General features: G+C 27.1%; 1 long non-coding RNA gene across 1 annotated transcript; it reads right to left on the bottom strand.

Moving 5' to 3' along the window:
• Window positions 1-7,569: 7,569 nt before the first annotated feature.
• On the bottom strand, window positions 7,570-16,948 carry LOC147810003 (uncharacterized). Its single transcript, XR_015434047.1, has 4 exons — window positions 16,811-16,948; window positions 15,313-15,395; window positions 11,554-11,637; window positions 7,570-9,443 (listed from the first exon to the last, which is right to left on the bottom strand). It is a non-coding gene; the product is annotated as an uncharacterized LOC147810003 (long non-coding RNA).
• Window positions 16,949-72,089: the final 55,141 nt, after the last annotated feature.

The following is a 72,089-nucleotide window of genomic DNA, read 5'->3' on the forward strand; positions in this document are numbered from 1 at the left end:
AAAATAACACTTTGCTATAAAAAAATAAAAAAACTTTGAACAGAAAAATAATTTTATTATATTAAATTTAAGTAGCACAGAACAATTAATTATGTATTTTGAGAATTTTTGTAAATAAATTTGAAATGTCTCTGCATATTGGTAAAAGATAACCTGCTTTGTTACAGTTCACTTTTATAACAATTTTTTTTTTATCTTCTATTATTAATGTGAATTTTTAGTAAAAAAAAAAACTGCACTTCGTTAGTATAAGTCAAACGTCATTATTTTTAAATCTTCAATTTTTTACTTTGAAAATGATACACCTTGTTTACTTAATATTAAGTTTAAAATTTTGGTCATCTGGTTGCCTAACTTAAAACATGTACCTGAACAGTGCAGAACAAAAAATTAAAGTTTAGTTTTCCTTCTTTCTAATATACAAATAAAAATAATTTCTTTCAAATTCTAAGTTTATACATCATTTAACATGTTTTCTATACAATACTTGTTTTTTCCAGCTTTTTAAGGTAAAAGGAGAAACAATTTGGCATATATCATCTCTGGAATGTAAGCAATATTTATGAGCGCTCGACATCGTGATTAATAAACAATTTGAATTTTGAATCAAAAATCAAATATTTACCAACAAAACAGTAAAATTTAATGTTATGTCCAGTTGGTTCGTAAAAAAAACTTCTTTTTAAAAAAAATAAAATATGTTATAAAAGATTAAAATGAAATTCAGAAAATTAGCATCAATGAACAATTTTGCCATTAGCGATTTAAGAAAATGAGTGATTGGTAGGCTTTGCAAAGAAAAAATTATTCATTGGATGGGAGAACAAAAGCTTTCAGAAGAAGAGTGCAAAATAAAATCTATTAGCAAATTATAACCAATTATTTTTTGGAGAATTTTATAAAGTTAAAAATACTAAAACATTTTATTAACATAAAAAATACTCCCAAAGCATCGGAACAAACTTTAACAATAAATGAATTCAGCCCACGGACTAGAAGATAAAAAAAACTACTTATATAAACAGAAGCCAAAATCCTAACCCTTTCTTTCACCTTCACCACAATTTTCGCCTTTTTTAAACTGTGTAGTCCCATAATTTTCCCTGATTTTTCCAGGTTTTTATCCGAATTTCCCTGATTTTTCCAGTATAAAAAAATTCCCTGATAATTCCAGGTTTTCTAGGTGGGTGGCCGCACAGATAAAATTTTTGTCACTTTTTGATGATTGATTCCTTAAAAATAAATTTTTCCTTTGTTTTTAAAATATTCCATGCAGTTTTTTTAAGTTTAGAATACATTTTAAATATCCAATCTGAATGATTCATTTTAATTAATGGATAGTCTTATTTCATTGAAAGTCATAAGTGTACCAACACCTTTGTGAATCACTGTAATTACATTTTAATGGAAAGCTGTACTGCATACTGCATTATACTGTATTTTATCTTACTAGTGCTTTTTATAAAATTCATTGATCACATTTTCCTTAAACTAATATCTCAAGTCAAATTTTTAAATAATGTTGCTTTGAAACAACATTTTTATTTTAAAAGATTCAGTATAAAAAAATAAATGTCACAAATGCAAATTTGTCTAATTTTTTGTTCTATACTAGATAAAATTTTTTAATACTTCCTTGATTTTCTTTCTTATTTGAAATTAAAACATTTAAAGAATTCCAATCTAAACACAAGTTTTTTTAGTTTAGCATAGTTAATTGCTTTTGTTTTAACAACTAGGACCTTGCAGAGCACAGAACTAAAACACTAAGTTTTATTTTCCTTCTTCTGACTACACACATATGAATTAAATTTATATTTTATGTATATACATCATTTAATATGTTCCCTATATATTCCTTAGTCTTTGTCAGTTTTTTTAGAGTAAAAGGAGGGATAGTTTTGGAAATATCATATCTGGAATGCAAGCAACATTTACGAACATTCAATATATTGTTAACTATACAATTCGAATTTTGAATTAAAAATCAAATATTTACCAACAAAACAGTAAAATTAAATATTAATATATAGTTAGTTCTAAAAAAACCCTTTTTTTAAAATTAAAATATGTTATAAAAGATTTAAATGAAATAGAAAAAATTAGCATTAATGCAAAAATTGTAACAATTTGGCGACAAACATTGCTGTTAGTGATTGAAAAAAATGTGTGATTGGTTGGTTTGCAGAGAGAAAATAATTTACAGATTTCTTTGAATGGGAGTCCAAAAGGTTTCAGAAAAAGAGAGCAATATAAAATCTATTATTATTAAATTATAACCAACTAATTTTTAGAGAATTTTACGAAGTTAAAAATTCAAAAAACATTTTGGTTCAGTAACCATAGGAGAATTTTATGTGGCAGTCTAATTTAACAGTCTTATAATGGAGCAAATTTTGATGCAAGCAAAGTATAGCTAAGTTGATGATATTTTAACTGCTTTAAGATACATTTCATTCTAAAAAATGTGGACAAATTAGTGAAATTAAAAAAAATTTATAAGAAAAAATATCCAGCTTTTCCTTAAAATTCCCTGATTTATCCAGGTTTTTATTCATATTTCTCTTATTTTTCCAGTATAAAAAAATTCCCTGATAATTCCAGGTTTTCAAGGTGGGTGGCCACCCTGTTATACACTGCTAATTTTAATTTTTAACCTCTTATGAAGCCAAACTTTTTTGATTGCAACATTATAATTTAAATTACTAAGCGGAAAATTTTTACTATTTTTTAACTCTGTACTTAAAAATTCAACATAGAATTTTTTACAGAAGATTGCATAATTATTGTTAGCTTTGAATATAGAGGTAATTACAAAAATTTTTCGTAGTTGCTTAATTGATTAAAAAATTTGAATTTTTTTTTTTGAATTGTTATTTAAATTATCCTTATTATTGAAAACAAAACTTTTAAAGTAATAATAAACACCTTGCTTCCATTCTGACATATCAAACAGATTCTCTTTACTTTCAGGTATGCTAAATACCTAAAGGTAAAGAGAATCTATATATCTTTACACAAAAACTAATGAGATCGTTAAGAAAGTATTTCAGAATTTTATTAATTGATATAGATCTAAATTTTGTGCCTTTTATCATTAAATTCCTAAGTTCCAAGTTTTCTATAATATTTAAATTACCAGTGATAATATGTTTATGATGTTTATCAACAAAATCAAAATATTTCTCTTCTTCACAGTGACATTCATTATCGGATATATTAATCTTCCCTAGATTTTTGGTAATAACATTATAATTAAATATAGTTCTACCAAGAGATTTATTATATTTAAAGCTTTAAATATGTTAAAATCTTTTAATGGAAATAAAATTTCAAAAATATTATGAAATTTGATCTTATTGAAAATAGGGTTTTGAAAGTTAATAAAAAAATATAAATTATCTAATTTTTTTTTTTATTTGGAGAAATTTTACTCACATTAGTTTCTACAAGATCGAAACAAATAATTTTAATTTATAAATTAATGAAGAAAAATTAATAGTTAGATCTTGAAGCTTGTATACATCATTATTCTTAAGGGAGGAAACAAAATCTTTAATTGGTTTAATATTATAATGTTTATCAAAATCTTTTTCCAAATTAGAAATAAAATTTACATACATTTAATTTGTCATCATTAAGAGAGTTTTTATTACTTCTTGATCCTGGTTTACCACGATTTGAAAGCTTATCTTTAATATGAAAAAGTGAATAAATTGAGGAGTTATTAAAGTTAATCTGTGTATGTTGGAAGGTACCGTTTAGCTCATACGGCAAAATTGTTTTGTTTAAAAGCATGTAGTAGTTTTCTTTTTGTAGTCTTAAACCAAAATCTTCTTCTATATCTAAAATATTAATTTTGACACTTAAAATTATGTTTTCAAAAATCCTTCAATTCTAGATTATTGATAATTTTATTGCTGTTTATATCAGAACAGTGTTAATTTGAATATTAAGCGAGTTACTGGTTTGTAAAACCTATTTTATGTTACAAAAAACCCCAGTTTAATGCATAAATAACATTAATTTTACAAAAAGATTTGGAGCTATCATTATTATGAATTATATGTTTTTTTGTCAATATTAGGGCAAGTTTTGCATCGTTTATCACCACATGCTTTATAAGACGGTAAAATTTCAGGAATTGAAAGTAATTTAAAAAATCTTTTGCTTTCACAGTAGCAGGATGTCGACCAGAAGATCCTCTCTGAATTAAGACTCTTTATACCAGGTACAACATGAAGAATAATTTAAATATTGAACAGGCGCTAAATATTTATAGCTGTCCATAAAAATAGACTCATAGAGCAACACCCAAAATTAGATAAAAGAATTAAAAACGGAAACAAAAGGAAAATAAATTAATAGTAGATAATTAACAATTACAGTAAAATTTTTTCTTTACCACAGAGTTTAACAATGATAGTCGTAAACTTAGAATCGGGTCAGCTGTTCAATGCCAGTTTCAAAATAAAAATATAACTGCAACCGATATTTCTTATGTTATTTAATACTGCTCAAAAATTATTTTCTTCAAAGCAAATATGACACTAGAAAAAGACAGTTTTGTTTTAATAACAACATAATTTTCTGAGAGACAAATAATCACATTACAAGAGAACATAGTGTAATTATAATTGTTATATTACCGTGCATTGAGATGGCAACTGTATTTTTGTTGCTTTTCTTCAAATGATTGACAGTTTGAATTTTGATAAGCCTTCTGAAAATTTCAAAAAAGAGTTTTTTTTACAAAATCTCTGATAGAAACAGAACATAAAATTTAAGCAAAACATTATAATAAATGTTATAGCAAATTATAATAACTAAGATGCAAAAAAATTTTTGAAAATATATAAAAAAAGAATTAAATAATAATAATAAACTTATAATGAATGTTCTAGACACATTCTTTTTTTTTTAATGAGGAGAAAATTATTACAAATGTAATCAATATAAATATATATTTTTTAAAACTTTAAACAAAGTAATTAATAAAAATAAGATAATTTACATAGTTCAATAAAGTTTTCAGGCTTTTCACAACTGAAATTGCATTGCATAAATATTGGTGAAGAAAGATAAGGTCAGTGCCTGCCGTTAATAAAAAAAAGTTGTTGTAATGAAAGGATCACATAGGGAGGTAGTATAAAAGAACTTAAGACTGTAAAAACTGAAATTGAGAACTTAAAAATAATTAACGATTAAAACTTAGTAACATCACAGCTGGCAAGAAAGAGAGGAAAAAATCCAATAGATTTTACGAAATGATATAATTTTCATAACTGCTGAATAATATACTAAATATCTTTTATACAGGGAATTTTAAGGATTTTTATGGTCAACAAAATACAAAACTATGCACTACATTAATAACTATAAATGGTCTGTAATTTATTACTGATAGTTAAAAGAATTTTAAAAAGAGAGTTTTAAGTAAAAAATAAACTGAAAAATTAATAAAAATTATTACTATTAATAAACTTTAAAATGATTATTATTAATGAGGCCCACTTCATTATGTATTAGTAATACTTATTCAAGCAAACAATAAATTCTGTTAAAATTCAATTTCAATAAGGATATATTTTTAAAACTTATTCAATTGTGTGGAATATTCTAAAATGTTCAAAAACTAGAAAATTCTTATTAAACCAGTAGACCAGGAGAAACTGGCAAAATCCAGTAGTCTACTGGTAAATCCAATAGCTATGCAATATATTCTTTTGGTCTTATGTTACAAATTAATAACTTAAAATTCCCTGCTTGCAATTTATATAATCTATACGGGTATAATCTATACTAGAGTATTTTGCTTCTGAGCCAATTTGTATTGACATTTCTCCCAAATATACATCTTTCAGTAAAATAGATTAAAAAGAGCTTTTAGGCATTGGAAGTACTAAATCAGTCAAAGGTTGTTTAGAAGTAGCTTGAAAAAAGGATAATAATTAAATTTATCCCCATATACAGTTACTATTTGAAAGGAACACGTATTTTCTATACTTTGTTTCAAAAGAAGTTGGGGACTAGGTGGACTTTTTTAATATTCCAAAATCTGTCTCACTTGCGTTTTTTAAATGAGTTCAAATTATTAACTGAAGAAATACAGAATAAAAAAAATTATAGCCATTCAAAATAATAAATGTTTGATTAATAAATTTGCTTTTTTCTAATTTTTAGTAAGTGTTTAATTTTTTATAATTATCATTATCACTTAAATGATCATCCGAATCAAGTTTTAGTAGGATATGATAGTTTTTTTTAACATGGAAAAGGTTCTCTAACTAATATATTGATCAGTAAAAAGTAAGCAACTATTTATTGGTTATGACAAATAATATCATTTAAAGAAAGGTAGTTTAGCTGAGAGTATCTCATTAAAAGATTAAAAAAAAACTATAAAAAAGAACTTAACAGAAAGTAGGTAGTCTTCTTTCTAATGCCCACCTGGATTATGACCTATGTCATACAGGCACTTGAAGGGGATTTGAACCCAGAACTTTTCTGATGCAAGGGCAGTTCCCTAACCCCTACACAGACTGGTCGGCACAGAAAGTAGGTAGTGAATGGACAGAAATTTTAAATGTTATATAGTTAAACAATTACAAATTTTTACAATTTAAAAATCTTTCTTTTTTATCTTTGAGAAAGAGTTCATTTCAGTAAAAACTGTTCATGCGTTGATATTACACATTACAAAAAATAAATAATATTTATCTAAAAGCAATAATAATTTTTCTTTTCTTTTAAGACTTATAACAACAGTTGGTTCAGTTAAGTTTACATGTTGAATATGAAGTATTACCAGATTTGTAAATGACACATATCTTTATAAACTGTAAACTAAAATAAAAATTATTTTGGGTTTTGAATAATATTTAATGCAATTTGTCAAGCAAGTGCATAGAGAAAAAATAACTGCTAATGATGCACATTAAAAAAAATTGTTTAAAAAAGAAAATAAGTTTTTATATACAAAAAGTAAATTTTTAAATAAAAATAAATAAAAAGGTCAGTAAAAAAAGGATCATAATTATGAATCATTTTTAAAAACTTACTACCTTCTGCAAATACTATTCCTTCAGGGTGATGAGATCTCACAATCATATTTCTGAAACAAAATAATTATCAGAAAATACTTGAGATGGTAAGATAGACATATATAGTACTTTATATATGTATAGTATCTTTATATTTGTACAGTTAATATGTTTTATATATTACCTAATATGGTTAATCTTTATATATTACACAAAAATAGCATAAATTACTCTTTTCACAAGGATATGTTGTTGTTTTCGTATCCATTGATCACATCAAAGGTCTGAACTATTGCGGTCGCCAGTTACGGTGCCTCTTGACTGTAGAAAATAGCTCTCAGCATATTAACTGTAAAGTGCATACTATTCCATATTTTAATGAAATTTTTATCACCAATATAATTTTAAAAAACCCGATATTTTTTTTGCAAAAAAAAAGCAGAATGATGCATAATTAAAACCTGATATTTTTTTTTGTAAAAAAAATAAATAAATAAATAAATAAAAAAAAAGATCAGAATGATGCATAATTAAAGCAGGGTTGCCAACTTTCCACAGTTTTGGAAAAATTTCTTATAGTGGTAGCAAACTTAATGTTTTAATGTACGATTCTTTGTTTATTTAAATTTGATTTAAAATTATTTGTAACACCACTGCATCTGAATAATTCTAAAGTTAACTTGAAAAGCTATTTTGTGCAATTCTTTTATGGCAAGACATGCAATGTTGACAAAATTAACCTTGATTTTGAAAGCTTCTGTTTCTGACTGTCTAATACTTCATAAAATATAATTCAATAACGTAAAGGTTGGTAGTGTGACTAAAGAATATAATTTAGCTGAAAGTTGTTGAACACGCATTAAAACTTTTGTTTAAACGTTGAAGATTGATTTCATTTATACCCAAAACTGCCTAACTAGCTGTTTCCTACAGCTACAAGGTTTACTTTTTAAAATTAGTTTTTAAGTATTATAGAGGCATTTTAAAAAAAATATATATTTTACATGTTCATTCAGTGCTTCATAAGGCCTCATTGACACGTACTTTTAGAACTCTCATCAAAAGAGAAATTAAAACATGCATACAACACACACTGCAAATTGATATTTAAATGAGTAAAAAATGCTATCAAATCTGAGAAACTACACAAAGGTGCAAATAATAAACACCATAACAGGTCTAATTTGAGGTTGAAATTTGCAAGTTTCTTTCAAACAATTATCTTTCAACTCCTTTCAGATTCCTCCTGTAATCAAAATAGTTTTGCTGTTTATTAGAAAAAAGAAAAAAAAAAAGAAAGATTACTTAAATGCCTTAAGGTTCTGAGACCCATACTCATTTGGGGACTGATGATTTTAAAAATAGATTTTTTTAAAACTTAAAATACAATGAAAAAAATAGGAGCAAGTTTAAAAATATTATTACAATGAAAAATAAATAAAAATATTGTGAAAAGAATTTCAAAATTTTTTTTTATTCATAACACAACTAACTTAATGAATAGAATAAAAACAAACTTTTAAGACATACAGATTTAAACAATAAAAGAAAAATATTTTTTCGAAGAAAAATATTAGATTATTTTCTTTCCTTAAAGAAAAACTATTATTTGAACTAAATTATAAAAACAAATAATTAATAAAGATACATTGAAGGTTTTTTTAACGGATAAAAGTTATATTTATTAACTTCTAATCAACATAGTAAAAACACATATTTAAAATATATAACTTCACTCCAATTTAATAAATAATTGATTGAATGTATTAAATTAATTTTACAGTTAGATAAAATAAAGTAGTGAATTAATCTTTAATATAAAGTAAAATAAATTAGCATCAGTTAAGACAAGTTAAAAAAAAATTTTAAATTAAAAAACATATTGAAAACGCTAAAGCAAATAATATTCTTAACAGCACTTCTAGTTAATTGATCTGATTTTATAAATATTTACATGAATTACTAAAAATATTTGCAGCAGGTAATGTGTATTTCACATTAATTATGTAGTATACAAAACATGTTCTAATTCTGCAATATTAGGAGAAAAAAATTTATCACAGAATTATAAACTTAGAACTTAAAAACAAAAAAGTTTAAGGGTAAAAAGAAAATAATTTAGTTCTTGTATTTATCAAGAATCTAACTAGTTCTTATAATTACTGTTGTTTAAATCCATGTTGTAAGTTGAATGATACAAATGTAAATAAAAATGCATAGTAAAAAATCGGTATAAGAGAGAGTTCTAAGCACAAGTTTTCCATGCCTAGATTAGGAATGCAAATTTACCTTTCAGAAAGAAAAGACTCTGAAACTAACTTACGGCTATGAAAAGGTGGTGGAATTTTAGTTGAATCACTCTGAAATCCGGTTTGTTTTGCAAACTACATCATCATGATACTGAAAATTGAAAATATGTCTGAATAATTCATTTTAATTAAAATTAAGTTATTTAAAAACAAGCATTAGTTTCAGATATTAAAGAATAAGTAGGTATTTTTAGTATTAAGCACTTTTGACCCTTTTTTTAAAGATAAAGAAAATCTAACACATTGTTATACTTGAAGAAAAAAAAAAGAGAGATAATTCTTGCGAAATCATTCAAGTGAAACCAGCGTAATTAAGTATCAATATTAAATTAACAAGTAATCAAAATGATCAAGAACCAAATTAGAGTACACAGTGTAAATAACATAAGTTATGTTAGTACTATCCCCTGTGGCAGAATTTCTTTCGGGCTTTCTGCAACATACCTCTTTCATACTAATATGTTTCCGAAAGATATTTAACAATAACAAACTTCAAAAAAAAAAAAAAAAAAAAACTATAACTTATATAATTAATTTAATAATTATATATCAAGTTAATTAAATAAATAAATAAAAATTGGATCAAATAAAAAAATTTTAATTGAATATGTGACTTTTTTTATTCTAATATTATGGGCGATATTCTCACCTTTTGTAGAAAGATAACACACCAATATTACCTTTTTCGCATTTTATAATTCATCATCAGATTAAAAAAATAAAATCTGCTGCAGTAACTGCCGATAAAAAAGATAGACAACAAAATCATGCAACTCTTTATAAAGGGGTTACTAAATGCATTGTTTTTATTTAGAGATTTAGTTATTGTGATGGATTTTAAAAACTATGTGGAAATCAGTAGTAATAACTGCATGAAAAATTGGAACAAACATTTCCACTGAAAAGAAAACCAAAATTTTTACTTCATCATTCTTTATCCTCCAACCAGATAGAAAAGTCGCAAGCATTTTTGTCCCCACTCCCAAACCCGAGAAAGGCCCCTATTGAATATAATTCCGGAGAAAAGATAAAATCTTTCGAAAATTTCGGCAGAAAAGAAAAGCAAAACTTTTTATTCCCCAAAGGAAAAATACTTCTGCAAGAACTCAGTAACGTTCTGCAACAATGCCGCCACAATTCTGGCTCACTACACTGCTTCATTCAAAAAACAGCACAAAGAAAAAGTAACGACTAATTTTAGTTTTGTACTGCTACTTATAGCGCGCTACATCTCACTACTGGTTTATAGGTATATAATAGAATAAATTAGAGAGGTTCAACTCTTCTCACTTTGCCTATTAAGTCATGGCAGAAGAATAAAAGTTTTTCCTATTTTCATGCCCGTTTCGCATTAATCCTATAAAATATTATATAAATTGTCACAAGAATTGTGGTAATAAGCAATATGATTATATAACAAATATTATCTCATAAGTAATTTTTCAGCTTTAAAACATGGCTATTTCAGTAATGACAAATGTAACAAAGAAAAAAGCACTTTTACACAAATACTTTTCAGCAGTAAATACAAGACATAAGATAAAATCGATAACAAATTAAAATGTTTTTAATACTGCTTTATAGGAGAAAAAAGCATCAAATATAAGGCTACATAATAATTTATAGCAATTTTTAAAGTATAATTCATACATCATATCATTAATAGATCTTCTGAAAGTGTATCCTCGGTAAAATGTTTGAATTGAATAGCATTAAAGTATTCTATACAGACACAATGAATATAAATAAAAAACAAAGCTGAGCATAGTAACTCAAAATGAATTGACAAATACTTACAACTTAAAAAAAACTAATAAAGGAATTAATTTAATAATAAAAAAACTTTTTAAAATCTAAATTGCGTGAACCTGACTTTAATCTTTATCGATCTATGAAATTACAATTTTATTTGAATAGTTTTGACACATTTTAAAAGTTTCAGTTTAAAAATTTCAGCAATAGGGTTATTTTTACTCAGAAATATATAAATAAAAAATAAAATATTAGATAAAATTAAAAAAGAGCAGAATATCCAGTCTCATGGCAGAATAACATGGTTGGCTATTTTAAACATTAGGCCAAAAATTAAATACAATTAAAGCTTTTGATTCTTGCTTTTAATTTATTTTGCTTTATGTGCAAACATGAAAAATAGTAAATTAATATCATAAAAGTAGACTATTTAAGAAGGTAAAAAATACCTCTGTTCTAGGCAAAATATCAGGATCAGCTTCGATTCGGGCAATAATTTCACACATGATAATACCAAAAGAAAATACATCAGCCTAAAATAAAATGCCTTTTAAAATCTAATTTATACTTTCATTTATTAAACAAAAAAGATGGTTCACTGTTATCTTTTATGTAAGAGACAAATTTGAAATGGAAAATTTTAAAATAAAATTACATCTTTCTTCTTAACAACTACTAATGAAACAAAATTTTCTTAGAATATTTAACGAAATTATGTAATTAGAAAATTTTGTTACCATTTTTCAAAAGAAGTTTAATTTTTATTTTAAAGCAAAACAGTAATAGTAATGTCAGTTTATTATCATAATAATAATATGGACTACACTTTATTTATTAACACACTAAACTTTATTGCTATTCACAGGCAAACCACCAGGCCATCTAGCTTTCAAAGGCTATAAATGTCACTAAAACCACACACACGCATTGGCGACACATCTGTCACCTAGAAATATGTTAGGAATTTGCAGAATAGTAACGAAAAATAGAATTTTGCATTCATTTCCATGTATTTAAAAAAAACTTTGCTGCACAAATTTTATTGTTCAATGTGTAATATGGAATTTAAAATGTGTGGTTTTCAAATGGAATAAGAGAACGTATCTGGTACAAATTTTTTTAAATTTAAATGATGAAAACATGTTATTTTACATGTTGTGCTGTGCTTTGCATTCATGTACTGACCTTGAACCTACAGACTTTGACATTTTTTTCATGAATTATTAATAAATAAAATAAAATTTTTTGCTCTTTTAGAATTGACTTTAAAATTTTATGATTTAGTTATTCAAAACTTTATAGTTTTTAATCTAGTATTCTGTTAGGTCTTACTTTCTCTATTTTCTTCATTTACTTATTTGATCTCAACATTTTAACGGCTAAGTTGAATCCATTTTTAGCTTCCTTATACTTAATTTTAATAAATACTTACCTTCAATCATTATGGGCTAATGAATCTAATTAGTTTTGGGGTGTTATAGATGGCAATAATTTCTGATGTGTGAATTGTACAGATTGACTTTTTTCTCAAGTTTGTCCAACATTAAAATTTTTTAAAAAACTTAATGAATACCTAGGTGGTTCTATTGGGCCATTAAATTTTCATTGCTGGCGTGAACCCTAAATATCTGGGAAACTTCTTTATTAACTACCATACCACATAATTACCTTTTATTCATGACAGGTTTAACACGCACATTGCTGCATAAACAATCAAGTTGTTCAATTTTACCAAGATGAAGCTCCCAGCAGAACTCCAACCCATGCCAACAAAACACTTTGCTGCCTTAACCTTTTTTTTCCTTTTTAAACAGGTAAGTAAAGGCACAGAGAAGCACTTAAAATAGAATTTTGTAAATAGGCTCATCTATAAATTTTATTTTTTCACATTGTAAAGCTGAAGAGCTTGGGACAATATAGTAAGCCCAATTAGAGTTTTTGGAAGAATGCAACTAGAGTGATTTCTGAATAGACAGACAACACGATATTTAAGTGAATTGTGCTATTACTTAAAAGAAATTTCAGAAATTCTGGAAACAATACTAAAGAACAGTTACATAGAAAAATATCTTAAGAAAAAGTGAGACTTTTCACTATACTGTCTTAAATCCTTTAATTGATTATGCTCATGCCATAGTTTTTGAAATAGAAAAAAAAACTATATATAATTACACATTATTACCTCTCCATTTGAATATTTTAACTTTTCTTTGACACTTGAACATATGATTCAGTAACTGATAAGGATTACAACAATTTGAAAACTAAGCATCATAAAAAGTTATAATTAATCATAGCTCAAGAACAAATACACTATTTTTTAAAATTGTTACTTACGTTGATCTGAAAAAATCCTGACATAATTCAACAGAAAAAGTCCAAAATAAGGACAAAAGAAGTTGAAATACTAGCATGTATAATTTAGACTTTGATAAAAAGATATTTACACTTTTATTAAAAATATATATATACATATTAAGCTTATATAGAATTATTAAAATGCTTTTAAAACTGTTATATATTTTTGAGTTCTGCTAATTTTGATTGTAATTAAACAAATTCTACAAAAAAAATTCTAATTAAAAAAAAGAAAAATCAGATATTTTTTCCTTTATAGACACAGCGGTTATGCTGCAACACTTATTGCGTAACATAGAAGTTTGTGTCACAAATGTGCAAACCCTTTAACAATTACAGAATTTTCATAGTTACAGAAAATATTTTTAATGGTAGCAAATGTAAAGTATTAATATTTTAACTAACTAAATTTAAAATAAAATTGTTCAACACTACATGCAAATGATTTAAATTGATGTATGAAAAGTCTGATACACAAAAGCTCATAAGTTGGGATTAACATTTAACAAAAATTCTATTTCTTTTAAAATTTCTGCTTCAGTTTACTACCACTAGGATAAATATAGCATTAATGATCACCAAGAACACTACAGGATAAAAGCGGACTTCTAAAATGACTATCCTTCCTTCATCTTTTTAAATTTTAATAATACAACAAAGCATTTTTTTCAGGGGACCGAAGTAAATTGATGTATAACAGAAAATCAAACAATTTAAATTTAATATTTCATAAGAACACAAATTTTGACAATGCAATAGCCATTGTTAAGATGACATTTAATGTTATCGATGTTGAAAAAAAATAGAAATAAGTTTAAAATAATCATACCATTACTTAATAATAAACCCCCTCCAATAAAATACAACCATTACTTAATAATAAACCCCCTCCAATAAAAGGCCAAGAGGAAGGCCCAAAAAGAGATGGAAAGAATGTGTGGATGAGGATTTTGCCATCCTAAAACCTAAAAATAAAGAACTGGAAATCAATTACTGGGAGAAGGGCAGAATGGGAAAAGCTTCTGAGGAAGGCCCAGGCTCACAAAGGGCTGTCATGTGATGACTAATAATTTGAGCACACAAAAATATACAATTCTTTCCATACACATAGGCAATTAAGAAGAAGAAAAAATTGAAGGGGGAAAAATTGTATTTTAGAGTTGAGGAAGCCTTGAGAGTTTCTGAAATCCATGGCAAATATTCAGAGATTACATAGAGAAAAAAAACAAAGTTCAGAAAAAAAACATACAATCAATATTTTATGTTTTTCAGTCATATAAACAAATTATTTTAACATAGCATATATTAAGAATAAACTGGGTCTGCAAATAAATTATGGATAAATGTGATACAGATAAAATGTGCTTTACTGTAACAATAAAAAAAACTAAAATTATCGCCATCTGTTGGCACTTTCATCAGAGGAATCTACCAATCAAAAAGTGCTAACATCATATATGGTAAACCAGAAATTCAAACGGTAGTTTTGAATTGAAAAATAGATATTTATCCATTAGCTGGGTACCTTATCAAAATGGTTACAAGTTTTTTAGCATTAAGAAGGACAGTTACAACTAATCTGATTTATCTTAAGCTAATTAAAAATTAACTTTAAACAGTTAGTCTTTTCAAAGTTTTGAAAAGCTGTTTAAATTAAGATGGACTAGCAATTGTATAAAAGGTGGAGACAAGAATTCAATTTTTTCAAAAGAATAATCTATTGCTGAAGTCCTAATGAAATTTGGCTATTTTGTTTCGCACCCAGTTAACAGATTAATACAGAAAATATATTAAAATAATGTTCTATAAGCATTGAAATATATACAGGCTCGTGGGCAGTTACTGTTTACCTTCAATCTGGTATTTTCTCTGCTAAGCCAAAATCATCAACAACTGCAGTCATCTCATCTTCATTCATTTGGATGAGGACATTCTGTAGAAAAATGTATCACTATTTACAAATCAAATACAATAATAATATAAGTCAAAACTTTCAAATTTTCTTTACAAATAAAATGCATATTAAAATTAAAATAATAACAAATTTTTATGTCTCATATATTAAAAATGCACAGCAAAATTAGAACATTATAGTAACTTATGAAGATAAAAGATTTCAAATGTTTAAAGTAAAAAAATTTTAATTTGAAAGAATTACAGTTGCACGCAGAACGATATGTCAAATTAAAGCCATAATTTGCAATGAGAGAAACATAAAGAGCTATATTAGAGACTATAGATTTTGGGATCATACGAAAAGATTTCATTCATTTTAAATGTTTACATGTCATTACCTTTTTCTATACTTATTAAGAGAAGAATAAAGAGGATTTCTGTATAATTCTTTAACTTTCAGAAAAAGAAAATTTTAGCCTTAGCCTAAAACCTTTTAACTAAACTAAACTTGTGCCGGGCACAGTTTAAGCTCAATTCATCTTAGACTCTTTGATGCAGAAGGGACGCCAGTGTCCCTTTCATATATATATATTCTAATTACAAACCCACTAATTACAAATACATATATTTTGTTATTTTTCAACTATGAAAATCAGTAATAGTTACGAAAACAAATTGTTAGAAGATTATCACAATTATATTTACACTAAAATATAAAATCCAAAAAAAGTAGTTTGAATTTCTTTTTAATCATATGAAAATTGAAATTAAAGAAATTTCAATGATAAATAACTTCCTCTTAAATATAAATAATTGCAATTAAGTGCAAAATTGAAAAATTATTGTTCGGAAGTGAGCAGTGTTTGGAAGATTTAATCTTTAACACAAGAAAAGATACAGCTGTATATCATAACCATGAATTATTAAATCGCTAAATATAATATTTTTCACTCATTTTGACCTAAATTAATACCACATAATAAAAAATATGTTTAATAAAAATTGTGTGTCAAAGAGTTAAATGTCCTAGTAGTTCAATTAAGATTTATAAGTATTAAAAATTCAAATCTACTAAAAAAACATTGTTCAAGCATTTTAGGTATAATTCCTAAAAAAAAAAAAAAAACTTAAGGAGCGAAAAAAAGGGGAAAAAAAAGAAAAACATAGTGCCCCAAAGCATGGCTCAAATTTAAACTAAAAAACTATTTTAGATAAATTTAAAATGTTTATTTTGTTTAAATTCATAACAGTTAAAAAATAACTGATTGTGATTTAATAATTTTACAGCCAACATGTTCTTATAACCAGTAGGTAAAATTATAGAAAAGAAGATAAAACTCTAAATAAAATAATAAATTTCGGTTCTTATCCTTACAATACACATTTAGTTCTCCATAATTATCACTATATTATGAGATGTAAAAATAGCTTTAATAGCTGATAATTTCTTACCAGTGAACACACTAAAATACAAGTAAATAAAATAAAAATACTAATCAAACAAATCTGATGCCAGCAACTCAACAATAAACACAGAATGAAAAGAAAGATGAGGTTAAATCATCACAGATGATTCATACCTTTGAAGTAAGATCTCTATGAAAAACAACAAGTGAGTGCAAGTAACATATGCCATGAGCTATACCTAATGACAGTTTAATTCTTGTCTCCCATGACAACTCAATATGCTTGTTCTGTAAAAGCTGTTCCAAGTTTTAGCCATTAATGTACTAGAAAAAATTTACAATATGAATCATCAAAAGTTTTGGTTACGAAATCAATTACACACACACACACACACACACACACACATATATATATATATATATATATATATATATATATATATATATATATATATATATATATATATATATATATATAACAATCCAATCAAAAACTAATTTAGTGCTAATAAGAACACAAAAGTCAACAGTTACAACATTATCAAAATTCTTAAACACATTGTAAAAAATTGCTTCATTAAATATCATATTTTCATAATAAATTGCAAATCGAAAAGAAAAAAAAAACATATTTCAACATAAGATATCCATAAAAAAAAGGAAATCCAAGAAAAGGAAAATCCATAAAATAAGAAAAAAACTTTTCATCAACATTTCTTAAGTTTCACTTTAAAACACATTTAATATTGTATCAACTTTTTCCTTGATTTATTTTGTCAAAATTTTGATTACAAAAAATCACCTCAAATCTAAGATTTTGCCAAAACATTAAAAATTTTTTAATATGACTGTTGTACACAATTTCATATATGTAAGAAATGTACATATTTGTGAAAATACTTAAAGTATACTGATATAAAAAGTAATATATGTTATGCAATAGCTGAATGTATGTATCTATAATAGATAAAATGCATACACCAATAAAAATATGCAAGATAAGATCATTCTCCCTATGACAAAACTCTCCACCACTAATGTCTTTCTGCAAGATACTTTTAATAATTAACAAACATATATCTTACTAATTTAAAATAACAAAAGCGCTGCATTTACAAAAGAAAAAAATAAGAAAAAAATATGCATAATTTTTTTTATTGAACATATAATAATTTTTTACTATCAAATCTGAGAAACTACACAAAGGAAGATGCGAGTAATAAATACCATAACAGGTTTAAGTAGAGGTTGAAATTTGCAGGGTTCTTTCAAATAATCACATTTCAACTCCTTTCAGATTTCTTTTGCAATCAAATCAGTTTTGCTGTTTATTGCAAAAATTAGAAGAAAGAAAAATTAAAAAAAGAAAGATTACTAAAATGCCCTAAGTTCCAGAGACTCATACTTTTCTGGGATGTGAATTGTGTAGTTAATCACACTTTTGGGGGACTGCTGATTTTAATATAGATTTTTTAAAATTTAAAATACAATGAAAAATTAATAAAAATACTGTGAATGGAATTTCAAATTTTTTTATCATAACACAACTAACTTTATGAACAGAATTAAAAACAAAATTTTAAGAGATACAGATTTAAACAATCAAATAAAAATATTTTTAAGAAGAAAAATATTGGATTTTTTTTTTCCTTAAAGAAAAACTATTATTTGAACTGAAGTATATTATGAAATAATTAAAAGATACATTGAAAGTTTTTTTTTTACAGGTAAAAGTTATATTTATTAACTTCTAATCAACACAGTAAAAACACATATTAAAAAAAATAACTTCACTCTAACTTAATTATTGAATGTATTAAATAAACTTTACAGTTAGATAAAATAAAGTAGTGAATTAATCTTTAATATAAAGTAAAATGATTAGCTTCAGTTAAGGCAAGTTTTTAAAAAAAATTATACATAAAGTATGAAATTTTTTTAAAAAGATATTTAAAACACAAAAACAGATAATATTCTTAACAGCACTTCTAATCTAATAAATATTCAGATTACTAAATATATTTGCAGCAGGTAATGTGTATTTCACATTAATTATGTTGAATACAAAACATGTTCTAATTCTGCAATATTAGGGGAGAAAAAATTTATCACAGAATTAATAACTTAAAAAAGATCATTTATAGAATAGAAATGCAAATTTACCTTTTAGAAAAAAAGACTCAGAAACAATCTTATGGCTATGAAAAGGTGGTGGAATTTTAGTTGAATCATTCTGAAATCCTTTCGTTTTACATCCTACATCTTCATCACACTGAAAAACGGAAATATTTCTGTTTAATTTATTTCAATTAAAATTAAATTACTTAAAAACAAGTATTAGTTTCAGAAATCAAAAGAATAAATAGGTATTTTTAGTATCAAGTACTTTTAACCCTTTCTTAAAGATAAAGAAAATCTGACACATTTTTATATTTACAGTCAAGTATAGTCAAGTATAGTGAACATGGTTTATAGTGAACTCCCGGATATAGTGAACGAAATATTCGGTCCCGTGCCTTGCTATACATGTATAATCTTATTTTTCGTGGATATAGTGAACCAAAAAGTGAGGAAGTTGGATATAATTAACTTTTTTCGGTCTTCGACTGATTTTTTTTCCTCATTTTTTTGCAATAATTTTGAAATTTCTACAAAATAAATACACATACCTATTTTTAAGACCATCTATAGAGGGGAATGTTTTTTCTTGTTTGCTTATTTTATTTCACTTTCCCATCCCTAAATAAACCAGGCAGATATTTCTAACTCAGGCAGATGATGCACCTGTAAGGTGGTATCAATATGCATTTTCTGTCAGAGGGAATGAGTAATTATTCATTATTGGTCAAAGGGTTGGACACTGATCTATGTAGATAAGGCTCTTATTTCATCTCCTTTTTGCTCTCAGTTCAGTTAAAAAAAGGCCTGCAGACAAGTGTCTCAAATTTAACTATGGCGAGCAGTAAACGTAAAGCAGTCTCCATTGATGATAAAATGGGCATAATAAAAAAAAATTGAAAATGGATGTAATCAAGCTGATATTTGTAGAGAATATAAACTATCCAAATCTACAGTTTATAATATGTGAAAAAAAAAGGCAATTAACAATTTCTGCTAATGAAAAAAATTTAGGTGACAGAAAAAAGTTGAGAAAAGCAGATCACAAGGATGTTGAAGAAGCATTACTCAAGTTGTTCAGCATTCGAAGAGGCCACAATCTTCCAGTATCTGGACATATGTTGACGAATTCGCTGTGCCATTTTGTGAGACTACTTTTATGTGATCGAATGGCAGGTTAGACAGGTTTATAAAGCGGAATAACAGAAATTCAGGATCTGAGAGTCGGGTAGTGTTTCCATATCTGATGTTAAGGATTGCTCATCAGCTAAAGATTACTAATTTTTTTTCGTACGTAAGAAGAATAATAAAAAATAACACATTTTTTGCTTCTATACAATATTTTTCAGTAATTTATTTGAATAATGTGTAATAAAAGGGAACAGTTTGGGAGCCATTAGTTAAATTGCCTGTGTAACGGATATAGTGAACCGAAATTTCGGTCCCTTGAAAGTTTACTATAAGTTTGAAAGTTTGACTGCATAAAAAAAAGTGATTTTTCTTGTAGACAAGAGAGAGATAATTCTTGAAAAATCATTCAAGCATAATTAAGTATCGAGATTAAATTAGCCAGCAGTCAAAATGATCAAGAACCAAATTAGGATTTACAGTTTAAATAGCATAAGACATGTTAGTACTATCTCTTGCAATGCCAATAAAGTAAAAAATGATTGCACCAAGGTTCAAAACCATATTTTTCTTGATATGCTAAAAAAACTGAACATGGCAATTTTCGAGCTTGGAAATCTTATTGAAAGTTTAATAGTAAGAAAGAAGAAGCCTATACTCAAACTTTCAACATGTTGAGCTTATCAAAACAAGAAATAACTTTTTATTGATATACTGACAATACTTTTTAGACAAACCCTGTCTATTCATTATAAAACTGTTTATAAACATATGAAGGCAATTCATATTTATAAGCTAAACGAAACACCACCACCTAAGCTTTAGAATTTAATTAACAATACATAAATTTTAATACATTTAAGATACATGAATATGTGACAGAATTAAAATTTACAAAGAACTTTGTTTTTTTATTATTATCTTAGATTTTACAGTTTTGGTTCCTTGACAAACAATCTGCATTTATCCCACAACTCTGTTAAAAAAAGCTAATTTCTTTTATGGGGATGATTATAATGTGTTATTAACTGACATAAATAAGAATTACTACCCCAAAAAATATAACAGGGTGCGTAGCCAAATTATTCAACAAAAAATAAGCAACCGTTTTCATACGCTACAGACTGACAATACGCCAAAATAGATAGCAGTTGAATTAATTGTGAAAACGTTGAATAGAACAATGCGAAATGTGTCTTCATTCATGCGATTAAAAGACATCAATTAGCATTATTAAATTAAATCAAATATATAAAATGATTATAATAATTTTGCTTTTGATGATTGAGTGAAGGATTAATAAAAGGGAAATGCTTCTAAATCAATTAATTTTCATTAGCGCAAATAACAGTGCATGTCTAAAAAGTTGGATTTTATTTGTGCCCTCTGTTACAAGTACTTTTAATTAACTTGCAATTTAATTTTGAGTCTCTTTCATTATTTTATGCCAAAGCTTATTTAAATGCAATTTGTATAAACAGCAAACATATATCAAGACTTGTTTAACCCAAAAGAGACTTAAAATAGTTGTTTTCAACAATGTTTTCTAATATTAACTAATTTAATCTTTTTAAGACTTTTAATTTAATCTTTCTAACTGACAAATAGTATCCTAATCTTTAACATTCATTATCAAATTGAGCTTGAAATATATAACTATGATTTTATTTTTTCAATGATTAGTTTTTGAATACTTAAATAATAGTTTTACCCATCTTTGAAACCCATCGTTTTACATCGTACTTTGAAACCCATCGTTAACACCAGAAATGCTAACTATTTTAAATAATGTTAAATATCATTAAAACAATTTATTAGATGCTTTCGTCAGTGAAAAAATCTGATTCAAATGTAAGAAATCTTTTTTGGTTTTTTAATCATGAATTTTGCCAAACCGAGATTTAATTTACCAAATTTTCATTTTATTTAATGCTGCATTATGTTAATAAGCAAATTGCAGGTCGCAGTAGGCAAAAAAAGAAACCATGACATGTTTTGAAACAATATACATATATCAGTTTACTTTTTTAAAAAAGTGAACAAGATAAAAAAAAATTATAGTTTTCTCAACTTAAGTACAATAAGGGTCAATTTTAACCACAAAGAAAAATACTTTTATTATATACAGAGTTTCGTTATTCTAAATAAAAAGTTTCAAAAAATTTTCCAGTTGAATTTTTTTAAAAAACATGTCATAAAAGATCAATAATTAAAAAGTTTTATTGGTACTGTGGCATTAAAAAATAATAAGTATCAATTATTTAATATTCCTTCATACCAATATTTATTTAAAATTAGCAACTAAGGCCGTGATTTCTTTAATAAATCATTTTGAAGTGGGGTTGCAGTAACTTTGAAACAGAATCACAGTAAATATGCACATTTGTTTTCAAAAGTAATTTTCTGCATGAACTAAATACAACAAAAAATATTAAATTGAAAATACAAATCTTTCTATTATTCAAACTGATTACTTTAGAAACTGTATTAGTATTCATAGAAAATGGGATGTTCTTAGTACAAATAATAAGACAAAAAGCTAAAAATAATGATAAAACATTTTTTTAGTCAGGAATTCAGAAATCTCAGAACTACAGTCTTTGATATTATGAAACTTTATCATGTATTAAACTTTATCATGTTAAAATTAATGGAAATAGTTTATACTTTATTTATTATCTAACTATAATATTAAACAATTATTATTAAGACTTATTTTTACTACTTTACATGTATTCCATGTCATTTTTGTACCTTTTCATAAATTCATTATTATAAAATATTTTTTAAAATTATTATAAACATAAAAAATATATATGATATATTGCAATTTAAAATATATTAAAACTTGTACTGATTCAATGGATAAAAAAAAAAGAAATGGTTCATAAAATTTAATTAAATACTAATAATATAAATTTTATACAGCTGATAATGATGCTAATTAAATAGTACTTAAAAATATAGCATTTTACATTACAGAAAAGCAAGGGGGAGGAGGAAATCATTCTTTAACTTATATTACTAAAATAAAATTTAAATGTTGCATTTATTTGTCTGCTAAATGAAGTTGTAAAATAACATTTTTAAAAGCATACTCAAATTATTCAGCTCGTCTTTTGCCTTTTTTTTTTTTTTTGTTAGCATATTTAAGGTAGATTTTTTTAATTGTTCATTGAAAACATTAATTAATATTTATTGGAATAGTTAAGTGCTATGAAATATATTGGACTGGTTCCCGTAATTTCAATTACAGGCTTAAGACATTGTCCCACAGTTAAAAAAAAAAAAAACATAGTTTGAACCAAGAAAAACATGTTCTATTTTTGATCAAGCTACATGAAATATTAATTCCCTTTTTTGCATGCGACTTCAGAGTTTATCAGGATTTTTTAGCAAGATGTTCCCTAATTCTTATAAGAGAGCATTTTGATTTTGCGTCACTTGGCATATTTGTATTCGCTATGTATCTTTCTAAATTTAAGAAGAAAAAATCTAAATATCTTGACATATCTAAATATTTAAATTACATCAATTATGATTAAGAATAATGAAGTATCAGAAATATAAATATGACTGAAAAAAAATACAAGACTAAAGGAATTTACTATGCAACAGTCAAAAAAAAAATTATAAGTACAAAGTTTTTGCAAAAGAAATACTAAAAATATGTACATAATCTGTATATTATCAATGTTAAATCTTATTTAATCAATGTAAGAACATTTTCCAAAAACACAATAAGCAAATAAACCCCAATACATAGCATAGATTAAAATATTAACTATGAGAAAGATAAGAACCAATAATATAAGGAAACTTAATTGAGCATTACTTAATTAAAAAAAATAATAAATAAAACATTTTTAACTCTAAATATCGTATTATCCCGAAAAAAATTTTAAGAAATGCATGAAAAATCCATATTTAATTAAATTTAATCCACAGAAGAGAAGGAAAAAATTACTATAAAATTGCAACATGAGAAAAGATTTTCTATTAAAAAAATATCATTAATAAGAGTGATAAATAGATAGAAAAATATAAATTATGATGGCAAAATTGTAAAATTAATAAAAAAAACAAAAAACTTATTTAATATGATAAAACTTACACAAATATAAGTCAATTAAAGATCTTCATTTCATTGAAGTTAAGCTAAATTATATTAAACTAAATAAAACCAAATTATAATAAACTAAAGATTTAATATAATAAACTGAAGATTTATTATAAAAGACTACAATCACCAAATTAACTAATATAAAACAAAATTAATCATTAAAAATTGCAATATATTTTATACCTAATTAAAAGTAAAAAATAAAATGATAAAATGTAAGGAAAATTTATTAATTAAATTAAATAAAAACAAAGCCTAAAATTTACCAAATGGAAATGATAGTTAAAAAAAAAACTAAATATAACATAAATATTACAATCCCATACAAGGTAGGATATAATAGAATCAACTGAATTTTTTTTAAAAAAAACTTCACCTAAAAATTTATGAATAGGTATTAATTTATTGAGAATGAATTTCATGATGAATAAAGAAAAAAACTAAAACTGTAGGAGAATCTGAAATGTATCACTTGTAAAAAGAAAATGCTGCAATCTGCCTTATAACATAATTGTCTGCTTTTAGTAATTGTACGCTTATTTATATTAATTGTACGCTTATAATATATGAAGAATCTTTCACTTTTATCTCTTTATAAAATTAAATGATTTTTAACAAAACCAGAGGTGATTCAACATCAGGCAAAACTTGCAAATGATACTGCCCCTCTCAGGAATCGAAATTTAGTTAGCTAAAAAAGATATCAAATAAACATAGCAGCTGACAAAAACCGTTTTGTTCTTAAAGTCTCATATGAAATTATAAAGCAATTTGTCATAAAATATCAAAAACAAAAATTGAGAAACAAAAATGGATGAAAAGTAAAACCTAACACATAGATACTCTAAGGGGAGAAATTGACAGTTCCTTAAACCCACTCCAGAATTTAACTGACAACACTCCAGAAACATGTAAGAATAATAGAAAAATCTTATAGGATACACCTAATGGTAATGAAATCTAAATCACAAATTAGCAATTTTAAAAACTGTAAAAAATGCTAAATTAGAAATCCAGTAAATTATTAAGGAACATCATCAAGTTTTCTCCTTTTTTGATTTACATGATTTCAAATAAGGCACAATTTTTTAAAACACAGTTTTATGTAGATTTGTTCAAAAAGTTTTCTTTAGAATGAAGATGAATGCTTTTAGGAAAAGGAATGTTTTTCTGACCTGTCACAATAAGAAGTTAACATTGATTCTGAAAATTTAACTAATAAATTACGACTTTGTCTGTGAGATTAAAATTTAAATCAGATTAGGCCGATTGCCGAACCAAGAACAAAGAATACCTAAAAAAAGAATGGATGTGTAATTTATTTGTTCAAAAAGTTGACATAATAACAGATATATAAATAGATTACGTAACAAGAGAGAATGTATAAATAGCAGAGATAGTAAAAAGCAAATCTGCCTTCATCCACATCCTGTAAACTCTGTCATAAAAGGTTTATTTCTTTTAAGTAATTAATTTTTATTGTATTGTGTTATTAACAATACACTGACATATTTAAGAATTACTATCCATAAAAATATATGTATAATAAGTATAAATAAAAAAAAATGGAAATAATGCAAAAAATAATTGCTAACATTTTAAAAAAAATATAGTACAGTAAAAATCCAAAGATGGCTACTCAACCAGTTCAATTCAATATTTTATGTTTAATTTCTTTTATCTCTTAAATCTCAGGCTCCACCCTAAGATTTTGATAGTTTCACTCAGTATTCACAACTTTGTTTCTTAAAGAATCTATACATAAAGACTTACTACCTGAAGGTTTTAATCCAGTTTGGCCCATGATATAAAATAATAAAACTTTGCAAATGGAGCAGATGATTTAAATCAAATTATTAAAATTTTCAATTTAAACTGTGAGTTAAATTACTTCAATTAAAAAACATCAATTCGAATCATTAAACGATATTATTATATAAAATGATTACAATAATTTTGCTTTTAATGGTTATGTAAAGAGTTAATAAAAATAAAATTTTTCTAAATCAATTAATTTTCATTAAAAAAAAATTTTTTTTTCACTTAATATTTTAAATTTTCATCAAAACTTTTTTTTTATGAACCTGCTACAATCTATATTTTTTGCAGAAGGCAAAGTATTCAAAGTTCAAATGCTTTTAATTCAAAAATATTGTGCATTTAATGATCTAGAAACATTATAGAAATATAAACATAGCTTAAGACAGATTTGTTTATAAATTTTAACAACATTAAATAAAGATTACATTGGGGAACAAATTTTTTGTTACGCTTATACAAAAACTTGATCTTGCCTAACTCAGGGGTGGAAATTTCAAACCAGAAATTAGTTTTGTTCTTCAATCTATAGATTCTTTTTGAAATAATATTTTCAGTATATTTTTGTTGAAATGTACAAGTTTTTAAAATGTCATGTATAACAAAGGTTCACATAAATGTTGCGACAAACTTCTAGGGGAGTTGGACTTATTATCAGAATGAAACTTGCAAACATGCATGGAAATATTGTCATATGCGGCTATTATGACCTGTTCAGAAGCACAGTAAAGAGCAGTTTATAATAGTGAACCGCAGATTATGTCAAAAAATCCAGGCATAAGTCACTAAGCAAATTTAATACAGATGATGTGTCTTTATTACCCTTAAAAATTGTCATAACATTTATGCGATCCTTTATTATAGGTAACGTTTTTTAAACTTCTACATTTTGACAAAAAATACACTTAAAAATATTACATGAAGAAACTGTAGCTTGGAGTAAGAAATTGCTTGCAGATTTGAAATCAGCATAGTATAAATTATATTGTTAAAAAATCCTATTCATTGGAAAGCAAAAATAAATAATGGTTTTCCAGTGCTATTCAAATTATAATCAATTGATGTAAAACTTTAATTTATTTGTCCCACTTAAACAGATAAATTTTTGTTTTTTACAGATTTCTTAATTTTACAGCATACTATTATTATTACCAGATTAATTTAGTGAAGCACTTTTTAAATTATATTATGATTAATAAAATATATAATTCCTTCCGTGCAATTCCTTCTATTCCTTGCAGTAAGTGGGTAACATGGTTATGTAATTTTATACTTTATTAGATAGCAATTAGTATATTTCATGAAACGGAATTTATAATTTTAAAAACATTTGTTTCTTGCTATATAAAATATAATAAAGTTTAGAAAAAACAATAAAAAGTATATATTAAATATATGTGTAGATATGTGACACAAAATTAACCTTTTATTACTCTTTGTTTGGTTAAAAAAAACAGTTTTCGATCTTAAAAAGTCCATCATGCTGCTTCAAAAGTATTTAAATTATTTTTTTTGTCCTTCAGTTTTCTGTTGACTTTTTTTCAAATTTAAATTAAAGTCAGATTATAGACAAAACTTTTTTAAACTTTATATTTAACACTCAATATTCTTAAACCTTCACTCTCAACAACTGAATTTCCCCTCTGAACAGCAGGATAATGATTAAATTTCAAAAATAAACTTTATCAAAAATTTTATATTATTTTTCACAAAACACAATTTAAAGAAAAAAAAAATTAAAATAGTTTTTGACTATTAGAGAAGAAAACATATTTTCTTGCATATCAAAATTTGGTAATCTGAATTTCAAAATATTTACACACATTTAAAAAAATTTAGGACCTGAAAACTAAAATTAAATCAATTGACACATATTTTCTATAACAAACAAGAAGTAACTCAAAATATCTTAAAGGTTACATCTCTATTAAACATTTACATGCTTGCCAAGTCATTTTTTTAATGAAGACTCCTATATTTTACAACTCCCTCCTGTTTACCTGCATATTCTGAAATTTCTCTGTATTTGTTGAAGAAATTTTTTTTTTTAAAAATTGACGATGAAATATCCGCTGATGGAAAAAATACTTCTCTTATTCCTCAACAGATAACACTATTGCTAGCACAGCAACTTGTTCAGTGTTAATAGTTTTAAGTAAATATAAATAATGGTTTAAAAAAATCTTGAGGTTAAGATTTATATACATATTTTTTACTTTGCTAAATGTAAGCGCTTATATTATTTCCAATTTTGAATTTCGTTTTTTGATTTACATGATAATGCACAATGTATCAAACTTTATAAGTAGCCTAAGAAATGTTGCCAGTAAAATCTCCGTTATCTTATTTCTCTAATATTGGCAGGTATGCATTTATAATTTAGGGGAGAAAAATTTGAACAATAGAATTAACTTTGTCAAGTTTTTTATTTATTTATTTATTTTTAAATAAAAATGGTAAGCTAGTTGAAATCTATTACAATTTATCCCTTTGGTCAGTTAAAAAAAAATTTAAACTTTGAAAGAAGCAAATTTGAAAAAAATAATAAATATATGGTATAAATAATTTCAAAAATGTTATAGCTGAAATGAAATAAAATATAAGTAAAAAATGAATATCTCATATAAAACGAACCTTGATTTAAATAGGCCATTGTCTCTTCATCAATCTTTATATCTCCATTGATGCTGCACCTAACACACACGTAGAACTAGAATTCTTTAAGTTTGAAGGGAATACTCTGATAACAAATGATGGTGATAAATCAGAAATTGGCAACATTCCTCTCAACATTTGAAACAGGAGCTAGTGAAGGTAAACAAGTATACCTAAGAGCTGGTACAGAAGAACTTTGGCAGCACCTACACATGAAAAAACAGGAAATATTAAAAAAAAAGTAAAACAATAAAAACACTGCATTTTTTAAATAAATAATAATGAAAAAAAAAATCTTTTTTGAATTTAATAAAGAATAGATTTTTAAAAAGTTATTATTTCGCAACTCAAATGCTATCTGAACTACATAACGTATGAGCACATATTTCTCCAAAAATTAGAATATCACTAAGGAATTGAAAATAAAATTGGCACTAAGGATAAAATTAAATACAAGCTTTTCAAAATCTTTCTAATAAAATAAATACATCAATATTTATAAAAAATCAAATCTTAAAAATATGCCATGTGTAAAGAAAACACAGTTAAGAACTGAGTTCATTTACTAAAGAAAAAGCTTTCTTTTAAAGAAGATTAATTTTCTCTTATAACTGCTTTTTTTCTGGCACTAATATATGTAAAAACTTGACAGTCAGAGAAGCATTTACTAGAAAAGATCCTTAGTGATGGTCTTGAAACAAAAAAATTTCACCAAGCTACAAAGGGATAAAACCAATGAACAGTAAAAAAATAAATTAGTAATTCATTTCTTTTTAGTTAATCTCAAAAATGTAAAACCAAGAGACAAAAATTTTTATCATCATAAAGATATTACTCTTTGTAATAAATGATGTGAATAGTTAAAGAAAAATATACTTTTCATTTAAGATAATTCATTGTTTCTAAAATATTTGTGATAAACATAAAATATATATATATATATGATGAAATTAGGTGAACTTTCTTCTTTGTATTGCATTCATCATAAACTATATTCTTTAGTTGGAAAATAACTTTTTACGTAAAGTGTTATAAGAAAAACAGAATTAGTCTTAAAATTTTTTTTTCCTAGTTACAGTTCAGGCAACATAGGCACTATATATTTAAATAACTACTTTAAAATATTTATTGCTATCATACAAATACCATAGAAAAGTTTCAAAAGAATAAACCCACAATGCAAAAAAGCTTATCCAAAAAAGAAAAGAATTAATTTGCAACTGAGATTATTTTGTATTTTTCTGTGATCATATAGATATTATACTTAAAATGAATATAAAAGTTGTAACTAAAAAAGTGACATCACGGATTTTCTGAAGAACATAATAAAAACCTTTTTCAACTTTTTGAAGATATTGGCATAGGTTCTACACTTTATATTTGAGACTGTTAAAATTAACTATAATAGTAAAGTGAAGTATTTGTGTTAGTATTTATTGACTAAAAGTGTCAAATATTACTCAAACTTTCAGTAAGGTAATGCTCGACACTTAAAATAATTTTATAATAAATGATGAAACTTTGAATGTAAAACATGATTCAGTCTCTTTAGAAAAAACTAAGCATCTCAAAAAATCAAACCTCTTCCCATCTTTTAAAGCTAACTAATTTGTATCTGATAAAATTAAAGGCAAACTTAAACAAAAAATATAATTATTCTTTTATTTAAATAGCTCTATCATCATAACAGGTAAATTTGTTTTTATTCATAATAATATCAGTAGGGATTATTTTTATAAACGCTAAATGTTATTCATTGATTATGACGCCAAAGCCAGTGTCATTTCCACATCAAGAAAATGAATATGGCTAAAATTAAAAGGTGGAAAATCCTGTCAACATTTTGAAGTCAATGGAGGTAACCCTTCAAAATGACCAATGAACACTTTCCCGGTGGCAGAATTGCAGAGACACGTCGATCTTGTCGCAGAATGTTACAGAATTCTAGCAGAAAGATTTTTCTTCTGAAAAGTAAAAAGTTTTCTTCTCAACAAAATTTTATACTTAAAGTTTTAAATCATGCATTAAGATAATAATTTCAAATCAATTTACAACAATTGTAACGTAAATAAATCCATGTAATATTTCGATTGTATTTTCGGCAGTTATTGATATTGATTTTTACATGGTTTTTAAATATCCTGATATATTTCTAACAAAATGGAAAATTCGTATCGTGCCTTCGGATATTAACATTTAAGGCAATGATTCTATTGATTTTTTTTGTCAGTTATTGCTATTGATTTCTCCATAGTTTTTAAATCCGATATTTTTTATATGATATTATTTACAACAACATAATCTCAAAACGAAACACACATTTGAGTAATCTCCTTTTCTAAGCATCTAATTCGTGTGATTTCATAAGCGATGTTTTTTTGGCGATTACTTCAACGGATTTCATGAATTTTAATTATATTTTTTATTATGATTACTATATACAAAAATCGTTATTTAGTGTCCCCCCACCAAAATGCGAGAATAACACCAATAATATTAGAATAAAATTTTTTTACATATTCAATAAATAAAAATTATATATATATATTTGTAAACACAGTGCTTTTGTTATATATGTTTCTAATTTAAAATAACAAAAGTACTGTGTTACATACTAATATCTTCTTGCAAGGTACTTTTAATAAGTTACAAACATATATGTTACTAATTTAAAATGTTGGTTACTATTAAAAGTATCTTGCAAAAAGATTTTAGTGCCAAGTGACAGTTTTGTCGCAGACAGCTCGAAAAAATTCTGCCACAAGGACCATTTAACTGTGTAAAACAGAGAATGGTCGTTCCCAAGAGGCTTCACTGCATTAGATTTTTTCTGAAACGGCATGAACTTTAAACCCTAAATATAGATAGAATTTCAGCTAATGTAAACCACTATTGATAAATTTCCCTAGTACTATTTAGAATCTCTTGCGGAATATTATTTTAATTTAAAATTCTGATAAAAGCAAAAATAATAACTCATTTCTAGCTTGATTTTGCATAAAAATATCAAGTAAGAAAATTATTTAACAAATAACATAGAACTAATAAATTTATTAAAATAGCCTTTAAACAACACTTACAAATAAATATACATACAAATTAAAACTTAATAAAAGAAAAAATTACTGTCCAAATAATATTTTAAATATTGAAAAAATTAATCACTGAAAAACTTTTATTATCAAATTATTTATGTTAAGCAAAGTGAAATTACTATAATTTTTAACTTCCCATAAAAAGTTGAATATTTAGAATTACTAATAAGATTTCTTACAGAAAAGAAGTTATTTAAACTGAACTTTTCTTTGTTGTAGTAATATTACCTGTAATAAATAACATCAATTACTAATTGTGTAATTTCACGAATAATAAGACATAGTTAATTTTCTCTCTAAATTTAATTCATGTGTTTTACATAATTAAAACTTGGCAAGTACAAAGCACAAAAACAATACACCATACATTATTTTTTATTTGGTGATCATACGATCAGGCAATAAAACTGAATCTTAATGGTTTAAAGGGGTGACACCAAATATGTTAATTACTTAGTGCAGATGATTTTTTAACATACAAAATCAGACATAAGAACGTACAATATCAGACTTGCAACAATTTACCTACTTAGAATCTCAAATTATGGGAGAAAAATCACTCTAGGACCATGAAAATGTATTAACATTATCAAACAAAGAAACAACATTAGATAGAAATAAACAAAAGGTCTTGTTTAAATCATTAGAAAAGAAATGAATAAGTCTCTCCTCTCAAATAAAAATTGATGATGTAACTTTTCCAAACGCATACGCCTCCTCAATTTTTCTTTTCTTAGAACCATATTCAGAAGAGATGCAGCTTGAAGAATCACTATTTTTAACATTATCACTTTTTTGGAATCTTATACAAAGTTAAAGATGAGGAACTGCTTTTCATTGAGCAATTCTCTTTAAAAAAAAAAATCATCAATGGTTGCCATTGTTCTATTACAGAAGCAAGGCACATGTAATAGATGGTTATCTACAGATAACCATCTTATGGAAACATGCTTGAGGATTTTCTTTATTTCCGTATCATGAAGCTTTTGAAATTCTCTGAGTTGCTCTTTTCTTTTAGAACTTTTTTCTTGCCCTCAGAAAAGTTGAGGATCAATGAGTATTCATCAATTTTAAAAGGCAAGGTTCTCTTTCTGCAGCAAGTGACAACAGCAAGGCTACATTCCTATTTGCTTTATGTAATACAGAAAAAACACCTGACTTCTGCTCCAACATTAGAGGAGCATTGTCAATTATTATGTGAAGTGATTCCAGGCTAGTTAAAACTAGATTACCAATATTTCACACCAGTTGAATCCCCTACTAAAACTGGGAGTGATAGTAACACACAGTCAACTTTAGCCTTGGAAGAATCCATTGGGTGTAAATTGAAATAATTTATAACAATGGGATGCAGTTTGGATCATTGAAATTAATATAGTCCACAGAAACGGTAAAAGGGCTCTGTCACATTCAGTGTTTTTTAGACGCAATTTGTCGTACGATTGCCGAGATTTTAGTTCTAGTACATCCATAGCTTTTGGCAATTTTTGAATCCGGAAACATTTTTCGGAATAATTTCCCTGCATGATCAGAACAGCTGAGTGGAAAATTATGTTCCACAATGAATGCAGTGAACAAATATTCAGCTTTAGTAACGGCATTCTCGTGTGATGTGTTACTTAAATCAATCGTTTGACTGTTTTTAACTGGGATTCAATTATCTTTGTGTTTTTTAGTTTTAGCGTGAACACAAATGTCGTTGCGAACACCATTCGTTATAGAAAATTCCGATTAGCAAGGAACAAAAAAAGCATGAGTTAGACCTTTAGAAGATTTCTGAATGAAATCGAACTTTTTCAAATAACTCTCCTCAAAATGCTGATAAGAAGTTTTTTTAGACATCATAAATTCATAAACGTAGATTAAGAAGCAAAACAACGCACGCAATTTCTCCAGGATTGTAAACATATTCTCTGTTGCCAGATGCTGTCAACTGAATTTGTTTAAAAAAAAAAAAATTCGTCTACGTTCAGTAGCCGAGTGAAACGTGAAGAAGGGGTCTACCGTAAATTTTGACCACCTTAAAACCTCTGCTCAGTCTTGCTCATTCAAACTAGAAATGACTTAAAATCAAAAAATTTTAACAAATTTTTATTGTAAGTTGGTCAGATAAAAAGCTACATTGAGTGAGAATGTTACAGGGAACGAATAAATCATATGTAATAAATTTTTATTTGCCAATTAACTTTGCAATTGTAAAAATGTGAAATATTTGCAGTAATAAAAAATATAGCTTATTATAAAAAATAAATAATATTGCTGTAATGTATAAATTATAATCTGAATGAATCTTTGTGATTCTCATTTTGGTATTCATCATTCATTAGTTTTGGATAATTTTATTTTATTTAGGTATATAATTTAGTAAAAATAACAGATTTGATGTGATATATTTGCTGAAAATATTGCAATATTTTATTTTTGACCTGCAATCCCTGTTTTTATGTACTAGTACTTTTTGAACATGGAAAGGCTGTCATTTTAAATTAAAATTACTTACAATGGTTTTTAATTTTTGAGGTAATTTTGTACATGTAAACATTTTTTTTGTACTTTCAAGACATGTAAAAATGTTTGAAACACATAGTGTACTCATTTATTGCAGAAAATAAATAAAGAGTATATTTAAAATTATTTTATTAAAAAAAGGTAACTTAAATCTCGGCCATTTTTCTTTAATCATAAAATGCAAAAAGATTTGTAGACTTTCAATGTTGCCTTGTAATATAAAATCTGTTACAAGAATTATGTTTAATTATTATTAATTCTGTATCAATATTAATTCTGTGTCAAAAAAAAATAACTTTTCACTTGTGCCTTATTATAACGCTTTGTCACATTTAAATTCAAGGTTCAATAAATCAAGGTTCAATATTTCAATAAAAAGAATTGTCCACAATCAAGAAATATTTATGCTCCTTACATAAGCTTTCTTTCTTGTACATTGTACAGTTTTGTACATATTTTTAGAAAGTAATCACTCATGTATCATTTAAAGGTACGTTTAACACTCAAAATTTTTCGATTTCAGTTTTGAGCTGCTCCTCTTAATAATACTATATTAAGAATACTATATTATACCATATTACTTAATAATACTATATTAAGCCATAAAATTGATTCTCCTTTTTATACTCAAAGTATTTGCATAATTTGTATAAAATTAATTACTTTAAATGATGACATATTTTAAACTATTCGCAACGAAACAGTATTTACAGTTATTTTTATTAAATCAAATGTGAATTTCTTTATTAAGTTGAATGGGATTTTTTTTTTACAAAAATAAAGATTATATTTTTGAACTTGCTTTTGAATTTTAAAAAATTAAATTTATGAATATAGACTAATAATAAATTCGATACGCAATCAATAATAGGTAAAATCACGAACTAATGTTGTTGTTGTTGTTGTTGTTGATTTACGTCGCACTAGAGATGCACAATGGGCTATTGGCGACGGTCTGGGAAGCATCCCTGAGGATGATCCGAAGACATGCCATCACAATTTCACGAACTAATGTACTATAACTAATGTTCTCGTATGTCAAATGACTTTGATATATGAGCATAATAAAAACAATTATTATACAAACAATTCTAACAGTACAGAAGTACACAATTATATAAGTATTAAATAATTTAATGAAAACATCTGCTTACTTTCGAAATCCATTTTACGTTTCCTTATAAACTGTGGAGAAACATTATTAAAAATGGGAATTATTAATGGTACGATTTATGTTAAAAAGTTGAAGTCATGTTTGCGTTGCTATTAATTTATTACCCTCTCAATTTAAATTCAATGTAAAATAAAGTTTTCAATTTTAAAAATTATTTAAATTTTTTTTTAATTATTAATTTAATTTGACATTTCTTTATGAACGTCTAAATTTAACACGTTATCGGTTTCCTTACTTTAGTTTTAGAAGAAAATAACCTTTTGTACTTAAAAAATCGCCTCAAAGTTGGAACAAAAAGCTTTTTTTCTAATTTAACTTTATTTTATTTTTGTGAATGTCTAATTTCAGAAGATGCGAATCACATTATTGGCCCTTTAATTAAATTTAAAAACAAAATATATACATATATTTTTTTATAAAATAGCTTTGAAATTGAAAAAAAAAAGTATTTATTTTCTAAAATTACCAATTTTTCTTGACATTATTTTAACGAATGTTTAAATTTCAGGAGGAGCGAAAGATATTCTTCCTCTGCTCTCCCGGGCTGGGACGCCACGGAGTGTAGAGGTTATAGCAGACAAGTGTAAACCGAACTTCATTTTCTTTGTAATAATGACAGCAATCGCACAACTGCAGAATTAAGGCAGTGGTTCACAAACTGGGGGCCCAAGAGAGCAATTTTTATCCTCAATGGGACGATGAGTATTAACAAGGAAATAAATCAAAATAATAATGAGCTAGCAAATATTGAAGTAGAAAATTTATGCAAAACCAATTGTTCAGATGAAGAATTATGACTTAAAAAAATTATGAATTAAAATTTCTGAACTTTCTCCTCATATTTTGGGTTAAACAAATAACAGTCTTACAGATCCTCTCAGAACAAAGAAATAGGTTGAAAATTTTCTTGAAAGCAATTCTCTGGAGAAATTTCATGATCTAACTGAAAGCACAAGGAATTCATTGTAAAGATAAACAATAGAGTATTCAAATTTTAATTATCAACGCTTTCAATTGAATAAAATATGTGAATTCCTGTCTGACTGATTTTCCTTCAAATATCTGTTCTTTGTTTCCTTCAAATGTCTTTAAAAAAACACAAAGAAAGTCTACCAATAATTTTTATAATATTTGAAATGACGAATTAAATAGATTTTTATTATCTTTTTGAGAATAATAATTTTAAAATTAGTCATTAGTAGCTAACAATTTCAATTACTTTTTAAATCAAACTTTTGAGCAATTTATCAAATACTTTTGAGATTTTAACCACATTCGAATTGGATTTTTTTCATAACCTTGTGGGGGAATTATTTCCTCATCTGCATTGCTAAAAACCACAGATAGTTCAAATATTGTCAAATGTTTATTTTTTAATTTTATGCAATGTTTTCTACTATCTTTTAAATATATCGTTCTTTGAACTTTTTAGACCGGTGGTCGCAGCGTCATATAAAAAAATAGAAAATAATTAAAATAAAGGGTTTTTGCAACAGCCCGTAGTGGGCCTGGGGGATAAGTCTCCACAATTTCGTGACAAACGGCATGATTGTGGCAATATAGTCAACACTACACACGGACCACTTTTACTTTCCAGACCAGCTGGTACCCATCGATCTGAAGCTGGGTAGGCTTCAAACCTCCACTGGGAATCGAACCCCAACTTTTCTCAATGACAGCCTTAACCACTGAGACAACGCGGTTCAAAACAGTGTTAGGAGAATTAAGACAATTTTTGCCGTTCTAAGCCAATCCACACCAAATTCATCGTTAGAAAACATTCCTGCCGGACCGAACTGTCAACTTTAAAACAACCACCGAGCACTGATTAGGGAGCTTTCTATTGTAACAGTAGATACATATTTTTTATTATATAAAATATTTATCTACAAATCATATCTCTCCCAGATCGTACTCCTTCCTGTTTTGATAGAAGTATTTTAACCCTTTAATGGGCCATTTATTTCTAGCAAAGTTAAATTAAAGTATTTTTGGAATTGAAATTGTTATAAGAATAGTAATTGATATAATAAAAAATAAAAAATAGTGCGTGGTGTCCCTCCGCGCGGAAGAAGTTAAACTTCGCAACCTGCGACGTTAATTGTAGAAGAATCAGCAGTCGTAGAAGGATCACTAGTTCTATTCAACGACTCTTTTTCCTTCCGTGCTCTGTAATCACGGTAATATTGTGCATTTTTCCCTCTTGGACCTCTTGAACCAGTGGAAGTGCTTGTGGTTGCCTCATCATCTCGCCCTGGAAAATGTAATTGTATTAATAATGTATGTGAATGCGTCATAATGTAATTTCAGAAGAGAAAACCTAACAATCAATTGATATTCACAAGAGACATACCTTGACATAACCTTAAATCCGTCGCATTGTCCGTGGGATTGTTTTCACTCATTTTTTACAATTGTTATCCACTAAATTTGAAAATAAAATATACTACCCTATTAAATTATATGTGTATCAAAACAAACTAAAAAATATTTATAGAAAAACAATACTTTTATGACTTTTATTATTTTTATGCTAGTGAGAACCAAAACAATACGGAAATGAATGATGGAAAACTGAATCCTACCACGTGATTTCCCGGTCTAAAAATATAGCGTTAAACGTTTAACGCAACCTTGTTGGAAGTCGCATAAGAAGTATAACTTCAAAAACTAATTTAGTTTATAAAAATGCCCTTTTTTTGATGGTAAGTATATTTAACACAACCTATTAGGAACTTATTGAATTTTATTTTTCTTTATTTATAAAACGAATTTTATAAATGTTACAATCTTCAAAAGGAATAATGTATTTTATAAATTTTATACATTTTCTTAAACTAACTAATGTTTGCCAATTTTATTCAAACGCACTTCAAGAAAGCTGAAGTTATTAACAAATGGAAATCTAAATTTAAAGTGGTGAAAAAGTTCACCATAGACTTAAAAAATTGGTGGTATACTTACCACGACTTTATAAAGGGTTAAACAAAACGCTCCAAAGAAAATGGTAAGGAAGCATTTTTCGTGTGGAAATCCATGCAGAAGAAACAAGTTGATATGCATTAGTGTGTAAGATTGTATTTAAATTTATCGGTTTTACACGTTTTTAATGCTAGTTTTGAGAATTTTGAGAGAGGTTATAGTAGAACTAAAGTAATGTACAGAAACCAAAAGATAAACAAGCAAAACACCTTGAATAACTTTTAATCTAATGATCGTATTTTTAAATTCTAGGACTTAATGGTTCGAGGCATATTGTGACCTTAATTAATGTCAGTTTAAATGATTTCTCTACGGATTCTTGACCCTCAAAATAAAGGGGATTGCTGCAATCTGAGAAATATGGTCCCATAGTTTGGTGAGGAGTTGGATTGTTAATTTTACTTTTTGCGTATTTCGTCCTAAATCTTTTAAAGCAAACAACATAAAATTTACTTAATTGTATGTAAAAAAAAGAAGAAAAAAAAGACACGAGAAGTAGCTGCAAATATTATAGCAATTTTTTACAGTGTGCTTTTTGCAAAGACCAGAAACTTTTTGAAACATTTAATAAAGTACTTAATTGAATTCCGTAAACAAGAAACACACTCTCAATCAAATTCTTAAAATCTTTCTATTTATGCGAAAAAACGCACCTATAAAATTGTTAAAACCTTATAGGTGTGTATAAGTTTTATAACTTAAAACGAAGCTCATTTAAGAACATTTAAATATATTTTGAGTTTATTCATGCTTGTATTTAAACTATTAAGCGGTAAATATGAATTGAATTTTCTTCAGAAAGTGGTGTTTTGTTATTCGTTAGTTTCATAATTTCAATTTTCTACCAGTCAGGATATGTTTCACAAATCATTTGTCTGGCTGTGAAAGTTTTCGTGGTTTTCTTCTCTATGTAATACAGTTACAAGGTGGTTCTACAGAAATAGCTTCTCATTGACGAGAAATTGTTTTATCCGAAAGGTTCCTAATTTTCGATAGTGTGTTTAAATTTAAAAGGATACAGAATTTATCATTAAAATCGAAAATCCACTGTATTCCTTTTAGTTTTCTATTCAACGTTGGTATTTGAAAAGAAAAAAAATTCAAATCGACGTTTTAATTTTTCGAACATCGTTTTAAGTGACAATTTATTTTCTTTCGTGTAAAAGTTATGAAGATTTAAAATGTCTTTAACTTCAGATCTTTAGTTTATCCGGTGATTTTTTTTTCAAAAATTTCATTCTTAATGCCCGATTTTTTTTTAAAATAAAGAAGATAAAATTGATAAAACTCAAAAATATTCTTTATTCTATTCCGTTTTGCTTTCACAAAAGATATTTTTAAGAGGAATAAATTTTAATTGACACATTTCAAACTTTATCATATTTAATATTTATTTTCAGCAATAAATTGTTCTAGATTTATAATTTTTCCCTAACCCCCAGAAATAGAATTATATCTAATGTTCGACAACAAAATTCTTTATCATTGCAAATGTTGTACATCTCTTGCCGTCGGGCGAACCATGGAAGTTTTCTTTGATTTTCTTCATAACTACGCTGATTACTGATATCGGAAGTCTTCCACGAAAGCCGGTTGTGATAATAACTTTTTTTTCCTTCGTTCTGAATAAAATTAGAAGCATTGAATGCCACGAATGGATGTTCTATTCAACGCCTATGATAAAATAAAATAAAATGGATGAAAGAATAATAAGGAAGAATAATAATGATATGAGATATCGCATTTTCACTTACAAATTGAGTTATATTCTAACACATAATATAAATCGCAATGATCTAAATTTTAATAAAAAGTAAATAAAAAGATATAAAAAATTTTCTTATCTTTTTTATTAAAATTGTAAGTTTAATTGACACCAGTGGGGAAATACGCAGAAGTTCTATCACAATTGTAGCGGTTAAATTTACAACAAAATCTATTCATTATTTATTTTTATTAGTTATTAAATAAGAGTAAAACTTTTTCAGGTACTAATTTTTCTTGATTTGGCGAAAATTTTTGAATTTTTGGTAACCCTTTCATATGACGTTGAATCCCTTTCAAAACAAACTAATTCCAATTGGAAAGCGATAATGTAAGTGTTCTTAAAACTCAAATGAATTGTTTTCAATATTTTATCCTACATATTTAATAGTTTCAGATTTTATTTGAATCAAAATTATTTCACATTGAATAAACAGAATAATAATATTCATATTCTAAATACTATTATACTTGACAAATGATTTAAAGTGTAGTTGGCCAGCAGAAGTTATTGCAGGTTGATATCTGAATTTTAATATCGTGATATACATTTAGAAAAATATCACTTTCTGATAATGTATCACTTTATTTTTCTAATTATACTTATTTGCATTATTTTGACATAGCATAATATTCAAACCTCATGTCATCAATTTCTGAAAAGCTAGATTTCTCAAATCGTCAAACTTCACAATTTCACGTATCAGCAATTAACTTCAAATTTAGAGTGCTTGTATAAAATTATATTCTTTATAAATTTTATTTTACGATACGGAGCTCTTATTTATTTATAAATTTTGGTGAATTGTTTGCAGAAATTGGGATTTTTTTTTAAGAAATCAAATATACAATATTCTGACGAAAACAGGTACATTTAGAACAATTTGAATATATTTAATGAATTGAAATATTTTAAATTAAGATGATGTAGATGATTAAATTAGTTCATGATGTAGAAACATCATTGAGCATTTAAGAATTTTCTTTTGACTTGAAAAGCTGAGAAATACTTATAAATGCATATCTTTTTTTTAAATTTAATATATCATGATTATTTCTTTAATTTTTTATTTCTTTGATCATGAGACTTTTATATAATTTATTTCCAATTATCGTCCGAAACATTAAATAAATTATAGCTGGATAAAAATAATTAATATTATCTATCGAACCCTTGTAGAGAATACATTTTAAGTACTGCTGACTTAAGGAATACTTCGCCCAAATGAAGTGGCTGAGCAAGATGTGGGTCAGAAGTTATGCTTTTGATGAAGAGAATTTTATTCAAAATATTTTTCATACTTCTTTCATCTTTTTGTGTTAATTTAGGCCAAAATGAGAGGAAAATATGTTTACCATGAGACACTGGTATCTTTTTTTTTCTAAAGGAAAAATCTTTCAAACACGGCTCACTTCTAAACAATATTTTTTTTCAAATTTGCACTTATTTAGATCTAAAAGAAACAGTGATTCATCATTGAAATGTCTTTAACTTACAAAATCAGTTATTTTTCGAATAATGAATGAAAAAAATTTGAACTACATATTTTGGGTTTTATACTTTAATACAAATATGATTCCATAATCTAACATACTTTTTAGTAACCACAATATAAGACTATTTTCTTAAAAATAAAAAACGTTAACTATTTCCTAATAGTATTCATGTCAAGAAAGGGAAAAAACTGAATAACTTTTGATTAAATGATCGGATTTACACTTTAGTGGAAGTCAATCTTAAAGATTTGAGACCCTAATCTTAAATATACAATAAGGGCAGACTATATTTTACGTTACGAAGGAATACACAAAACTGCATTACTTTCTTTCAATAAACGAACTTTTTATCGACGAGCTTTTTGCCCTCAATATATGGGAAGTAGACACAATCTGGAAAATAAGATTCTATTATTTTTGACAGGAAGCTAATTTTTAATGCTAAATTTACTTTTTGACGTTTTTGTATTCGAAGAAAATTCTTTGTTAAAAAACTTTTTAATAGCAGGTTGCTATTATATAGTTTATGCAATTATGGTCAAAACGTTTTTAAACTGTAATGCATATTAATATTTATGACTTTTTACACTTTGCAAGTAAAAATGACAAAGTTCAAAGCTTCACATTGAATAAACAGGAATAATAATATTCATATTCTAAATATTATACTTGACAAAAGTAACACAATGATTTAAAGTGTAGTTCACCTGCAGAAGTTGGTGCAGGTTGATATCGGAATTTTAATATCATGATATATATTCAGAAAAATATCCATATTTAACAATAAATTAAGTTATTTTTCTAATTTAACTTCCTTATTTTATTTTGACTTGCATGTATTTTTGACGAACATCTTTTAGATATTGCTGACCTACGAAATATTTCACCCACATGAAGTGGTTTAGCAAGATCAGAAATTATCTATTTTATTAAACATATTTTTCATTATTTTGTGTTAATGTAGGTTAGAACAAGTGAAAAATATATTTATCATGAAACTTTTTTTTCTTAGTTAGAAGTAAAATCTTTCAAACAAGGCTTGTTTCCAAACAATATATTTTTCTAATTGGCACTTTTTTAGATCTAAGAGAAAGAGTTATTCATCATTCAAATGACTGTGAAATTTTATGATGAAATTTATTGACATTTTTTTTAATCAGGAGAAAACGTTAATTATTTTCTAACACAATTAGTGTCTTAAAAAAAAAGAGAACAACCTGAATAACTTTTGATAAAATGATCGAATTTACTAGAAGTCAATCTTAAAGATTTGAGATCCTAATCTTAAATATACAATTAAGGCAAACTTTATTTTACGTTACGAGGAAAGACACTAAAATGCATTATTTCCTTTTAATAAACGTACTTTTTATCGACGTATTTGGACTTTTGATCCTTAGTATATGGAAGGTAGACACATTTTGGAAAATAAGGTTTCACTAATGAATTCACTTTTTTTGCGTTTTTTGCAAAATCATGTATCCGAAAAAAATTCATTGTTAATTTTTTTTTTAAATAATTGGTTATTATTTTGCATTTTATCAGTTACGGTCAAAAAGTTTTGCATTTGTAAGTCATATTAATTGAAACATCTTGAGGTTTTGTATTTCGGAGGGTGGATTCTTGCAATCGGAACTTCGATCAGCTGGATCTTTCATACTTGGTGCTTCCGTGTCTAATGACATTTTAAATTTTAATTTTTTCTGAGTCATTTTGAGAGTGATGTTATCTCTAAATACGGTTTAATCATTAACCAAAATTTTGACCAGTTCCAAACTAACTAGCGTGCTCAAATCTCACCAAAAGCTTTATGATTAGAGTTTTCAAGTTTTAAATGGATTTGATCTGTGTTTGATTATAACATTCGTTTTATGATGATAAAATGCATCATTCATATAAAATAGAATTTATGGGCAATCGGAAACATGATTTTATTTTCTCCAATTAACTGGAGTAGTGCTCTTGTTGACGAATCAACTTTCAATCTTTCCCGAGTTCTTCAAATAAAATTCTTTTTTTCTTCTTTCAAATAATCGTCAATCGATATTTTGAACACTTACAAGGTAGCCAGAATTCATACATTTAAACTGGCCTGATGACTTCACAAATTATATTTGTTTCCAATATCCTTTAGGCAAAGTTTATTGCCTATCGAGATTACTATCATTTCGTGACATAAAAAAGTTATTATCAAAAGTTTATTATTAAAAGTTATACGCAAAATTTAAGAGCAGAAAATAATAAAATAAAAGGTTATAAGATTATCCTTTAGAAGTTGGCTATGAGGGAGAAAACACTTACAAATTAGTCTGCGTAGCTTCATAAGGAATTTATATCGCCACCGAAAATTCCTTTAGGTTAGGGGTGCACAACCTGAGGCCCGCCAACCCTCGATGTGCGGCCCGCGGTTGCAATCTGAGCAGGGACCGATCAAGACAAATTCAGGCCCAAGGCCCACCAAATTTTCTGGGCCCCTTACAAAATATTTAAAATATTCCAGTAAGATTTTTCTATAAAAAAATAAATTTTACATAATTTCTATACGTAATTTTACTTAACATACATTTTAAGTAAATAAATAATATAAAATTATTTAAGGGTTGTTCCGGAGAAAAATTTCTAAACTGTTTATTCACTTTTAGAACATTCTAATTAGTATTTTCTATAAACAAATAATATTAAAGTTCTAAAAAATGCTTTTAATTAGTTATAAGAAATGCTTTTCATTATTATATGGTTACAGATAGTGTGGATTCATTAGTTATTTATATCATTTTTAAAAACTATTTCCTTATTATATAATTTGTATTTAAGTGACATAAATTTTTAAAAGCAAAAAAAAATTTTTAGAGCATACTTTTTTTATCTCTCTTATCCAAGCAAAATTTGTTACTTTCAAATTAGAGTAAGCTTATTCAATACAATGTGTGATTTTGACAAATTTAAACCTATGAATAATGTAAATTTTGGTTAAAAGGTGCCCTCAATTTATTCATTGTCTTTAACATTTGGACGACGAATATCTTTTTATGAAAGGCTAAAGAGAAATGAGTTTGTGTTACTGTTTTTACTGCAATGTTTCGGTTCTATGTTTTTCATAATTCTTTCAATTCAAGTTTTGCATGCAAAATAATAGAAGAAATATTTTTTAAATAAATTTTTTTTCAAAAATAACTGCAGAATTGTTAGTTATACTCTTCAAAGAGAAATCTATTCAATAAATAAAACTTTTGATCTTTTTAAAATATCGAAATTATTATATTTGGTGGTTCTACTTAGATTTAATATAAGTAATATTTACACAGTTTTTCTGACTATGAAATGTTCATAATGATTATTAATGTTCAGTGTCAATATCATGCAAAAATTCTTTCGAATTTTCGGCATTGAAGAAAAAAAAATTTTTTTTTCAATGCTGAAATTTTAATTGTTAGATTTTATTTTTTGTGTTATCATTTCTGAAAAATTGTATCGTTTGAAAAAATAATACTGAGTGAGACAATTTGACTAATAAAGATAAGAGAAAAGAAGTTTGACTCAAAATTTTATTTAACATTCATAATAACATCGAAATTGAACTGTCTTCCCTGTGATTCCATCAGCTGCAAAATAATGCTTTCAACTTGTTTGTAGAAGGTCCCCATAAATTTTAAGATCTGATGAGTTGGCCTTTAATTTGGCGTAGCCAGTTGTTAGCTAATTTCGATGTATTAAATGAATCTAAGTCTTATTAGAAAACAAAATCGTTCTCTTTAGTTGATTGTATAATATGCTAGACCGCCGTGATGGCTCAGGGGACAGAGCGTGAGCCGTAATGGCTCAGGGGACAGAGCGTGAGCCGTAATGGCTCAGGGGACAGAGCATTCTTCTTCCAAACAGAGGGGACCGGGTTTAAATCACAGCAATGTCTGGTCAACCGCGTCCGGCTTGCATTGACCACAGTGCTGACGTAAAAGATCCTCAGTGGGAGAGGGGTGTTTTAGAATCCTCTTGCGGTCAGGCTGAGCGTGGGAGGTTTTCATGGTTTTTCACTCCTTGTAACACAAATGCTCGTAAGTTCCATCAAAACGTCCACCACGAAGGCATACTTGATCTAGTAGTTCCTTTGTCTTCTGGATTGGGTACAACCTCAACGTATATATTTTAGTATAATGCCAAATTAATACTTTTCGACAGCTCATATATAATTTGCCTAAGTAATTCTATGATTGTCACTTTTATGTGAGTGGTATCTTAAAAACTATTTAATAAATTTTATTTAAAAAAATTGTTAAGATTGGTGAAATTGAAACAAATTTTAGTGAAGATATAGCTGGTTCAAAGTTAAAACGACACTTCTGCACTCACTTCTCATGTTATTTGAATGAGAAGTGAGTGCAGAAGAGTCGTTTTAACTTTGAACCAGCGATATGTTTAATACTTTTTAAAGAAACTCTTTCGATCTGACGCTTTTTAAGTATTCTTTTCTTCTTCTTTGTGTTATAGCAAAACAGCAATTTTTGAAATCGCGATCTACATTCTGATTTGTTAAAAGCATAAATTTTACGGTAAAATTTGACGGAAACCAGTTATGCTGAATATCATATTTTTTAACCAATATATTCCATTTTATGCAAAATGTCCTTTTTTACATTAATAATTATTATTAAATCCAGCAATTATTATTATTAAATCCAAGATTTTTTTTAACCTGTTGCAGTATTCTAAACTGTTTCATTTAAGTTTTTTAAAAAAATTTCAAAATTAAGATCCGGACTTGGAAGATCGCAATAAACGCATAAAAATATTAAGAGGGACAGATCTTTACAAACTGGATTCTTTAAGATTTTAAGAGCATCTCAACGTTTGATATTTGGCGCTTTAATTATGCTATGTATTACGTTATATAAATGATAATTCAGAAGAAGCCTAAATTTGAAAGATAAAATTTAAGAGAGATCTTCGCAATTGTAATATTAAAGTTCTTTTTTGTCAATTTTCTATTAATAAAATAAATTCTTATTATGCTTAAATCCGTAGTATTTCTCGATAGCAAAAAATTAGTGGTTAAGTTTTCTACTTTAAAGATATTCTTCAGAATCAAATTTAATGAATTTTGCTAACATTCTTTTAAAAGCCTTTGGAACCAAATTGCAATTTCCTTGTTTTTTAACTATTCTATTATAGGAATAAAGTTGAGGCCCTCTAAATGAGAAACTATCCACTGACTAAAAATACTGACATTGTAAGCCAAAATGAAGTATTTTAAGTGAAATGAAATTGAATCTTGGAAAAGTCTAATAAAACTGAAATCGCATTTAATGTAAAAATGTCGATAACTGTAATGGCTCACTTGTATAAAAACTACATATGTTACTCCTATGAATGTTACAGATAGGCTTTCAGTGATCCAGAAACGATTGAAAATCGATCCTCTGTTGAGATTTTAATACTCTTGCTAGTCAGAAAACTGTTAAGATTCCGATTACATTATTTACACATTTTTACAGCACGTTTTGAAATTCGTTTACCGATTACATTTTATACAGCACGTTTTGAAATCGCGATCTAGATCATGATTTGTTAAAAGCATAAATTTTACTGTAAAATTTGATGGAAGCATGTTGTGTTGAATATCATATTTTTTAATTAATATATTCCATTTTATGCAAAATGTCCTTTTTTACATTAACAATTCTTTTTAAATCTAGCGTAAGATTTTTTAAACCTGTTTCAGAATTTTAAACTGTTTCATTTAATTTTTAATTTTTTTTTAAAATTAAGATTCGGAATTGGGAGACCGCACCAAGCGCATAAAAATAGATTTTTACAACAGATTTTTACAAATGGGATTCTTTAAGATTTTAAGAGCATCTCAACGTTTGAGATTTGACGCTTTAATTATGCTATGTATTACGTTATATAATAATGTTATGATGGATCTGATTTCTTTTTGGATATAAGTTAAAACGAAATGTATAAAAAGCTTTTTTATGAATTCGGTACACTGAGCAAACTGATCATATCTCGAATTACAAGACTAGACTAATTTATTTTATTATTTTTTTCATTGTTAATGCCTTTGTGACCAATATAATTGGATTAGATTTCTCACTATTTTTCCACCCCAGGAATAATTCTAAAAGGTAAAATTAAATATAATTTAACTAAAAATAATTTCTAATTAATTAAAATCGTGGAATTAAAATTATTTAAGGATAAAATAATTATAAATGATAATTCGGAAGAAACCTAAATTTGAAAGATAAATTTTTTTAAAAAAACTTCGCAATTGTAATTTTATAGTATTTTTTGTCAATTTTCTAATAATAAAATTAATTCTTATTATGCTTAAAATCATAGTATTTCTCTATAGAGAAAAATTAGTGGTTAGGTTTAAGGACATTCTTAATCAAATTTACTGTATTTTGCGAACATTCTTTTAAAAGCTTTTGGAACCAAATTGCAATTTCTTTATTTGCTTTTTTTAAAAAAAAATTCTGTTGCTGTAAATTTGAGTCTTTCTAAGTGAGGGACTATACACTGACTATAAATACTGACATCTTAAGCCAAAATGAAGTATTTTATGAAATGAATGAAATGAAATTGAATCTTGGAAAAGTCTAATAAAACTGAAATCGCATTTAATGTGAAAATGTCGAAAACTGTAATGGCTCACTTGTATAAAAACTACATATGTTACTCCTATGGATGTTACAGATAGGCTTTTAGTGATCTAGAAACGATGGAAAATCGATTCTTTGTTGAGATTTTAATACTCTTGCTAGTCAAAAAGCAGTTAAGATTCCGATTACATTATTCCATCCTCAAAAAGCAAGAAAGCAATTTAATAAAAACGCGTTAAAAAATCAAATTATGAAGCAAACGCTCTTTATAAGTTGCCCATTTATTGCAGCATTTAAAATAATGTTGGGAACTTTAGAAGTATCCGTAAAAACTGTATCCATTTATGAGTTCAAAAATTGTATGACTATTTTAAAAAGGTGCAATGGGAATAAAATTTGAATTGAATGCTTTTCTTTTCCTTTTCCAGAAAATAAAGAAATGACCAGTGTTGGTGAAAAACGTGAAAGAGTAAGTTTTGGAACAATTTCATCTTTGCTATAATAGTAAATTCTACGCTTTTTTTTCCTTCTTTCTAAAAACTGAATTTTATCAAATATTCAAATCGTTTATCTTTAGATTTTAGTTGCTTTTAGTGATTTTTGAAATGCTTCAGAAAGATTGATACAACAAATGTGTCTCTGTTAGAATAAAAATAGTCTTTTTTTAATATAAATTATGAGATTTAAAAAGACATAATGAGCTTTATGGAAGAAATTGAATCCGTGTGCAAAATATCGCTTGAGAAACAGCTTAAAACTAGCATGAAAGGGACCTTTTCTCCCTCCCATATTTTGATGATCCCTTAACTTAATAGTTAACACAAAATCATTTGAGGTCAACTCTTTAAACCGTTTGCTTTTCAAAATTCTATCAATTTGGTCATAATGAAATATTTCTTTCAGATTTTTTCTTTGCATGAAACATTTATTTTAATGAAAGAATTTAGTAATTAGAGAATCCTTGCATCCCTGAAAGAACTGTCCATTTCCATGATTTTTTTGTTTCTTTTATGCAAAAAATCTTCAAATTTTAACCACTCCTAAAACCAGTTGACATCCCAGGAGTGCAGCTACCCAAATATATGAGGTCCTAAGTTTTATAGAAAATCTCTGACTATAAAATGTTTTTTTTCTAAATTATTCTAAAAATGTATTTATTTTTCATTCTTATGTTTATTTTTTTTTCTACTAACAGGATGACGAAGGGGAGGAAAGTTCTGGAGGGAGAGGCGGTTCCAAGTAAGTAAACTTTTTCTCGACTTAATTCACTGTCTCGACACTCAGTCTCTCATTACATGTACAAAGATTATTGTTCCGCAATATCGTATGAAAAATTTTTCTACTTAGGTGAAATGCTGCATATAAACTTTATAGTCAAATATTATATTTGTAATTTTTTTTCGTGTACTAATATCATAGTTTAAATAGTATTTATTTCTTCTTGCTGCTTTGGATATATTTGGGCTTTCGCCCGTTAGAGTAATTCGAAAGTTTGGACTTTTTAATGTTGAATTAACTTCGAAGTATTTCACCATATTTCCAAACTTTTTGAAGTAAATCAAATCAGTTGTGCACACAGTAATAAAATTCATTTTTTCAAGTATACTCCATGTAAAAAATTACTCATTAAATTTTTTATTTAATTTTTTTGTAATGGTTAAAATTTTTTTGAACTTAGAGGCATAGAAACCGTCTCAAACTGGGTGATGTAAATTTAAAGCGAATAGTTTTGAGAAATGAACATTTAAAAACATTATGTTTCATATTTCATCACTTAGAAACTATTCGAACAATTGTGTTCAAAGTTCATCATTTAAAATCACAATGTTTAAAACTATTTTTATCATTCTGATTTTTCTAAATTCCTATCACTTTAATACCTACCTTCATTTAGTTTTTAAATCGATCTCTACCTACTAGTATTAAGAGTTTTAATTGTATTTTAACATGTTTGGTCTAGAGATGTTTCGGTATTTTAACAGGTTCAGTCTTGGCAAGCAAGTTCTATGCATATAAATAAGTGTGCATACCTGAGTGCAAATAACTATGCGTTTATTTTATTAAAAATTAGTTACTGAAATCTTGTGAGTTTTGTAAAATCATGGGTATTGACACCTCTTAAGCTTTGCTACTGAATGGCATGCACGATTCTTATGTTAATATTTTTATTGTTTCAGTGACCGTCCTGTTGGAAAAGCATCCCGTGTGCTTCATTCTTCGAGCGAGGAAGAAACTCCCTCCAAAACCGTGAGTTCATTTTTCTAAATCATAATCTTTCTGTTTTGTCAACCATCATCTTTTTTTTGTATTTATGTAGTATTTGTAATCTATGATATGTAGTATTTGTAATATTCTTGCAAATCCTAAACGCAAAAACTTAGTTTATTGGAAATTCTCATTTTTGCTCAATTTTTTATAAATAAACTCTTTGCATACTTAAAAAGTGTTTAAAAAGTATGTAATACGCATAATTGCTTTATGAATAACATGATTTTTTTCTTTTAAATGTTTCTTTTTCTGTATTCTTAATTATTAATATTCGTAATAATATTCTTAACAACTCTTATTAATATTCTTAACAACTTAATTATCATCTTTAATTATTAAATTATATTTAATTTAAGTAATAAAAATGCAGCTTTAAATAAAATAAAGCTTAATATAAAATAAACACAAGAATTAAATTTAAGTTGATTGAAAGAGTTTGAAAAGAGGATCCCAACTTATCGCTCGTTCTGTTACTCTGCCCTTAAATGCAATCAAGTTAGATATAAATGCAACAAATTGGGATTCAATCTTGGGAAAAACTACAATATGGAACTACACCCGATTCGCGCCGAACACAGTGCTGTCGAAAAAGATCATCAGTGGTTGACGGATCATGGGTTAGAGTCCCCTTGCCGTCAAACAAACCGTGAGACGTTTTAGTGGTATTACTCTTCTTATCGTTTTCTTTCGGATTAGGTTCGAAATTTCAATGCTACGGAGTTACTGGTAGCCGTGAACTCAAAATTGGGTTGGCTGTTCGACGACGGTTATGAAATAGAATAAAATATGAAACTACAATTAAAAAAAAAAATTCTAGTTCTTATTTCTCATATTCACCAGCTTTGTTTCTCTTACAACTCAGACAAGTATTCTTTTACAGAAAGAGGGATGAAAGAAAACTTTTTATTATCACATATGAAGTGGGAAGAATGGTACCCATTGTCTTGCAAAAATAACGCGTTGAACGCCAATTGTTGCATTTCGAGGATTGCTAAATTTTAAACAAAGCTATAGCGAGGAAAATCGGTTCTCTTCGAGAGTTATTACTCCGATGATGGTCGTGTTAAGGGTTTGGCTTATCTTTGAATCAACTTTCATGTACTCAACACAGGAACAAATTTTGTATTTTGTCATATAAAATTGCACTTTTTAAAATTATGCGAAAGATTCTATACATAACTATTCAAACTTTTTTCGAATATTGTTTAAAATAGTAAAAAAAATAAACATTTACTACAATTTATTTTTTAGATAAATGAATTTCATATACAAATATTTCTAATTTCGCATGAAACAATGGGAAACATGTTTCTCAGATTGCGGCTGCACCCTATATTTTAGGAATCAGAAATCCGAATTTATCGAAAGAAAGACATGTTTATTCAGAGGAATTTTGTTTTTGTGTCGGATTTCGTAACTTTAAATATCGTATAAGCTAATTAATTAGCATGTTTGAGATCACCCCTCGACTCATTAAGAATGAGTCCTAGAATGTGTGAAAATACAATCAATAGGTCAAGAATTATTCTGAGTGGTTCGTTTTTTTTCCGCACTGAACAGTGAGCAGAAAAAAATGATATCACTCTCAATAACTTTCGATCTAATGTTCAGGTTTTTACGTAATTAAGAGTCAATCTTAATGGCTTCTGGTTGTTGCTTCAAATATGCTAATTGATTAGTGCTAACAATTAATTAATTATATTTTTGTGAAATCAGACACGAAAACACCCTTTCTCTGAATAAACATGTATATTTCTTTTTTAGTCATTTGAATTCCTGATTCTCGAAATAAGGGGGGGGGGAATAAACAGACTTTTGGAAAAATTGCATCAAAGTTTAGGGTTCAAAGAAGTTTTATATATCTGGAGGAAGAGGCAAAGACTAATCGAAATATTCGAAATTTAATATAACTATACTCTATCAGCGTAAATGACAGGAGAGAAATAGTACGTTGCTAAGCAACCAAGCTGAGAGAATAAAAAAGAATGAAATGAAAACTGAAAACTACTCTTCGTTTGTGTGTTAACTCTGGTCAGAAAGACTTTTTTTTAAAAATTGTTTATATGAAAATATCTTTTTATAATAAGTAATAATATTGTATATAAATATTATAAGTTTCTTGGCAGCAATTTTGTTTTTTGTTGCCCAAAACCCAAAGATTGCTTTCATTTTTATCTTTTTTAAAAATAAAATTTAAATCGATTTATAAATTATTTATAATTTTACAGATTTTAGTATATGAACAAAAACTTTTTATAAGACATTTTTATTTAAGGTTTTTTTGAGAAATGTTTTTTAAGTTTTGAAAAATGCTTGTTTAAGAATATTGTATAACTCATTTTTTAAAAATCGTTTCATTCTATCGAATATGAGTTGTACGTGACTTTCCTTAGATAAAGATAATTTGCAAATAGCATCCTGATCTTTTTATACATTCTGAAACGGATCTTCTTAAAATGTCGCTCAACATGTTGAACAGTTACGATCACCAAATATTGTTACTATAATTTAATTGCTTCATTTCTTTATTAACTTCAATTAAAAAAATAAGCCCTATTCAATAAAGCTCAATTCCCATATTAACTATTCAAAACTTATTTTACGATTCTTACCGTCATTACATACATTCATCTCCCTTTAAACTTTTCCTTGCGGCTGATACGACATGTGGACCACATGTGATGGTAGAATATAGTACACCGTAAGCAAAGGGTTAAACAGAATTCGTGAGTTCCTTAAGAAACTACAGCTAGTGGCATCAAAGCTAAGAACATAAATGTATTTCATTACCGTTACCACAGTATTTAATAGCCAATTAGAATATATAAAACTTCCCATATCTGGTAACAAAATCTTCAGTTTTGAAATTTAAACTTTTAAGTTAAAAATAACATCTTTATTTCAATGTAGGCGTCGCAGTTTTTTTTAAATGTTTTACGGACCGCAGGAACTCTGCTTAAATAACAATTTACAAACCTTTGCTTTCTTCAGTATAAGATTCTGATCAAAATAATGATCAAGAAAGATCCGTTATAATAAAAACTTCACTTCCGGGAAATGCAAATCAGGGCAAAATGTATTTTTACGTTCCATGGATGGATGGCGTGAGACTAATAGAGTTAACAAGAGAATCTACATTCATATGAAAAAAATAGGATTCCCGTGTATCAAGTTGAGCAGATGTGGCTGGGTTGATATTATCGGGATTAAATTTATTCTCAAGATGCAAAGAATTTGTGGCAATAGAATTATCGTATTCTTGAAAATGGACTTATCTACAGTGTTCCTTTAGTCTAAATGACTCCTCTAGTCCTAGGTAGAACGCGATAAACATTTGCTTCAAACGTTGCCATTCTGAGGACTCGCTAGACAATAATGACTCGCCACATGAATATTTGAATGCTCAAAACATCTCGACTTTTATTTATATTTTCATATTTTTGAAGCTAATGCAATTTTTATCTTCCCACATTATTTTTGGGGATTATTCATTTATGGGCACAAAACATAAAACTAAAATATTTAATGTGATATTAAAATTAGTTTTACCTAAGATAATGGATATGGCCCTTAGATGGAAAAAAAAACATAATATGTAATTTATCAAACTTTCTAAAAAATTCAAAGTGCATTTTTATTTAATTTATTTCATTTATTTATTTATTGATTGATTGCTGCTCTGAAAAACATTTTGTAGTATGTTAAACAATTCCGTCTACAAGTAAATTTTAAAAGTCGAGTGAATTATAGGAATGATCCCACTTCCCTGGAATTTTCATCTATCGATCCAAAATCTATCTTGCATATTTTTTAGTGTATACTTAAGGACATATTTCAATAGAATTTATATTTTACCCCTTATTTATTTATTTTTTTGTTTAACCAACTCAAGTTAAATGTATGAATAGTAAGTATGATGGCAAACGGGGTACTTTTCCTCTCTTTTCCTACAGCTCAAAACAAAATTATAAAATAAGTTTAATTTTTTTCTCTTTATTAAATAAGAAATAATTTAGACGACTACGAAAGAAACATCGTATTTTATAATTTAAGAAAAGGATGAACAATCTGTTATTATATTTCGGGAAAATCGGTCAAAATTGGTAATCGGAAGCTACAAGCGCGTTAGTTTCTCATAAGTTATCTTCATTTAAATATTAATTGCCCCATTTAAATATTTATTTATTGTCCCCAAATTATTTCTTAAAAATAATTAATTACAATTTTTCCCGGCTTCTACAAAATATAACTCTAGAAACTTCAGATTTTGCAATAGAAAAATACGTGGATTAATATTTTATAAAAAATGTATACCTCGCAGAATTCAAAATTTTTTTATCCACAATTAAATTATTTTATAAAAAAATAATTACTATAAATTATTTTTGCATGGGTAAACTGGTTTTGTGAGGGGTTGCAATTTTTTTTTTAAATTTTCTTAATTAGTTTTAAAAATATGACTTAAAACACAGCAAAAGAAATTAATATTAAAATGTCCGAAACTTAGGATCACCCTCCTGACCAAACTAAGGCAACCATATTTCCCAGATTGCTGCTACGATTTCGTAAATTAACTAATAGGTAGCACTATATAATTAGCAAATTTAAAGTCACCCTCAGGAACCATTAAGATTGACAGTTAGTTCGTAGAAATTCCATCATTGGAACAAAAGTTATATTGGGTGATTTTTTTTTTGTGTGCTTGCTGTGCATAAACCGTTCTTCTGTCCATAACCGTTCGTTCTTCTAATCATCAGGTACCACTATATAATAAGCAAATTTAAAGTCACCTTCAGGAACCATTAAGATTGACAGTTAGTTCGTAGAAATTCCATCATTAAAACAAAAGTTATATTGGGTGATTTTTTTTTGTTGTTTTTTTTTGTGTGTGCCTGCTGTCCATAAACCATTCTTCTGTCCATAACCGTTCGTTCTTCTAATTACTAATTCAAACAAAAGTAATTTTATAAGTTGTTGCAACAAGTGAATAAAATTTACTAAATTTCTCAAAAGATATGTTTAATTTTCTTTTTCAATATTCAGTAGTGAAAAATGATCCATTAAAAAATTTGCTTAATTATCTAATAATTTAAATTATATTTCAGGAGAGGCGAGTGAAACGTTTCAAGAAGAATGTTGCGTACGGGTAAGTAATCATCTGATTTATCGTTAATATTATGATGCTGGAATTATAATAAACTTCAAAAGTTATATTTTCTGAAAATTTTTATACTTTAATTTTAAGTTTTAATTTAATATATTTTAATTCAATTTAAAAGTAACCTTCATATTGGAAGATTTTTAAACTTTCGTATGAATAGTGGCACTCCTTAAAATTTTTACAGCTACTGAGTGTTCATTCAAATTTACCAAGTTTATGATCCAGCATCATTACGCATGAGTTTTTTTAATGTTATTAATAATTGAATTGTCACAATCCTGACCATGTATTTTAACAGAATATAATTTTTTTTCAGGGGCCAACCTCCCAGTTCAGAATCCTCTTCTGATTCAGAAGTTGATGTTCAACTTATTGCAGCCCAGGTGGCTTCAATTGACTATGCCTGCAGCCAGCGTGTAACAGCGGAGCGGAGACCGCAGGCCGTAAGTTTTTCTTAGAACTTTATCTCTAATGATGGTGTCGACATGTCTGTAATTAAATGAGAATTATGTTTAAAAAAAATTAGATATCTTACATAATATTGTTTTAAGCTTTTGGTGGTTTAAATAATAAGTAGTAAGATAACCAAGTGAAGGAGCAGTTCTTACCTGTGAATAAACACTAAATTTTCCAGTGAATGAACACTTAATTTTGCAAATGTTTGATGCTCCTTAGGAGTCCATAGGCCACACAAATGTCTAAAAACAAGATTTTTCTTGGAATTACAATATATAACCACGGTTAACGTGGAAAATGTTACTTTTTTTTCAGTCATGGAATGGAAAGTGAAATATGTTTGAATATATAATTAAAAAAAAAAATTTTTTAATTTTTTTTCTCACAGTTTAATAGTCCATTGTAAATTATGAATGTTTAGCATAGTGTAATCCGATGATGTTTTTATTATTATTATTATTCGATCACTTTTCTGTTTACTCTTTTCCTCGTATTTTTGAAGTTTTTTTTTTTTTTTTGTCTTTTCGAGTATTTTTTTTTCTCTTCGTCATACTTTCTGCCTTAACTTTTTTTTCAGCTCTCTCAATCTCTTTAAATTTTCGTTCCTTTTCTGAAGTTAATGCAAAAAAGTAATTTGTTTCTTTTTCTTTTGATTTAACCTTCCTCTTTTCTCCAAATTTTCGACCAATGTAAATGTATCTTCGAAATATCTTTTGATTTTCCAGTACCATTTCTAGAATTCCTCACTGGATAATAAATGAGAAAAAGGAGTTTCAAAGTTTGAGTAAAATCCATCTCTCATTGACTTATATCTAGTGGGTCTTCAGCAGTACTGACCATTTACTTATGGAAACAATTGTTTCTGCAACTAACAATGCCTCAAGAGGACTTATCTTAAAATCAGTTTTCAAGATACTTTCATTATCAATGTTAGTTGTATCAGCTTCAGTGCCAAAATTTGATTAACTAAATGTTCTTTTTGAAATAAATTCTTCAATTTTGAGAAAAGCACAGGCAACTGCACAATGGGCTATTGGCGACGGTCTGGGAAACATCCCTGAGGATGATCCGAAGACATGCCATCACAATTTTGATCCTCTTCAGAGGGGATGGCACCCCCGCTTTGGTAGCCCAACGACCTGCACGCGAAGTCGAGCACTTTACGGTAGCATAGTGTAACGAGGACCAATACCGCACACCCTCAGTCCATACGCAGACTGATCTAAGTGGGTCACCCACCCGCACACTGACCACAGCCAGTGATGCTTGACTACGGTGATCTGCTGGGAACCGTGTCTTAACGATCAGTCCACTTCGGGACGACAAAAGGTACAAGAAAATTAAAAATTTGCTTTTATTTTCATTAACTTGAAAAAATCCCAGTGAAGGAACACTTGTTTATTCATTGGTGTTTCATTGTTTGGTAATCCAGTTAATAAACACCCCCTCATCTCAGTCCTTGATACTAACAAATTCAAAACTTTTTCCAGAGTAGACTCTAAGACCAGGTAACTCAATGCATTGTTTGATGACTTCCTATTGTTAGCAAACATTTCTCCATTGTAACAAATATACTGTATCAAATATTTCTCTTATTAACTATTATGCATTTTTTTTGAAAAACATGGTTTCTTTTTCAGGCTGCTTTTTATGCTTCTGTAGCTGGCCCCTCGGGAGCTGGCCCGTCTGGAGCTGGTCCCTCGGGAGCTGGCCCGTCTGGAGCTTCATCGCGGGAGCACACGAGGGATAGGGAGTCGCAGAGAAGCTCCATCACTCCCGCTCATGGCGGTGGACAAAGGGCACCCCTCTTGCGGACACCGCAGAGGTTGTCTCTGCCTCTTGCAGACAGGGGGAATCTTTGTGATGCCTGCAGAGTGGACCTTTCCGTCATACGGGAGCTTGATGAGAGTCTTTCTCCAGGACGACATGCATCTCTCGATGACCTGCGCGAGAGGCTAAACACCTCTCGTCGTAACGAGGCAGCTGCCCTAGAACGAGCTGAGAGGGCAGAGCGGGAAGTCCAGTACTTGAGAAATCAGCTGGCTCTGGGTGTGGGAGGAGTCGGGGTTGACGATGGTGTGGTAAGTGATGGACCTGGTGGGAGAAGTGGTCAAGATGAAGTGAGGCAGGTGAGCGAGCCAGATTCAGTTCGTGGCTCAAATCCCAGCCCTTCGTCTTCTCCATCTTTACCTGCCAGTAGTTCATCTTCTGGACCTGGTGGGAGAAGTGGTCAAGATGAAGTGAGGCAGGTGAGCGAGCCAGATTCAGTTCCTGGCTCAAATCCCAGCCCTTCGTCTTCTCCATCTTCACCTGCCAGCAGTTCCTCTTCTGCACCTGTCCCTCCTCGAACTCCAACACCACCTCGACGTAGGCGTCCTAGGAATCCTAGGAGCACCCAGTTAGCCATGCTGTTGTCTGATTTCTCGTACTCGGCACCCCCGTCTCAGGGTCAGTTAGATGATGCACGTCCAGTGTCTTCCAGACTGCGACCTCCAAATCCCTCGGTGACTTACCGACAGCCTAGGCTGCGTCCGCTCCGCCGCCGGCAGCGGTGAGTCATTTAATTTTTATTTATTTTTCTAAACTCCAAATAGCCCTTAATAAGTAATTTTTTTTTAAAATTAAATTGCTAAATCAAGAAATTTATTTGATTTCGTAAATTACTTACATTTTAATTACTTAAATTAAATATTTCGATTAATATCTAGCTATTTTTTTCCTTCCATTTTAACCTTTTTAAAAATTTTATACCAACTTTGTAAGGAATTCTCCGAAAGTTTTTTTTTATTAAGTTTTATTAAGTTTTTTTTTTCAACTCTTACTTTTATTTTATTTTATAATTATTTTTTTATGGAGAGTGTGAGAATGAATGAATGGCGCCTCTGGCGCGGCCGAAAGGCCCGTAAGTCGACTGAATCTAGACCTCTGGCGTGGCCCTAAAAGGCCCGTAAGTCTGAATGAAAGGGCAACCTCTGGCGTGGTGTAATAACCCGTAAGTTTAATGCCGTATGTCTGATGTGTGAATGGTGGTGTCAGGGGATTAAACTCTTATTTTTTCTACTTTTTTTTTATTTCTATTTTTTTTTTAATTTTATAATTAATCGTAGTCCTTGAAGGCAAATGGGTTTAGTCATGAACGTAGAGAAAACAAAATATATGCTTTTCTCAATAAACAGAGTCCCAGGCCCATAGCTTGAAATAAATTCTTATAGATTTGAAACAGTAATTAGTTTTACTTACATAGGACCAATTATTACCATTGACAACAGAATAATGGAGAAATCTTCAGAGGAAGGCATTGGCTCACATTGGGCTGTCTGGCCAACTATGATGATGAATTAATCATGGCATTTATGTATCATATTTAATTAGCCTAAATAGTTTTCATTAATTAAATAATATTTGTTTTTAAATCATTAATTCAAAATAGACTCAAATAAATGTAAAATTCGGCTCATTAATTTAGATTTTTTTTTTCAAACTCTTTTAAAAAACATTCCTGTTAGTAATTTATTTAATTTGATTGCCTCATTATAAAAAATAATATTTTTACATCGAAATGTAATTTTTTGAGTGATTAAAATGTAAGTAAATTTATTGAAATAAGCTTTCTTACTATTGAATCAAAATGATTCATAGTAAGCATGGTGCGTAGCTTTTTTTAAAAGTGCTTAACGGTGCTTATTTTCGTTTTTTTAAAAGTGATTAAAGGTGACTTTTTTATAGAGTGTGTTTAAAAGGTGCTTAATTTTCCCTTCTCGAAAATGTGATTTTTTTTTCTGTACCATGTTGATTTTCACCATAGATTATGCAAAAGAGTGATTTTCCAACTACAATCCTTTTTTGAATCCTACAATTCCAACGCGCATGAAAGCGCCAATAATTTTAAATGTTTGATGAAGTATATGAGAGTCCGCATGTGTATCTACTGACTTGAGTTTTCCATTCTTTGATCATTTGATAATGGATAAGATAATCAAGAAAAGAATCTTCTATGTAAAAAAATTTTTTTTATCATAATTCAGGTAAGTCTTTTTGAAAATTATTTTGCCTTATGTTAAAGTATTTTTTATTGCTTAAAAATATTTTTTGAGAGCTTATTTTTTGTTGAAAGAGTTTGCTACGCACCCTATAAAAATAAATTTGGGCCAATATTTGTTTTAACAAAATTTTAAAAACTTGGTGATTTTTTTAAAAAAATTTCTTGATTTAGCACCTTCAGCAGTTAACAAAGAAGCCTTTCGAAGATGTTGTTATTATTAAAGTAAAAAATATATTGTCTCCTATTGTCTTTATATAATTGTCTCCATCTACAATATGTCACAACATGCCGTAAGCTGCTGATTTTTCTAAAATCTCTCATTTATATTGAGCAAAAATGCTACAAGTACGTTCTTTTTTTAAAAAAAATATTTGAACCTATTATTATTAATATTAGGTCACTCGATAGCCTAGTGATTGTGTGCTTCCTCCTAATATATTCTGCACAGGGCAAACACTTCGAATTTTTTTTTACAGATTTGAGTCCTGATAGACTGATTAAATACCCATGCTTAACAGTGCATTTAATTAATGGGTGTAAGAATTTTTTTCCACGAAATTAAAAAATAAAAATAAATAAATATTATGCTAAGAATTTATGATAACTGCTTTTACTTTTTTGAAGTTAGTTGAACAGTCTTACTTTAAGTTCATTCCTTTATGGATTTTTGTTGTAGGAAACATATTATGAATATATATAGGAAATATATGGTTTTATATTTATTTTTAAGTATTTCTATTTCTGGAATAGCTATTAACCATTAAAAAACACTTGTTTTTCGTTAACGCTATTGTTCAGTTATTGATCTCCAGTTTAATCACAAAGAAAATTCAAATTAATTTTCAGTGAGCTACTTTTATCCATAAGAAATTTCCTTTAGGCAATAGTTTATTTTATTCTGGGAAAAGGTTTTTCTAATTCATAGAATTAAATTCACATTATTAATTAAAAAATAGAAAATAAGTACATTTTGAGAGGTTATTTATTCAAGTATTCATCTCGTGAATATTTCAAGAAAAAATATAACGTAAAAAATAAATTAATATCAGATTTTTCTTAGTTAGAAATCTAATATTTTAAAACAGAAAACGACTAAATACACAAAGTGTAGCAGTGTGTTGAATCAGTGAATGTAAAAAAAAATTTTTGTCAACAAACTAAAATCGTGATTTTAAAAAAAAATTGATGCAGACAGCTGTTTACAACTGCTTTTATTTATTATTTCACTCTTGGTATTTTTTGTAAAAAAAAAAAGAAAAAAAAACATGTTTCCAACATTGTTTCTTCTCACAAAGAATATTTTATCAAATAATAAACTTTGGGCAATAATAAACTGTCAAGCAATCTACAGATTGAAACAAAGCTTTGCACAAAGTATTTCTTATTCGTATTTCTCGTACAAAGAAAAAAGAACTTAAACAATGAAAATCGAAACTTTTCTCAACTCTTTAAACATAAAGTCTAATTTTTACAAGAGCTTCAGAAATTAAATTCGCTTTATTACTTTTGATATACATTTAATATTTATAAATGTGTTTCAGCCATTCAAATTATTTCTAAACAATCTTATTTTGAGGAGATAAAGAGAAAACAAATGTTATTTTAGTTTAAAAAAACATTCTAAGAAAGAATGGATATTTGAATAAAAAAAAAATTTTTTTTCCAGTTCAGTTGATCTTTAAAAATGGTAACTGAAACAATGTAAAGGTTAAGTATAGTTATACATTCATTCTAAGATATATTTTGTTTATTACCAGATGTTGAATTGTAATTGATTAAAAGACAAACATCAAACTTTAAATGTTATTTTACATTTAAAGTTTATCTAAAGTTAATTCTAAGTAAGTAACTTTACATTTAAAGTTACTTATAAATTTAAGAAATATATTTCAGTACACTTAATATTCCTTTCAAAATCAATCTTGTAAATTATCACATTCATTTAGCTTGTTAAAACAATGCATTGCATTAGAAAGAAAAATACACTGAGCGAAATAAAAAAAAAGTTTCACTCAGCAAAAAAAGAAAAGAAAAAAAATTTACTCAATTTTTTTGTCATTATATTATTTTTTCCTTTTAAAAAAAATATTTGGAGGACTTTAGTCCTTTAAATAATGTATCTCTTTTTTCCCTTTTGTTAAAAAAAATTCTTAGACGGAATAAAACATCCGTACTGATGAATGTGATAATTTCTTAAAAAACAGACTGTAGAATTTTTTTTAAAATTTTCTTTTACTAGAATTTTAATTTTTCTTCAGAATATTTTTTAATGTTTTGCATTTAGCTTCAGGAGGTAAATTTTCTATACATTGGTCAATTTTACAAGAAAATTATTCATTTACGTATTCATTTATTTCTTCATTTTTTTTTTAATAATTGGCTTGCAAACATGGTGGAAATTTTGACTGTTGTATAAAACTGTGATGTAATATTAAGAGTACAAAATGTTAAATGTGTTTATTGTGCTATCACACCACATTTTTAAAATATATTTGTAATACATTTAGCCATAGCCTTTTTTGCTATCTTTAAGAATGGCTTCTCTAACTTAATTTCAAGAATTGTGTCTTATTTTCTTAATATTTATTGTCTGATAGAAAAATGACTTCTTTACTAAAATTTTAAAGAGCCCTCCATCATCGAAATCATTGAGGCATACTATTTAAGATAGTTTGGAAAACAACAACTGGAGACTTTCTAGAAAAACAAAGTTCTTAATCCAGAAAACTGTTGTCCGGCCAGTCTTGACATACACTTCTGAGGCTTGGACAATGACAAAGCAGGAGGAAAATTGTATCGCATCATTTGAGAGAAAGATTTTGCGGAGTATACTTGGTGGTGTAAATGAAAACAATAACTAGAGAAGGAGAGTTAACTTTGAACTCTTCAAGATTTATAAACAACCTGATATTATTTAATACGTGAAAATAAATCAAATGAATTGGATGGCCCACGTGATTCGAATGAGTCATGATAACACAATAAAAAAGATACTGCTTTTTAGACCCACTGGAAAAAGAAAGCGGGGAAGGCCGCGGTTGAGATGGGCTGACTCAGTGGAGTCTGATTTTCTCGCAATTAATGAAAAGAATTGGAGATCAAAGGTGAATCAGAAGTCATCATGCAGAAATATTCAGAGGAAGGCATGGGCTCACATTGGGCCGTCTGGCCAACTATGATGATGATAAGATGGCTTAACAAGATGGCTGGATAAGATGGCCTGTTAAGAAACTACTTGTCAACCACTTGGCACCAGGAAAAGTGAGAACTGACAGAGACAGTGGCCTCAGATGGAAAGTGATGACGGAAAAGAGCAGTAAGATAGACTTGCCAAGGATCTTATTAATCTGAGCCTCATCTGCGTAACAAATGAATGATGAGCTTTTGATGATGAGACTGTTAATTTGTTTTTTATGAGACTGTTAATTTTTTTCTGGCTTTAATGCTCATCTCAATTCTGAATAGATTGGATGAACTAGACTCATGGTACAGAGGAAAGTGTTACAGCTTCTGTTGGCTGAAAGTGACCTGGAACACCAAAGGTAGAAGACTGACTTAGCTTCATAGTTTCACCTGCTAGCATTAGCTGGGCATAATAGAATGGCCTTCACGCCTAGGGTGGCCCTACCAGGAGCTAAGCTCCCGACGTACTTCGCCCATTCCGCCCAGTGGCACCCCCTCGCCACGGTGAGGCAGCTAGCAGGATTTGAGGGGGATAGATTTGATTGAACTTTTAGTGATAGCTAAAATTTTATTGTTTTATAGTACTCTTAAATTCTACTCAATACGAATTATTCGTATTTTGCATGATGTATTTTTTGTTGATATAATTGTATATAAAATTAACAGTTTGCATAAAAAAATTAAAAAAAAAAAAAGTTTAAAAAAAAGAAGAAAAAAAATGAAAAAAAGAAAAGAATAAATAAAAAAATGAAAAAAAAAAAAAAATAAAGAAAGAAAAAAAAATAAAGAAAAAAAAGTAAAAAAAAAATAACTAAAAAAAAAATTGAAAAAAAAAATTGGAAAAAAAAATGAAAAAAATAAATAAATAAATGCAAACTAAATATAATTGTTTTTCTTTCAAATTATGTTACAATTTTATGTTGTCCTACCTTACAATTTTATGTTGCTGTTATCTGTATAGTTCAGTTTCGAATTGTCTAAACTTCTTATTGTATGCAAATAAGTTCAAATGTATATTCTCAAAGAAAAATTGTATATGTTTGCAAGTCAGATTTTTTTTTTTTAACTCTCAATTCGAGTGCATTAATTTAAGTTGAATTAACAGTTTGCAAATGGCAAAACTACAGTTTTAAGCATTTTTTTTTCATAAATTTATTTCATTGAATCATAAACATTAAATTTCTTTCTTCCATTCTCCTTAAAATTTTTTTCTTTTTTTTTAAATCAATTAATGCCACTCAAACACATAATTTGTTAGAAAATAAACAAAGTAGGAATAAACAACATTTTATTATATTTTTCCATTAAAATATAAATTTTTATTTCTATAAACATTTAATTTCTGATAAAAAAATATGTATATTAATTATGCAAATTTTTAAGATTATATAAATATTTAAAAATAGTAAGGAGTGGTAAAGATTATAAAATGATTTTTGCCACCAAATTAGTAGCCTTGGTCTCGCCACTCCGCTTAGAGAGCGGTCTGTTAAGGGTTAATTCGTTTCACATTTAAAATTTATTTACTTAATTCATTTATTATTTTATTAATTTTGCATCTATTTTTCAAAATATTAATTACAATTATTTATAATTTTTTTTACTGAATTATGAGTTTCAGGTTTATCATTTTAAATCATTCATACTTGTACTGAAATATATTTCTTAAAAAATATATTTTAACACATAAAATCAAGGCATTTGAACACTGAAAATATGCCTATGAATATATGATCTATGACTAAAAAAAATTTATATAATTTATTAGAATCTTTGAATCAGTTTAATTTCAACATTTGTTGTTAGTTAATCAGATAGAATAATTTTAGTTAGTGGGAGCAAATGCAGCTAAATGACTAGTTATAGTAAATACTAGTTCAACTGTTAGGAAAGATTCAACTTTCATAGTTGAACTTTGTCTTTAAAATTATAAGTACTTAACCTTTAAAAAGTGGAAGTTATCTTTATTTTTTTTTCAAAAGTTTTGAAGTTTGAAAGTTGAAATGTCAAATATTCATTTTTACTTATTAGTAATTTTCATTTTTCTAAGACTTTAAAATACTCCTCATATGTTTTTTAGATTTTATAAATAAATTTGAATATATTTATAAAATCTAAAGTCATCTAATTAAATTTTATTTGTTTAAAAAATTCGATTTTTCTTAGTATGGTTTTGGTTGAAATACACAAGTATAAAAAAATATTAAATGCTATATCCATGATTTAAATAAATAAAATCTTCATTCTGATAATTATTATCACTGATTTGAATTAGGCTTCAGTACACACTTATTTCTGTAGATTGAATCACTTTTTCCAGTGAAATTATTCAATCCACTCTAAAATCAAATTCCAGATTTTAAATTATTAATCAGTTGATTCAAATGAAATCTGTTCGCCAATTACATGATGCGATTCCTTTGTTTCGAAATTTTGCTAGTTTATTTTCTCTACTCAAAATGAATTAAATTTTTGCTTGTGAATCCCAAAATTGATCACGGGTAGTTCTCACGGTTTGGATAAAAACTTTATTTGCCTTCCAATTCAACAACACAAGCCATGAAAAATAGATATTTGCATGGCTTTTTTTTTAGAATAGGAGATTCGAAATTAAAGATTGATAAAGTATTATTAAATTTCTATAATCCAAATAGGCATATACTGCTCTTGAACTGATTTCTGAGATAGCTTCTAATATAAATAAATGGTGAAAAAAACAATTTAGAAACATGTTTTTTTTACATAAAAAAATATTTATGAAACAGAATTTGTGCATTCCAAAGTAAGTCAGTACTGATTTTACTAAAACACAAATGATATAAATTTAGCATTGAACGATTATTTTTTTTCAAGAGAAATATATTCTCGAAGGAAATAAGAACAATATTTTTTAAATTAAATATTATGAACTTCTTCTGTAACTAACAAAGCATCTAATACATATATTTTTGTAGATTATTTCAATGAATAAAAATTGATCGCATTTAGTTCTTGAACTTTCATTAATATAATTTTATAATTCCGAATTTAAGTGAAAATGCTTGAAAATTGGCGCAATTTTATCTAGTAAAACACGTAGTTTAGATCATCACATGGAGAGAGATTTTCAAATATATGTCGAATATGCCACCTCAAACCTAAAGAGTTTACCTTTATACAGAATAAAAAGAAATTTCAGAAACAAGAATTGAAATCCCAAACTTAAGATAATTAATCTCATTGCACATCTTGCTACACTAACATTAAATGAATCCAAATGAAGGCTGTTCAACATTTGCTTGATTTGAATGTAAAAATCAAAGAAAATTTATTTTTATCTTCAAAAAAGAGAAAAGCTGTTTTTATTTTGTTTCTAAGAGATATTTACTTAAAGATATTATATAATAGAGAGTTATTTTTCGAATCAATGTTTCTTAAGGAGATGTGTATCAAACTAAATAACATCTTCGTTTATTTAATCCTTCATAAGAAAATAATATACTTCTTAACTATTCATCGTTCTAAACTACGTAGATAAATTTTTGACCAAAAATTTTATAAAAAGTATTCATATTCAAAGTTTGCTTTTAAACATATTTTTTTTTTATTTTGATGGAGAAATCAGAAATATGAAGGGATACATAGTTGCATTGATTTCTGGTATGAATAAAGCTCTTATATATGTATTTTTTTTTTTTGTTCATTTAACTTTGAAATTGGCTCATATGTTCAGAATATTTAGGTTTGCACAACAAAAATGATCATTGCACTTTATACGATTTCGCATGTTTTAAAATGCAAAGTTGTAACAAAATAAAAAGCAAGATGAGTTTTCAAATTACAAATACTTTAATTTCTCTTAAAAGCAAACTTAATTTTAAGAATTTATTAATTAATTTTTATTCAAATATTAAAAAAATAACTTTAGGATGCTAATATTTATTTTTTATAAAAAATAATCATTAGCCAATCTATAAATATCTAATTACTTGTTTTTAACTAATAATATATCGATGTAAATCTTCCAGTTATATTTTTTGAAGTTTATAAAACAATTTTAAAATAATCTTAAACCTTCATATGAAATACTTAGAAAATTGCAAATTCACATATTTAATATTTAAGATAAATTACTTAAATTCAATACAAGTTAGAGCTATTGAACTCAATATTTATAATTAATTTAATGCAGTTTTTTTGAATTGGTTTTTTTTAAATGGAGACAATTATATTTCTGGTTTAAAATTATATTGGATATTTTGTTGTGTGAGAAGTAGTTCTAAAAATTACTTATTTTTACTCTTTCAACTTATGTCATAAATATGAAAAGTTTTGGCATTTATATTTAAATTTCAGTTTATGTCCCTAAATGTCTCTCTTGCTACAGATAGAGATATTCATGTTTTGGAAATCTAAAAAGTAACTTTTTCAAACTCATAATGAAAATGCCGACTTGAATTTATTTTTGAATTTTTACATACCGATTAAATTTTTTATTTACAATCAAATAGTATATTTAAAAAAATTACTTTTCGAGAAATAATGAAACCAGAGGGGCCAACTATTACATTTATTCTTGATAATTACGATTTCATAGTAAAAATTTTGATCTTATGGTTGAGTAATAAAAATTACTGTTCTCTTAGAATATCAGTAATAATCAGTATAAAATAAGTTTTTTTTCTTCTCTTTAAATATCAAGGGTTATCAAAACTCTGTTTGCAACTAATTTAGGATAAAAAAAAATTCTGCACTTTAAAGAATTTTGGTCGCAGAATGGAAAAGAATTTAGTTTGAATCCCGGGGTGACTTCAACTATAATTGATCTGGCTACTGAACTGTTTGATCGCCAACTGGTGCAGGAGTCCTCTAAAATGCTGTGATTCATGCGTATTTTCGCACCAAACTTTTTGTTTGAGGTCATGCAGTTTGAACAACATTCGTTATTATCACTGAAAATCTCCTCTCGAAAATAAGGAAATGAAATAAAGTGGCCTACACCAAAGAGTTATATCCACCATAAAGATGCTGTTGCCTTTTAAGGTATTTTTCTGGATGTGTGGCTTTACCATATTTTAAGAGTGTAGAGAGACGCTTAGCCAGACCACTTGCCACTAAGGTCATAGTCCTCAACCCTTGCATTGCCCTTTTTGCCTGCCATTTCTCACCAAAAATTGCACTCATTTACATTCTTTAAACGCTAATTGTATATTCGTACTTCTGATGGAATGTTGGCACCTCTGGTATTTTTTTCAGTATTTAATCTTGAGCTATTTGGAGTTTTTGAAATTTCTATAGTTATTGTTTATTTATATTTATTGTAAATATATTTCGTGTATATAGATCAGAATTATTTGTAAATATATTGTTTTTGAACTTGTATATATATATTGAATCATGGAATTTAAATTCGAAAAGAATTAACAAATAATTTTACTCTTTAATCTGGTAAGAAAAAGTTAAAATTATCAAATTCAACCTGAAGTAAAATTAAATTTTAAGTAACGTGTATGTCTACAAATTCAAAGCGTAGAGATTTAAATTGAATCTCTACATTTAGCGAATAAATAATACCATCGAAATGAAGGAGAGAAAATGACAGAATGAAATCAAATTATATGAGCGAGATAGGAGACTGCGACAGACGAAGACAGAGAATGAAACAAAGAATTAAATTTATTGGTTTATGTAACATCCAACAACCTATTGAAATTTTCCTTCTCTTAAGGAGCATAGAATATTTAGTGTTTTGTTCTTACCAAAAACACGGAAATATTGCTCTTTTTTTTCGAACATTTCGAGTGTATCCAGATATTTTTATAATATATTAACTCGTAAACCTTGTAAAATTTTTAAAAAAATTTAACCTAGTATGTGGTAGCAAAAGATTATAACTGGACTAAGATTCGTTTTTGCTTTACATTGAAAAATCTAAAAAGCAATCAGTATAAACCATTTCATCGTCTGAAAACTGTTTCGAAGTTTAAAGTGTTCTCATTTCCAGACACAAGAGTATGTGACTGCAAAAATAAAAGAAAAAAAAGCGCAATTTTCCTGCGAATATTTTTTGCCGAATGCGACTCAAGAAATAAATTTAAAACTTAGAAATAAATTAACTAAAAAAGTAATACCGCAGCAATTAAAATTTGATATCGGTATGTTCTCCAAACATTGCTGTAAAAATTTGCAAAATTTTATATTGTTTATATAAATAGTTTTTAAGTTATGACTAACAGAAGCCAGGTCGGTGATATTTTCTGAAACGGCAATGACGGCGATAGCAATTTTTTTTTAGTGTAAAGAAAAATTGCCATACACAAGCAATTGTTCTGTTTTAATTCATTAGAATTCTTCTGATAATAGGAATTTTCAAGTTACTTTTCCAAGAAGTTTCTGGCAAAAAATATTTTGTTCAAGAATTTGTTTGTCTGAATGTGATGAATAAATATACAAGTCCCAATAATTTGTTATTTTTTCTGTTGCAATTCAAACATCAAATTAAAAACGTAAGGCATACTGAAACTTAACATTTTCATGAAACTTAAACTTGATCCTTTAGCAAATTTATAATTAAGGAAAATTTGTAGGAAAATGAAAGGACTTAGTGCATTCGTACTTTTTCTTAGCATCAGTATTTTTACAACCTTAAACTGTTACTGAGTATACTTTCCAGACATATATTTAAAAACACTAATAGCCTGTTCGCCAATGCCTCAACAGTAGTTCTAAACTAATTTTCGATCTGACAATTGAGAGGCAATGTCGGCTGAGAAACATAAATTTAAAAAGTTCTCCAAATTCAGTTAGAATAGTTAAAAAACTGAAAGAGAAAAAAGATTAAAAGCTTTTTTAAAAAAAAAAAAAAAAAAAAAAAAAAAAAAAAATATATATATATATATATATATATATATATATATATATATATATATATATATATATATATATATATATATATATATATATATATATATATATATATATATATTTATATTTAGAGTACGTGGCAGCAAAAGATTATCAGTTTACAAAGATTAGTTTTCATTTTACATCGAAAAATCTAAAAAAACCTTCAATATAAACTATTTTATTATTCCAAAAGTGTTTCGAAATCTAAAGTGAGACGAGCTGCACATTTGTAGACGAAAGAGTACTTCACTTCAAGAAAATAACCACAATTTTCATGTTGAGACCGGGACAACCTGGTTGGCGGGACGCTGGACTCACGTTCGCCTGCCAGACTTCCCGTGTAGTAAATGGTGACTGGTGCATGTTAAATCTGTCAGGTCACAATGTCCTCCATGTTCCCATAACAAGTTATACCTCTGGGGGTACTGAATTGGAAACTGATCGTTGTCTGGTTCAGCTCAAAATTACGATCTGTGGTTGAATGAATGGGTCCACCCTGTAAACGGATGTGACGTATGGGTTTGGCAAAAGTGAAATTCTTGGACATAGATAGCGCACTAGAAAACAAAAACAGCAGTACCTCTTCTGCCTTAATAGCCGAAGTTTTGGTAAGTTTTTGGTAAGAGAAAATTTCGTTCAAGACATGGTTTGCATTGCTATGAATGTTATAAACAAGAGTATACAAGTTTTAATAATTTGATATATTTTCCGTTGTAATTAAGAATCTAAATTACTTAAAAACGTAATGCATATTGTATATAAGTAAAACTTACACTTGATCCTTCATCAGTTTTATATTAAATTAAATTTTGTAGAAAAAGTATAGCACTTGAGAATTCATATTTCTCTTTAGTAAAGGTATTTTTACAAAGGTACTGTTACTAAATATTGTTTCCTGACAGATATTTAAAAGCACTAATAGTGAGTATGCTGAAGTCTCAAAAGTAGTTCTAAATTATTTTTCATTCCGACATTTGAGAGGAAATTTTATTTTACCAAAATAGATCACAATCTTGACTAAAAAACATAAATTAAAAAAATTTTTCCAAAATCTGACTACCCATTAATCGATAGTTATGAAAATAACAAGGAACTATTTTGTTTTTAAAAGTTTGGAATTTATCCCCAGAATATTTGAAGAGAAGCTGACGTCACTTAAAAATGAATGGATCAATCAGAACAAAAGCAGCTGCATGTTTATTACGATTGCGTTCCCGTTCGTTCTCGTTTATTTCGCGCTTACAATTTTATTATAAGTACTTCAAAATTTTTGCAATCATAGTTACTTCAAGATTTCAAAATCTTTTTTTTTCATCCTTAATCATGTTGACCATATCACATAATTTGATAATTCAATATGAAAAGGTCCCTTAAAGGCCAGACTGTGACAACTATAGTTTTTATTGTGAGAGGACAATAATTCTACAATAATTTTTGTGTTCTTATATTTTGAGTAAAAATACTTAAACTTCTATCGAAAATATAAATCTTTCCTCCTGTCTGTAAAGTTATAAATTTGTATAAACTTTTTAAGATTTGTTTGCTAACCTGCAGAAAATAATTTGATTTTCTTTTTAAAAAAATAGAGATATTTCTTCCTTATTTATTAAAACGATATTTTCTTTTTGTAATAGATATCACTTTTATTTTCTTAGTAAGCAAAATAACTATTTTATACAAATGACTATTTTGAAATTAAGTTTGACATGAAAATTTCCATTTGTATAAGATTCAAATAAAGATTTTTTTGAGTTTCTCTTAAATCTTCTACTAAAGCTTTAAAAAAAGCTAAATAAAACAGTACCAAACGGAAAGAACTATAAAGATATATGAAAATTATATGAAACAGTATATTTTTCACAC

The sequence above is a fragment of the Parasteatoda tepidariorum genome, chromosome 5 (assembly GCF_982258835.1).
Source record: "Parasteatoda tepidariorum strain Cologne lab strain chromosome 5, Ptep-v5.0, whole genome shotgun sequence".
NCBI classification, from domain to species: Eukaryota; Metazoa; Arthropoda; class Arachnida; order Araneae; family Theridiidae; genus Parasteatoda; species Parasteatoda tepidariorum.